The sequence below is a fragment of the Tinamus guttatus genome, unplaced genomic scaffold, assembly GCF_059628265.1.
Source record: "Tinamus guttatus ecotype Peru unplaced genomic scaffold, ASM5962826v1 Tinamus_guttatus_pri_ptg000323l, whole genome shotgun sequence".
NCBI classification, from domain to species: Eukaryota; Metazoa; Chordata; class Aves; order Tinamiformes; family Tinamidae; genus Tinamus; species Tinamus guttatus.
Genome location: NW_028288857.1, coordinates 2,092,676 through 2,153,623, shown reverse-complemented (window position 1 = coordinate 2,153,623; position 60,948 = coordinate 2,092,676). Strand labels below are relative to the sequence as shown.

The window sequence follows — 60,948 nt, the reverse complement described above, 5'->3', positions numbered from 1 at the left end:
GTAACCACTGTTATTAGAGACCATATGATTTAATGGACAGACTAAATTAGGCTGCAACTCAAAAGAACTAGATTCTTCTTGCAATTCAATTGTAATTTGTGCTCAGGATTCCTCTATTTTTTTTCCTTTATTTTTGTCATATATACCCATATTATAAAGTCAAAAAAGACCATATTATGTACCTCTATAACATCAATTTTAATCAAATCCTCTACCAGCTAGAATAGTACAAAAATATTGTTTGATTGGTTATGATTAGACTATTTTCTCTTTTAAATGAAACAACTGAATTTCTTCACTTTCCCTTTTTATCCATCCAGATACTTTTCAGAAAGAATCAAGAATTAGAGATCAGTATTATCAATAACTTGCCTCTCCCTCCCCTTTCTTGCTGTCACAGCCCAGTTTCATTCACTTCCATCTTGTAAAGAAGGTAAATTCTCATTTTCCTTCTTAAGCCTTATGCTGAGCACGATCAAAGGGGTGACAGACGCAACAAAGACTTCACCAGAAAGCTGGGAGGGGGATAATCTGTAGTTTGATATCACACATATAATTTGAAGTCTTGATAAATTCACACAACAAAAGTCAACACATCTGAAAAACTTATTCTTATCATTTGATAACCTCCTAATCCTGTCTGCACTCTGGGAGGCTGCAATGCTAATAAAGCAGGTTATCTTAAGACAACTTCAAAAAAAAAGTTTTTCTACCCACTGTAAAGAGAAAATTTACATGTTCCCATTGAGAGATATGTGCATACGACAAAACTGTTAAATCCTCATGAAAAGGAGAACATTTTCTTAACAGTATAAGGATCTACCTGCACAAGAATACCACTCAAATATAATAAACTGCTTTCATGACAAATGCCTTCACTTTCTTTGCAATGAGAAAGTATGATTTTTGTATTCTAATTTACACTGCTAACCTGGAACTTCATGGAAAAAATGAGGCAGGATACTTGTAAAGTATCTACTGTAAGCTCAACATGTTGTATGAAACAGAATGGAGTGAGGGAATGTAACGTTTCTATTTCTGCTAGTATGTTCAGGTTAGTTCAAACAAAACAAAAATAAGAGGAGTTTAATAAAAGACTTCAAAAATAAGAGATCCTTTCTCATGATATTTACAGAGATGATGTAGAGTTTCTTATAGGTAGGACATTCTACCTCTTCCCGCTCAAAGCAATCAGCACTCCCTTTATCAAAATAAGACAGCTGGAGAATTCCTGATGATTTTCATTGAAGGTAATGTTAACACCAACTGGAAAGTTGTTCCACATGCCTGCCTTCCTTAGATTACGGAATTCCAAGGAAAATCACATAAACCACTTCTTTTAGAACTCTTACATATGAGGATGGGAATTCATACACGATTCTATAAACAGCAATAGTCCCCAAATTGTGTTATTTTAGTTTCTACTGCAGTAATTTTTGTAACTATCAGAAGAATTGGAGATCTCTTTCCTACTTTTAAATAAAACATATGGTACTTTTCTGTAAGGTGTACGCTTTAAATAAGCCCAATGCAATCACTATGCCAGGGCTACTGTGATTTATACTACCTCCCACCTAACTACAGATTAAAAAAAAAAGAGTTTGCAGCATGTGCTAAAGATTTTGTGATGTCAAACAAGGGGAAAAGAAAGGTCTTATAAGTATTTAAAGCATCAGGGACATGCAATTAGATTGGGTATTAAGACTCAAATACGAAGTTAAAAAGAACATACATGAAAGTTCTGTTCTCCTGGGTGCTAATGGATGCATTCTCAAAAGCGCTAATCTTGAAAAATTATTTACAGTGATTTATAGGAAAAACAAATACAGTTAAGAATTCACTGTTATTGGGAATATTATCTAGTATAAATAGTCTTAACCTCAAAATTACAGTATCGCAAAACAAAAAACAGGGTTTATAATCGCAATTATAAAATAGCAGACTATTCTATTATAGAGTGTTACTATATGTACCCACACACATCTTCACGCATGCATTTTTTTCATCATGAAGCATAGCCTTTTGTTCCATAATCCCAAGTTGTATGCTTAATGATAACACATAAAATACTTCTACTAAAAAGGAAAAAATGCAGTTGTAGCATGTTTAATTCTTTGGAAATGAGCATCTACATTGCTGAAATGGCATTAGAGTGACAAATGACTATAATCCAATGGCCCAAGGCCAGCAAGTTCTATTACAACAGATCTGTCTGTTTTGTACGACACAGCACATTGCAGGCATATCAATAAACAGAAACTCAAAAGCCAAGTTTACCTATAGCAGAACTCCACTTTAACTTACAAATATTTAAATAGCTACATGAATGAAAATGGTTGTAGGCAACTGTCTACAAAAACTAGACTTGTTAATATGCATGTGATGGGTCCATTTTCTGAACCAGTGCTATAAGCTAAAATTCACAGAATAGCATTGACTCAGAAAAACTGTAGCATTTTTATTCTTTTATTTGAATGTTGGCATTCAAATTTAAGCTCTATGTCAGTTTTTCCAGACTTCCTTTTTAAGTCAACCAACCCACGATCACGCTACTCTGTGTGGATTTATCATTCACATTTTAGAAAGACAAATGATACCTCCTGGCCACCCAAACTAGGTGCTACTTTTGCAGCCTGAGATCACGGAAGGCCAGAAAAGCTTCTCTCTACAGGGGCAGGTGCTCTAGCAGGCGGCCAAACAACCAACTCTGAACAAAGAATAAGGGATTCTGAAAGGAAAAAAAAAAAAAAAAAAAAAAGGAAACTGGTGGCGGAAAGGAGGATACGAAAAAAACAGTTGCTTTACCCCTTTAAAACACAAAAGCAGGACCCAGCAGGATAAGTGAGAAGCAGCAGCTATGACAATATGATGATGCACTCGAACACCTCTCCAAACTCATCCAGTGGTAGCGCTTGTCCAGAGCATCTTTCCATTTTGTGCTTAGGGTGCCACCTCCCAGACACATCCATTTCAGTGTTTTTCAGGAACTTGACAGAAAAATCCACACTGTCCTCCCTGCAACTACTTGATCCTGCCAGTAAGGACACCATCATGTTGGAAACATACACATGGACGCAAGGAAGCCAACACAAGAAACTCATCTAGCTGGATAATAACCATTTTTTTAAGATTATTTTTCAGGCAGATAAATTCCTAATCTAGGTTACCCACAAACTTTAGGCAATGCAATGTAAAAGCAGTGCAGGAATAAGTGGCTACAGACTGTTTTATTCCAGAAGGAGTGCCGGCTTAAGGGAACACTGAACTACTCCCGTGACAGGGAGCAATGCTGCAAGCCAGCTATAAAGAAGGGAGTTTGCAGTGCAGGATTTCACGGAGTCAAATTGCACACTGTATTCTGAGTTCCAGTTATTCTGGTTGTCAGGCCAGATACAAGCTTGGGTAAGGATGAGCAGCTTATGAGTTCGTTCAGCTTTTTCCAAATAGTAACACTACTGGTTTTTACTTCAACCAATTCAGGGTATATTTAGAGTGGTAGTAAGTTAATTTGAAAGCAGACTAACAGTTAAAGAACAAAACAAGCATAAATGATTCATTCTGCCTCGGTATCCTTTCTTCTGTTATATTTTTTTAAACAAGATTTATAGATGAAGTCTTTACAGTAATCCATTCATTCATTCTAGTAAAAGAGGATAAAAAAGTGACTGAAACAACTGCTCATCAGGTTCCTACAGAGGACTACTATTTCTGAACAGGGAAATACTTGTCAAATCTTCCTTTTGTAAAAGAAGAATTTTTAAATGTCTTATTTGAAAAATGGTTTCAATTTTATCTAGTGTCAATCAGCTCATATCTGTAGTGTCACACAGAACCTGTAGTGATACAACAGGTTTACTACCAGTTTGTCTTAAGAAAAAATATCTTAGATTTTAAATATACTCCGAACACACCCAGAAGCCTAAGAATGACAGCAACACTTAAGAATCTGATTAAATGATTATGAAATAGCCACATGGGATACAGAGGTACAAACGTCCGGTATATCCGAACTGTACTAACATATTCTGATGCACCTTTTGAATAGCTGACCATACAAAATTAATCTCCCTTTAAAAATATCTGACACGGTTGTATTTCAGGATTCACTCGTTAAGAGTATGTAAGCCAATTTACTGACTACTTCTGCACACCTCTATATGAAACTATTAATTGGCAGAAGCTTAATAGCACATTTTATAATATTTGGAGGAATATGACTTTCTAGAGGATTTTTTCCCCAAGGGACAAAAAAATGCCTCAATTATGGCAAACTAAATGCTTCTGCCTAGAACTACGCATTATGAAATAAACATAATGACTAGTGTTATTTACACTTGTGCTTAAAATATATGACTTTCATCAAAATCCTGTCAAATTTTTCTAGTAATCTTCAACATTGTCATTCTAAAAGCAAAAGGAAGTATCCACATGCAAAACTATGCCCCTAAACTTATCTTCATGTTCTCCATTCAAAGAAGTGCAAAACACTGCTACCTTATTTCAGCATGTGCTGTAGCACTATGGCGATCCAGAATTCATGCTCATAAAAATATGAAGCACCACTTAAATAAACAGTTTATAGTATATGAGAAAAAAAAAAGTCACAAGAGGCTGTGCTTAATGACATAAAGTTAGCATCAGCTGAAAAAAAAATTCCTACAGATTCATATCCTGACTTATACATAAATTTAAGCAGCAACCCTCCAGAGACCTAAATGCCTACCTTTCCTTACAGAATGGTTTGATCTACAGCACAGTACTGACACCAAGTAACTACAAAGGATCAGATGCAAAGACTTCCACTTAACAACAACAACAACAAAACAAACCAACGAAACAAAAAACAAGTATGAGAAAAAAAAGATGAATCTGCATTCTCACTTTAATTATGGCTATGCAGTGTTTCAACATAAGATGTACAGCAACTTAATTAAGTACAGACATAAAATTGCCCTTTATTGTTCTAAATCGAGAAAAAAGGTTGCAATGAAAATCCCACAGCTTTATTGAATTGATTACATGCACTGCTGTCTAGTATTTTGCTCTCTAGTATTTAAGAGAAGGAGAAAGCAGAGAGTGAACCAGTTTCCGAGTTGGGCAGTCTCTTCCACACTTCCTTTTGATATGCACTGCTTTCTAATTATCATTCATACTGTCAGTCAAGCAACTCACTAGAACCAGAGTGGAATTCCTCTGCTGTGCAAGAAAATCTTAAAAAAATACAAAGTTTTACAATCACAGACTCACACCTTCCATTTTAACAAAGCTCAGAGCCTGGAACTGTCCCCAGAACAAGTACCACAAAAAAAGATAAGAGCTCTTCAAAAAAAAATCATTCTTGATAAAAAAATGTCACAATAGTTTTCATCAGTTGCAAACTTTGCTTTGGAGCAGTCAATACCACTGGTGTACAGGTGAGCACTTTAGTTGACTTTCAGAAAAAAAAAATGGAAAACAGGGAATAACATATCATCATATTAGAAAGACTTAAAATTTCAATAAAGAACTTCACATAAAAACCACACTGCTCTTTAGTATATCTAAACTTAACACGTTGAGTTTTCTAGACCTCATGACTCTCTAAAAAGAAAGTTTTATGAAGTTTTACAAATATACACTCCAGTACAACTTTATACTGCCACAAATTTTTGCTTTAAAGTTTATTTAGGAAGAGGGAGAAAAAAAATGAAATAAAAACCCTCAACCCATTCAACCAGTTGCTTTGTTTTAAGCACAAACCAAACTAGCTGCGGGAATCGAGGCTTTTGGCTTGCGGAAAGCAGCCAGGGTGGCTGCGGAGTCTGCGGGGGGTTCGGTGAGGGGGATCGGAGGGGCTGCACCCCCCTCCCCAACCACCACCCCCTGCGGCACCCGGGTGCGTCGACGTTTGCGGAGGGTTTGAGCGGGTGGGAGAGGATTTGCAAATCTCCTTATTTCTTTCCCATTTTAGAACCTCCCCTGCCGCTCTTGCCCCCTCCACACACAGAAAAACCGCGAGCTATGGAGCGGCCCCCAATCCTCCCCCCCACTTTTTCATGGATCGGGTGGGGGGGCAGCACCGAGTGCCCCCCCGCGGGGAGGGCGCCAGCAGGGCCCAACCCCGCGCCGCGGCGGGGCCAGCAGCGCCCCCAGGCCGGACCGCGGCCCCCGGCCCCGCGGCGGCTCCATGAGGCTGCAGAATCGCCCGGGGCCTAGTCCCGGCCGCCACGCTCCCCCCTCCGGCGAGCCGCGCCGCGGCGCCCGGCCGCTTCACCGAGCCGCGAAAAGGGCTCCGGGAGCCCCGCGGGCGGCCAGCGCGGCGGCGGCGCCTACCTGGGCGCTGTTCACGGCCATGGCGCCCCGCCGCGCCGGGGAGCTCGGCGTCTCGCAGGCGCCTCACGCTGCTGCCCCCGCCGCCGCCATCTTCTCTCTCGCACGCACCAGCCGGGCGGGCAGGCGGCGCGCACTGCGCCTGCGCACGGCGCCGCCGGGGAGGGGCGCCGCGCCTGTGCGCCTGCGCGCCGCCTCCCGCCGCGGCCGCCCGGGCGGCGCGCACGCGCAGTGGCGGCCGCGCCGGGGGCGGGGCGGGCAGGGGGGCCCGGCGGCGGCGGGGGGCGGCGGCCGCGCGCTGAGGCGGCGGGCGGGGAACCGGGCGGGGAACCGGGAGGCGCGGGAGGCCGCGGGGCGGCCGCGGGGCCGAGGCGGACGGAAAAGCCCCGTTTTGGGCCGCCGGGGCCCGCCACGAGGCGGGCGGCCATTGCCCGCCAGGGGCGCGCGGCGCCGCCTCACAGCGGCCGTTTTGAGGCGATGCCGCCGCCGAGGCGGAGTTTGAAAGACTCAGGAAAAAAAAAAAAAAATCATCCCAGAGAGCGATAACGAACTCGGCGTTTGTGTCTGGAAAAAATAATAAGTGACTAAGCCTATCTCATGATTTTAAGGGGACTGAGTCATAACCGAACGCTTCTGGCAACACTGATCCCCTCTCCCCAGGCAAGAAGCCATTGAAGAAATTCTTAATTTGCTCCTTTTTTTTTCCCCCCCCTTAAACTACTGGATCCTGTAAAAACAGACTTTGGTTGGGGCTTGAAAAAGGCTTCATGTTATAATAGGGGAGTAAAAAACCTCGCAGAGCTTGTCTGGCTGAAGGCAAAATTCCCAATCCCGCCCCTAAGTGAACGGGCTGCGTTTGCTGGAAAGCAACAGCAATGAGCACCAGCTCCCAGTAGTTAATTCAAGTACCAAATACACTCCTTGTTCTTAAGATTCACGGTGGGGGGTGAAATAAGGTTAGGCACTGCGTATTTACCCATTTACCTCTTTTGAGTGTTGATCAGCAGCAGTGGGAGATCGCATCTTTGGAAATCAGAAAGGGTTGCCTTATACTAACCAGTAAGCTCAGTAAAATATTTCAAGCAGTTGCCTCCCCCTCAAAAAAAAGCCTACCATAGTTGTTCTTATCCCACTATAAACTCAAAATGCTTGTGAATGGCTTATCCTGCAGTATGATGTCGCTGTATTTTAAGACTAAGCAATGCCCACGAGGTTAAGGGCTTGTTAAGGGTTTGTAGGTTGGAGGTTCCTGAGCTGAAGCAGCCGATGGGCCCTTTTATCTGCTCATTCAGGGACAGAAAGGCAAAAATCTAAAACCTCCTAGAGGGTTTCCTAACTACTGAAACCTGCTTGCTGAGCAGGCATAAATTTGTGAACTTTCGGTGACCTGAAATTGCACAAGTCAGCAGCAGGCATCTCCCTGAGGAGAGAGGGAGGCCGAGACAGCACCAGGGCAGGAAAGGCTCCACAGGTAACAGCGATCAGCCAAGAAATGCAGGACACCAAGAGGTGTTTGCTGCAGATAGCTCTGGAGCATGTTGGACTCCAAACTCCTTAAGTTTTCTGATAATATGTAACACACACACTTAATGTGTTGATTCAAGGAACTTACGTGTGGTATAGTACAAGTTAGCCTGAAAGAAACTTCAAGTCTAGGCATGCCCTTAGTGACTGCGTGGCTGCTTAGCTCAATATAATATGTTCCAACTACTATGCAGACCTCTTGGTTGAATTATTGGTGTCTCATCCTTCCTTGAGTACGAGCCTTCTCTCTTCTCATGCAGTGCAGTCTGTTTTAGGGTTGCAGTTTCAAAAGTGCTTTTATCTCACCTCTAAATTCTCCCTTTCCTCATGACTGAACCCATCATGATAGAAACACAACCACATTTTTGCTCCCGGGGCTATATGGAGTCCCAGCAGGAACCCGAGCGATGCTCTAACACGGATTTAGTAGCAACAAACCCACGGCTGGGCCGTGTGTCTGTCACCCATCCGGTGAGGGATCAGCAGGAGAAGGAAACTGCCTAGCTGGGACTTTCGCTTGTGTCCACTCTGCTTTGCACAGGACAACAGCACATTTCCAGCTGGAATAGGGATGTACCTGCCTTATGTGGGCTGAAAAACAGCTCAAAACCAGAGTTTGTAAAGGGGTAATTAGCTTCTAACTCATTAAGGTCATAGGAACATAATGATCTGGGACTGGGCAGAACGTTCTTAACTTCAGTTTCCACTCTGTCTTCTCTCCTGCCACGACTGCACAAAAGGCATTTTATCAAAAGGACAGCTGGGTTTACCACACTGGCTAGCCATCCTGAGGTCCGTTTCTATCTTTGTGACCATCAGCCACGTCAAAATCTCATTTTCCACTTGTCCAGTGTAAAGGTGACACTTCCCATGTGCTGAAGCCTTCCAAGTCATTACAATCTCTCGAATACTTGGAAGAAAGCAGTTTGATTTCTCGTGGGGAAAGGCACTCAAGCATATTCTTCACAATTTAAGATTTCAACTTGGAAACAAAAAATATTTACAGCTCTCAAGCATTCAAAACAACTGCATTTCACACCATTGCGCAATTTTTCCTCGGGGTATCTCCAGGGATTTTTGTTTTCTAACGTTAGTTTCACAGGCAGCAGCTCCTTGACATGTTGATGCTAAGATACACGGATATAAGTGTGGGAAGAGAGAAGGGAGGGTTTTTGTTAGCTATGAGGTGTCAGGCAAGAGCTTTCCTCAGAATCCGGATTAAGAGCCTGTTTAAAATGAGGCAGAGCAGCATTTGTTTTTCCCCCAGGGTAGGAAGAAAACAGCACTTCCTGACAGGAGCTAAAATGTCTTACAAAGATTACAGATGAAGACTGGGGAATTTACAGGTGCAGAAGCCAGGCTGATGCTGTAACTGCAGGAGGAGAGACCAGAAAGATGCACCCTTTCTCTCCCAGTCGTAATCACACGCAGAGATGCTTTTTTGCCTCGGAAAATGAAGTAGAAATTCACCCATCTCATACATATTCCCCTTTTATTTTTTGCAAAATTCCAGCAGACCCATTTGACAGAGCAGGGCAGCATTTAGATGGTTTGTTCTGAAGCTACTTTAAACAACTACCTGAGAAATAATAATAAGCCACGGCTATTAAACCAACATGCATACGACGGGAAGAACCTGCCAAACTGTGCTTTTAGCAACAATTATTACCATGAGTTTTCTACTTGCAAATGGTGATAATTTGTTCCTTTAATACTGGAAATATTCTTATAGCAATGACACGTAGGAGCAATGATGCTCCAGGACTCTGGAATAATGATATGTCATGTATCCATTTATAGCCTTTGTTCTTGATGGGAAAAAGGAAATGTGGATTAGCCCTGGAATATTTTATACTTCACTTCAAATTTCTACATTAGGCTTCTGCCTGGTAAAATGCTTACAGTTCATATTAATGCCACCTTAAACTTATTTCTAGTTCATCACTAAAGAAAACATCAACTAAATCAACACACAAGTCAGACGGTGCTGAATACAATATGCTAAATTTGATTTATTTTTCAGATATACATAAGCACATTTAATTAAGGGGGGATATAGTAACAAGCAACCAATTAACAGAAACAAAGCAAATATTTGAAATCTTTGTTCTATACTTACACTTCCCCCATAAAACTTCCCCAAAAGATAGGTAGGAGTTGTCACTCAACATAACTATTTCAGTCATACATGTATAATGAAAAACCTCATGTTTGTCATAACCAAAATTTATTTTTTTAAGATAAAAAAGAATAACCATTACTTCATGCAATGTACAAAGTCTTTAAAGCAAATTCATTAATGCAAGTGAAAAACTCAGGCATTTTTTTAAACATATTAAAAATAAGTAAGAAAAAGGCAGATGTGAAATATGTGGTTCCAGTGTACAACAAGGGAGATTGGAAAGACTGAGAGGAGCGGGGGAAGGAAACGATATTTCCCCAGTAGAACTTTAAACCAAATCTCCCCAAATCCACTGAGATCACCAATAGCTGAAAATAAAGATTTATCAGCGTGTCGGACAAGCTGGACTATCAGGGAAGGGGCTGCACAACAGTCACAGTCCTAGCTGGCTGCCTAGCAATGCTGAGAATGTAAAAGCTGCTTTGGCAGCTGCGTCTCGCCCCAACCAGCCACACAAAGACTAAAAGATCCGTCCAGTTACGAGTTCCTGACAGCAACAACAGGGCCACATTTATAGAGCAGTAGCTTCCATAGTAAATAACAGAATATATGGCAAACAAGAGATTGAGTTAGCAAAATGCGCTATAAAAGAGTATAAAAGTTTTTAAAAACTTCTTAGAAAGCTCTTCTTTCGGGGAGGAGGAACACGAGTCTGTGGCCTGGCATGAGTACAGTAACTAAAGCAGTTGTATCAGATTGCTGTGATCGATTTCTTCCAAATCACAGGTGCATTCCTAAAATGCCCCAGGGTGAACGGCCAAAGGCTGGCCAGGAATTTTAATATCTGCAGCTGAATCAGCTGTGTTTGTAGAGGATGGACTAACACGTGGGTCAGAAACCTCTTTACTTGGTATGCAGAGGACAGCGTGTTGCAGGCAATTCACAGTCCCTCTATGTGGCTCCCAAACACAGCCCTGAGACTATTTCAGTTTTCTCCATTTTAAAACTTTTCTTGCTGGGGGAGGTGCTCCGAGGAATGCCCGATAAGCCCTGAGCTGCAGTCCCCACTAAGCCTATCAGGAAAGGTTAGTTTCATGAAAAGCTATTTTGAACTTGAAATTGGAGGAGGGGGGTAGTGGAGGTGGGCTGTTAGTTCACATAAAAATCCAGGTAGCTTTCCTTCAGGATTACTGAACCCCAATTAATCATCCTGGGTTAATCAGCTTTTTGAGAGCAGATGTCCCATACAACCCCTCTAACACCCAGTGGCTACTTGAAGTTTTGTGGGTTTGGATGGTCACCACAAGACCTTCAGCAGTTTTCTTCTCATTCTGGGGCAGGTTGGGAAGTCTAAGAAAAGCTTGCTCTTGTGTTACAAAAAATGTCAGTTCCTGCCACCAACGCATGCAAAAATCCTGTCTTCTTTCCCAAATTTCTGTGTTCACAAGGCCACCACCCCAAGCCCACCTGTTCTTTAGCCACAGAGTAACATCTTCTGGATCTCAGGAATACAATGGAGCTATTTGCTCAACAAGCTGATCCGATCTGCATTCACCAAAAGCAATATTCTCTTTACAAGCATGTGTTCCAAAAATCTGATACTAACAAGTCAAAAATATACTGTAAAAGAAATTTAATGCAACAAAAATTCAATATTTACATAACGTCCAAGTTCCATTTCATTTTTTCTTAGCAGATGCTTCTGAGCTTCTCTGTAGCTTCCAAATGAACACTCTGTACTCTGCCTTCTGTCTATCAGCTCATCAGAAATTAGTCTTAAGTTTAAAACGTCAATAGAATAAGATGTGCATGGAAATGCCATTAACCACAGAGGTAAAGGACTATGTTGTTACATTCAGGAGAGTGGCAAAACCTCTCTGGCCACCTCACCCCTTATATGGTGGGGTTTTGGATTTTGTGTTTTTGTTGCTTTTAACCTTAAACATGACCTCAACCCAAAAAAACAAACAAAAAATGATTCTACACTCAATTGTACATTTTCTGAGGCTTCAGAAGACACTTTCATTTCCATTTCAAAAAAGAATCAAGGCTAGAAAGAAACAATTAAATACAAAGTTCCTCTGGAGTCCCTCCTCGAAGGCTGGCTGTGCAGAAGTAGTCATCTTCCTAGATCTTGATGTTTTTTTGTTTTGGTCTTTTTCTTTTTGTCATCTGTTTTAGGTTTCAATGCACAGACACATGCAGACACACCGGCAATTGCTTTGGGCAAGTCTGTTCCTCTGTACCACTTATTCTTCTCCTTATCATAAACTTGGACTGTTTTGGAGAAGACTGTTTCTTCCCAGCTGTAGCCTCCAAGAATATATATCTTGCCTTCCCAAACAGCCACCCCTGACTCACTGTTTGCTTGCAGCAAAGGGGCAACTCTGGTCCACTGGTTACATTGAGGGCTGTACGACTCCACGCTCAGAATGTCAAAACGGGCCATGGTTTCGATGTTGTCGTCGCTGCCTCCAATGGAATAGATGTGGTCCTGGAGGGTGCACATGCTGTGCCACCCCCTGGCAGTGATCATTGGCCTTTTCTCCTCCCAGACATCAGTGCGATAATCGTAGCAGAGCAGATTTTTTCTGTATGGGCCAATTTGGTAGTCGTGGCCTCCTGAAATGTACACAAATTCCTTGTAGACTGTTCCTGCGTGGCCATAAGTAAACCTAGGACAGGCAAACAACAAAAAAGGTATGTCTTAGTACTTATGGTTTTTATTGAGATACCCAGCATTTCACAAGGGTTGATACTATACAAGAAATTTAACAGAAGATAGGAGAATCCCTGATCCTGTTAGTTACCCAGTAGCTTTTCTCCATATTTATATTGGTGGCTGCAGAGTTCTAAGGTACAACAGTGACTTTTCAAGGCATCCTTTTCATACCTGGTCACTACAGAGTGCTAAGGTATGACAAGCACTTTTTAAGGCATCCTCTATAGTGTGTCATACAACAGAAGCAACCCATCCTGCTCTAGTTGCCATGGCCTTCTCTCCCATTTTTCTGTTCCAGGGCTTGGGTTGGATCAGTCTGAGAGGGCCTGAGAGGAAAAAATCCACAGCTCAGCAAGGGATTCTATGACAGAAAGAGGAAATAATCATGATACCTGGCAGACTTAATAGTAGCGATTAGCCAAGAAAAACCAACAAGAAAACTACTGCTGTCTTCCCCTTCCACAGCTTCAGGATCATGAATCAGTTCTTACGCCCCAGTGTTCACAGCCCAGTTTATTTACAAGCATGTCACAATCAACGTCCTTTGCATGATCTGTCTGTTCTACCACATCTGCTATACAGGCTATAACGTCTTCAGTCACCTCAGAACAAGTCATGAAACCTTCTTAATCAGAGATCAGAGGCCCGTATCTGAAGACAAAATAAGCTGGCAGAAACCATCATCATCATGAATGCCGTTTCCATAGGGCACAGAGAAAAATGTTGTGATTGGCAATAATGAAGCTACTACAAACCCAGCTCTGGAGGCTGCTCTTAATTTTGCATATGGATATTTCTGACCAAGCCCTTTTGAACTCAAGGTAGAAGGCAAAGATGAGGGGCAGCCTCAGTTTCTTTGAATACACCCTTCCTGCACATGCCCTTTTTTGTCAAAAGATGTAGCTGCAGCACCAGCCATGACAAACTGGCTCACACATTCATGAAAAAAGCTCTAACTATTTAATGCTCATGGGGCTGCAGAGCAAAATACACATCCTGCTGCACGCTGCTCCCTTGCTATGTAGCCAAGGACTCAAGATAACTCAGCCTCCATGGCAGACAAACCTATCCCAGCAGTGCTCTAGCCTGGAATGCTTTTGTGCTCTGCCTGAACACGCTCAAAGCTGAATGTGGACAGAACCTCGAGCTGGTTTTATTTCACATGGTAATAGTTTGTCTCAACCTCGCAAACTGTTCTTTAGCTTATTCCATGCACATAAAGCACCAAGCGCTTTGCAGCCAAGAGAAAAAGTGGAAAAGAAAAGCCACATTTCCCCTGAAAGCGCAATACTTCTGAGAAAAGCTCAAGATGTTTATTATTATTCTAGAGAGCTATCAAAGTCTCCGATCCTTGACCAGTGTCTGAATCAGATAATTTTAACAAGCTCCCCTTACAAAAAAAAACAAATATCCTTGACACACTTGGCTGAAGTGTGTAGTGTGCCCAAGGCAGATACTGCAGCACCATCCATGCAGAACTTGAAGACCTCAGAACTCTTATTGCTACTTAGTCACTTGCTTCAGAAGCTTAAAGGCAAGACTGAAAAAACAAAAAAGCCAACAAAAATACCACACATCAAAATGAAAAATCTGATGAATAGCTAAGATACCATATCCAAAAAGACATCTCAGAAATTCTGTAGTTCATTCTCTGCCTAATCACGGGGACACTTAAATCCTGTTTGATACTCCGGTGTGACAAGAATTCCCTGGGCACATGCGCTGCACTTTTTCACCTTCCAGAACTGCTGGGTGTTGATTTAGGCAGTCTCCCAGTTCCCTAAGAGACTACAAAACCAAGTAGAGCAGCACTCAAGCGTCCTGGGGCACCCAGCCTGGCTCGTGCCCTCTTTGCTTCTCCGTGTGCATCAGACAGGCAGCTCTGAGGAGCTAGACCAGCTACTGGGAACAGGATGGACAACCTGAATTCCTTCCTTTTCCCAAACGGAGTAGGATTTGAAACCAACATCTTCTAGCCAACAAGCTACCTGGAAGACATGCAGTAAGGCTCTCCACAGAGGCAGCGTGAGATAATAGATAGTCTAGATAGCCTCAACCTTTCCCTATACCAGCAGGAAAGGAGAATTCTGTACGGATAAGCAAGTGGTAGACACTTTCTCTTAAGCCCACACAAGCAGTCTAGCCTAGATAAAGCTCTGAAGCTCTTCTTTTTGCCTTGATCAACAGGTATGTCCAGTGAACAACAGGTGAAACACTAATCTGAAAAGGCAATTGTCTGAAGAAAATTGGCTGTGAATTTGTTATTTTGAAATATAGGGAGATAACCTGTTTCAACAGGTTGTTAGGTTAGACTGATTTATGAAAAGTTCATCCCAAACTGCAAATATTAGGCATCAGCCTAACACAAAACTGCATGAAACCATACACAAATTTAAAACAATCCAAAAGAGAGCTTCCTGTGGTTTAAACAGTGGCACTTTTGAGGTATGCAACAGAACAGGCCATTTCAGTACACAAGGCCCAGCCATCCTCCAACTGCAAGCAACAAGCATCATCTCTATGAGTGGACAGAGGAGATGGAGACATTAAGGAGAAAGGAGTTTCCGTTCAGGACACATTAGCACCAACAGCCAATTTTGAATAAGCTTCCCAATCACCATGCTGCAAAACCACTGCTTCTGTCACAGTAGCACATTTGGTAAACTCTAGACAATCCAGGAATTTATCTTTTTTATCCAAAATTTATCTTTTTTAAATAAAATGAACACCATATACAGCCCAGTTCTTAAACCTTTGGGAATCCCCTACTCCAACCAGCATCCAGGCGAGCTGTGGTTATTCAGAATCATTGAGTCCACCTGTTGCAAGATTATTCAAGATATAACTAGTAGAACAGCTACCATCACTTGCTAACCTGTTCCAACACATTTCTTTGTACAACTGCTCTCATTTATTCTGCTAAACTTTAACCTAGGGCCACACAATTAATTTCCCAGGTGCCTGCAGCACTTTTGCTAAGTCTGTTGAAGATGAGAAAACACTGCACCAGCTTGTGCTCTACCAAGCCAGTCAGCTACTGCTGTTCCATTCCAGACTGAAAATTGTGGAGGCAACTGCTCCCAAAGAGACAGGAGGAATGTCTAAAAAAATAATATAGCACTCTTTTTAGGAATGGGGAAGGTATCCTAAAGCCACGAACCTTAGTGAGGTTCAGACAAGATTCACTTGTAGAAGACTTGGATCAGTTCCATCATTTAGATAGTTTGGCTGAAGTTTTTCACATTAAGCATCTGCCCCAGGATGTGGCGCTTGCTTTTCCAGGAAGACAGAACTATTCAGTCAAAACAAGTCAGCTCCTTCCAAGAAAAGTGGTTGGGGAAACAACAGCTCTTCCTCCGAGGAGCAGTATCGTTCCTGCGTACAGCAACAAGGACACAGCCTTCGGAAGCTGACGGGAGGCCTGTGTGCCAAGGATGCAGCCACTGCCTTTCCCCTCAAAATCTCCACCATGATTCTTGGGAAAGAAAAGAAAATCCTTACCTGCACTTTCCAAACAAAATATTTAGCAAATGTAACTTCTGAAAATCCCACCCCACACAGCCTTAGCCATCTATATACAAGCTGTCACCACACAACAACACGAGCCTATCACTGCAAGACAGAAGCTTGGATGGTTTCATGCAGCTGAAGAATTCCCAAAGGCAACACACAGCAAGCAGCAGCAACATACAGACAACATTGCCCTTTTTTGGACAGCTTTCAACCTGGTTGGCTCAAGCCAACCATGAAACCCTACCCAAAGACCATTTTTATATGGTGGAGGGGGAAAGGTAATCAGGCAGAGAAAAAAAACACCCATGCCCATTCTATGGCAAGTGTTTTGGGATTTGTTTGTTTTTTTTAAACAGCATTCATGGCAGTTGAGCCACATTTCCATTTCTTTGCAAAAATGTGTCTGAAGCAGCTGTGCTACAATTTCTGTGAGACGTTACTGGAATCTCACAAGTCACCCCAGTTAACCAAAGGGCACAGGAACTAACGATACTCCCCCATGCAGCTTTCCAGGGAAGATGGTGATGTGCAGCCTCAATTGCCAGATCTGCCTACGTGAGCAGAAGGAAAAAAGAGAAAACATCCTCTTCCTAAAAGCACTGAAGCCCAGCTGTTAGCGTGGATCAGACTCGCATTGCAGCACCTACCCAAAATAGAATTAACAGCCTTCTGTGCTTTCACTGGCTGCCTAGAGCTCCACACTTCTGTGGCTAAGGAAATAAAAAAATCTTGTGTCTTGTTGATGTTGCCACGAAGAAGCCACAGGTTCTAGACAAAGTGAAAATACCACTCATATAGCCTTGTAATTCTCAAGAATGTGAAATACTGCAAAATCTGAATAGCTGTTTGCAGATTAGACACTATCCTACTAGCCTTACATGGTCACCACCCAAGCGCTGATTCCAGGTACAAGGAACGTCCTGTGCTGTTGTTACAATAAGAGCTCTGGTCTAAAGCCTCTCAAAAGTACAGTTTTAACTTGGGCTGCCCACTTGAGAGAAGTTACTTTTGCCAGGGATACCTAATATTTGTATACAGGTAAATGTAGATCATCTGCAAAAACTAATATAAGCAGCAAAACACAGACAAACATGTTACAGCTGAAATGACAGCAGCAAGGCAACAAATTAAGGCCAAACTAATTCTAAAAGCTTTTGATCAAGAGCCAAGCAGGGCCTCTGAAAACACTTTGCTCCGAGTGACTTTTGGAAAAAATATTAAAATCTGGAGAACAAAATTACAAGACCTCTTCCCTTCCTTCCTTTGGTTGTATCTCTGGACAGAAATCAAAACCAACCGATCTGATATGAATCACATTGCCTGGAAGAGATGTCTGCTCAGATATCACTTATATGATATGTTACTTGCTGATACAGTGTTGGTTATTTTTCCTTTCAATACCCATTCATCTGCTAAAATCATGTAAGCTCTTTTCACCAGCACTCTTTAAACACAGGACAACTTCACAAACTTATCTCCATTACCTTGGCAGGCCTGCTATATAGGACCATGTATCCTTTTGGGGACTATAGGTCTCAACTGAAGAGAGGGCCCCATTTTCATTCCTGCCACCCACAGCCACCAGCATGTCAGTAATAGCTCCCAGGTAGAAATCCACACGACGCTGTCTCATGGAGGCAACCTGGCAAAAAAGTGACACGTTAACATCTTCTAACACGCAGTAAGCAAGCTGACTTAATGAATACGTATATACACAGGTCTGAGGATACCAAGTTTTCCCCCATTATTTTGACAATGAGAGCTACTGGTTTTGATCTACTATATTCAAAAATTGCTTCTATTTCTCTGTAGTAGCATGTTTCAGAGAGTCCTCTTTCAAAAAAAAAAAAAAAAAAAAAAAAAAGGAGATCACAAAGAATTCAAGAAACAGGCCACTCCATAAAAGTTTCAGTGCTACATGGGTCACCTTGCAAACTCCATGAATAAAAGTCTATCGGAAGCAGCCAAAAATCAGAAGTGAATCCCAGAGGATTATTGGTTCAGAAAGGCAGGCACAGTATAGTATTTTATAGGCTCTGCATCGGCAGCAGGTTTCTACAATATGACTGGAAGTGAATAGCTTGTTCTAAGTTCTCTATGTCAGAGAGACATTTAGCAAAGTGACATTTGACAAATGTCAGAGGCGTTTGCTTTATTTCTTTAATATCAGACCCAATTTTGATTTATTTATGTGTGCTACTGCTTGGGAAAGATGAACAAAGCAGTCACCACTGCAGGCCCCCTCTAGCACTATTCTCAGAAGTAACTTGACAAAGCTGGAGTTAGGTCCTGAACAGGGATTTCTACAGAGTAGATGCCTAGTTTTTAAGTGAGGTTGAAAATTGGCCCCAAACTCTCTCTCCTGTGTGCGATTAAACCATTCACACAAAGGATTCAAGTAGCCACTTCCCCATCTAAACAAGTCATTTTTTCATCATTTTTACATGCTGACTGTTGTTACAAGCACCTTCTTTCCACCAAAATAAAAGGAACGCACTCTAAACATTAAGGACTTTTAATAGAGATATAGTACAGCTCAAGTCTCACCTTTATCCACTGGTTACAGCGGGGATCATACCTATATAGGAGATTTGAAGCTGCATCCCCTCCGTTGTCTCTTGAAAAGCTGCCCCCGGCTATGAAAATGAAACCTCCCAGGACTGCAACGCAGTGGTGACTTCGTCTGGCTGGGAGAGGGGTCTCTGCCACCCACTGCCCCTTTCTGGTGTCCAAGAAGCAAGTGTCATCACTCAGTTCCAAGCAGCGCTCGGACACCTCGCCACCAACAAAGAGGAGTCTCTCCTCGCTGGTTCTCAGAGCAGTCCGTTTGTTCTGCAGCACCGGCTGAGCGGTGACATTATTGTGGTAGTTCACTGCTTCCTCTATAAAACCCTCACAGTTTGCTTCTTTGGGAAGAAGAGAGCAGACAGCGGGCTTGACTCGATGCAGAAGATCACTTTTAGGTATCAAAGGAAAGTGAATGTTATCCAGAACTTGGTAGGCTTCGTTCTCCCTTTCCGGGTACTGCGTAAGCCACTGCAGGGCAGCCTGCAGCAAGTCGTGCTCGCACTCCTGCTGCACGTTGCTGCTGTCCAGGTACTGGCACAACTTCTGCATGGAAACATTCTGCAAGAAGTCCGGGGTGAAGGACAGAGTGCCAAAGTTCTGCAAGATGAAAGAATCGATGTAGGAGTCAAGGCGCTTCAGGTTATAGATGGAGGCTAGCTCTTGCAGGTACAAATAGTTCTCCTCACTGACTTCATTTTCAAGATACTCACAACAAAAGTCGACCACCTTCCAGATCTGCAGCAGATGAGCTGTTTCGAGCACGTAGTCAATATTGCCACCATCTAAAGAGAGCTCGCTGCCATACAGGAAATCTACCACAGCCTTGAGACCGATATAAGAGGCTCCAAAAAGCTCCACCTCTTTTTGGTGGGCTTCTCGCATGCCAATAGTGAACATAGAGTTGAAGTAGTCACTGCAAACAGCCAGGAGGTTCCGATGGGCCGGGACTCTCTGTTCATCCACCACAAGGACAATGTCACAAAAGAGGCCTCGATGCCTCTGCTCATTCAGACTCTGAAGAACAAGACTCGAGTGGTCGTCCCATCTGTACACCTGCAATAAGCAAACAGGATCAGGCTGATGTTTTCTTTAGCAAGGGAAACTCAAGCATTCTTACAGTGTTTTCTCAAGGCAGATATCCACACACAGGACAGAGATCTTATTTGTGCTGCAGTTTCTGATTTGAACTAGTTGGCCTGTGATATACTATGTGCCCAAGCTCCTCACCTTCACTTGGATGGGCCTGTACAGGCTCTGTGCCTTCCAATGAGCCATTTCTGTCATAAAACCCTGTCATCTCGTCCACAGCACTGGACTCAAACCTTCCTAAATTTATAAAACCATCATTTTCTGAAACTCTTCCACTCATTGTCTTTAAAATATGTTGCTGACATTTCCTTTCTTATTTGTCCCTCAAACAGCTTTTTACATAGTCCCTCACAACCAAGTTACACACTAAACATTTGTGGGGGCAGACACACACACAGCAGTGAGCCAAATTTTCATTCAGCCCATGTATTGTTTGGGTTAGTGCTTACTTGACAGCTATCCCCTCTTAAATCTTTTCAGAGCTCTGCATTGGTAAGCTCGTTAGGGCAAAATCCCTGCCTTTTCATATTATTCCAGGCATGCACACTGCATTCAAAAAACAAAAACACAATAGCTCTTTATTTATGTGCAAAGCCACACATGTGGGTAACTTATTCCCATTTGACTACTACTTGCTTCCAGAAACCAAGGTAGCTTTTGTTTTAATGAATTCAACTATATATATACACACACACACACACACACACACCCCTATAAAGGTAGATGCTCTCAGAACATGTCTATTAATTGCTCTTCTGGGATGCTTCTGGTCCAGACTTTCTTTTCACTAGCTCTGTATATGCCACAGCACTGCTGAAGCAAAAACCCTTCTTTCACACAAACTTTCCAGTCTTAAAAAAAATCACATGGAAAACATTTTATTACCCCCTATATGTCCTGTTGAAGACACACTGAAGGAACTGGTCCCTCCGGTATGTCAAGCGATAGAGCCTTTAGGATCATCCTTCTGAAGGAATGGAATGCTGCTACATGCAGTCAGTTACCTTGTGATCTCTCTCAATAAAAGCTGGGTTAAGTTAAATGCAAATACATCATTTTAATTACCAAATCCAAAATAGACAGAGTTGCAGGGCTTGCAAGAACATGTAAAAGAAATGAAATGAGATGGAATGGAAGCGCTTCTTTGTGTTGCATTGAGTTTGTTCTAAACATTTCTGGTTGCAAGACTTCGGATCTTGCCCAGTCCTGCACATTCAGGCCGCATTCCCACAACGAGCTCTGACCCTGAGAGAGTGTCTCCTACCACAGTACTTTTGGAAAAGTCACACAACCAACCCGAGTTCTCCTCAAGCCTCTCAGTCATTCGGCCTCTCCTTTGCTGAACTATTGCTTGCCATTTACTGCTTAGGAAATGGTAAAAATGTGTTTCCAGCTTCCCAGACAGACAACAAATGATTATTCCTGTCTAGCGATGGGTTGGTTAACTCACTGGGCGACTTCTCTGTGCACCTGGATGAGAAAAGTTCAAGACCTACAGCCAAGCTTTTCCTGCTGCTGGAAACCTCACTTTGCGTTTGCACTCTGTATATATAATTTAGTAATAATACTTTCACACTGGCTGCCCAATGCACACAGCTCACCACTGTCCAGACATAACGGCAGCCAACTGCTCTGAGCTAACAGCAAGCTGGGGAGCCCGACCTGTTAACACTGGTGGGACAGTGACGGGCACCGTGCCAAAGACTAGGTCTGCATGAGTAACCACATGGGCTGTGCCAGGTAAGGTTTGGGCAGCACTTCTGTTACACGAGACCTGCTTCTACAACATGATGCAAAAACAGACCGGCTTGTGCAGCAAAACTGAGCCTACTGAGCTACTTTCAGAATCATGTCCAGAAACTCATAAAGAGCCCTAAATCCTACGTACACATCAGGTAGGTTCAGAAAGACCTTTAAGGAACACAATGACTCCTCAAGGCCCTGCAATTGTTCACCATGCAGTTGTTTATCCCTGCAGCTAATAAATGATATTTTTCATTATCAGCTCCTATATGGAAATTTGCATTTTACATCCCCTCCAAACAGAAAACTCAAGGGCCACTTTACAGCAATCACCTTGTGTTGGTTGACACTGGAGGAAAGGTGACCTACATCTGGGTTCCTGCCTGCTTCTCCATTTAAACCTCATCTACAAAGGAAGTTTTATCAGATGTTATTTCCCAAATGAATGCCCTTAAGATCATATCCAAGTGGTTTCTCTTTAATTTTGCTTATGCTCTTTTCTAAACACTGCAGGCTAAGCTGCCAAGAAGCCTTCTTTCAGGGTAACTGCATACACACAACTACACAGAGTTAAACCAGTCTAATGGGAGAGGCTTCGACAATTTTAAGCTTTGTGGGCCAAAACTCTGAGTATGCCTCATACTTCACATCATGTTCTCTGAATTTAAAACACGATCTGTGGCATAGGCAACAAACTAACTTCCACTGAAAAATAATAAAAATGATGAAGGACAAACCATACATTTGTGCCAAATATAAGACAGGTTTTCTTAGAGGATGAAGAGGTAACAACCAAGAGGTTACTGAACCTCAATCTGAATTTGACTTGACAGACAAAATTATTGGATTAAGCCAAACCCACATTAATTCCCATCCTTCTAAGTGGCTGGTCATCTCTCTCAATATTCTCTAATTCCACCACCTTGCATAACAAGATTACACAAGAATGTAAGAGTTGCCAAAGATCCCCGTTTATTTACCTGGCTGTGGAGCCAGTAGTGTAATCCTGCCCACAAACACTTATAACAACACGTACTGCTGAAATCCTTGCTGCCCCGGAGAACTGCTGCCACTTCAAAAACCATGCATAAAATGATTATTTATGGCACTGAATAAACTCGGAGTATGTTAACATCTCTGAGCCACTCAGCAAGTTAACCGTTCATTCAAAGAGCAAGAAACATAACCTGATAGTTACACATTTCAAAACCAGGACAAGTTTTACACTAAACAGCTTTCTCAAGCTATTTATATTCTGTTGAACAAGTTTGGCATTAACCAGTAATTCTAAGTTTTACGGAGAGTGACAGCTGCTGTCTCAGCAAGAAGATAACACAATGCTGTCAAGTTAATTAATTTTTAATGCGATAAGTTATTATTACATTCAGACTAAACCATTTAAATGGTAGATGGGATCAGCTCTCAGGAAAAGGGATGCATTTAGAAATGAGATTTTTTTTAATCTTTAAACATTTGAAATTAGAGCCACAAACATTCTATCTTCCTTTGGATTCAGGTATCTAATTTCTTTTCGATCGTTAATGGAGGATCACTACTCCTCAGCGAGGCAAAAGAAAGTGAGATCTGTCTCATTCAACTTCAATAAGACAGACACCTGTACTGAGCAGGTTTGCTTTTCCAGCAGTGGTAGGTAGATGATTGGTCTGCAATGTCTGTAACCCAGAGCTGGCACAGCAACAGATAAATAAATAAAAAAAATAAAAAGCAGCTTTCATTGATATCAAAATAACATCATCACAATTACTGCTGCTATTAACATTTTACAAAGCGAAGGCTGTCATCCTGACTCCATGTAAAGTTACTTAAGATGGACTTCTGGGGATTCCCTGCTGAGATCAACCTATTGGTGCTGAAAGAGATCCTAGCCAAGGGAAATGAACCTCTCAGAGCCAAGAAAACATCCCACTGACTTCACAGGATTAACTCTTGTTTGCTGGATCACAGCTCCCACTCCATATAAAACAAAAGATTATGTTTAAACAGAACAGCTAATTCCGCTTCTTATTTTTTATTTAACTTAATGACTAAAGTTCTAGTGTAGAAAATAATACTGTGTTGCAGTGATGTAAGTTTCTTTAAGTTATGAGTCACAATGAACAGATGCCCATTTTCTGCTACTTTTCAATCTTCAAGCACAATACAGCAAATTACATTTCAGCAATATCTGTGCACTTAGATCACTGGGTTTAGATCTCTTCTAGCAATTCTGAGACCAGACTCCAACACAGCCCTAAAGCAGAGCCCCCCATTCCCCAGACCGGCAGGTACGAGCGCTACAGACCTTGGAGGACTCGCTGATCTTGTGCGGACGACAAATCCTACTTTGCCGGGTTCCCTCCATGGCAGCCGCTCTGCGGCACGTCTGGAACAAAGGCAGAGAACTTGTTAGCAGCACAGGCAGCGGGGCTCGTGCTGAATAAGCAACAGAAACGCCTCTGAAGAGGCCTGTATGGGCCGATCTACAGAGGGAAAATGTCAGATTAACATACAGAGCAATTAGTCTTTCCAGCTCCCTGATGGATCTTGTTTTCTTACTGCTTTCAGCGCCTTGTTGTGCCAACAAGTTCAGGGCACGCTGGGGTATGAGCAGAGCTCGGCGTAAACGTTACTGATGCGACAAGGCTCCGCACGCGGTCCCCGGAGGGTCCTCGTTGTCCCGAGAGACACCCGCTCCCCGCCGGCTTCCAAGGGACCGCAGGGAAAAGCTCCGCTGCCCCCGGGCCGCCCCCGAGGCCGTTGGCGGGGCGGCCGCTACCCGCGACGACCGTTACCCGCTGCAGCCGTTACCCGCGACGACCGTTACCCGCGGCGGCTGTTACCGCGGGCGGCCGTTACCCGCGGCGGTTAGCGGGACGGCTGCTACCGGTAACGGCTCCGCGCGGCCACCGTCGCTTCCCGCGACCATTACTGAGGCGGCCGTTACCGGTACAGGTCGTTACCCGCGGCCGTTACTGGGGCGGCCGTTACCGGCAACGGCCGCGACCCGCGACCGTCACCGCGGCGGCCGTTGCCCACGGAGGGACAACAACGAGGAGCGGCCCCTCGCCGGGCCCCGGGCAGGGCAGTTACCACAGCGCGGCGTCCCTAGGGGCGGCGGGCGGCGGCGGGCGCTCCTGCCGCGGCGTCCCCGGCGGCCGGGCCATGGCAGCCCCCGGCCGCGGCGGCCATAACCAGCCCAGGAAGCGCCGCCCGGACTGACAGCGGCAGCGGCCAACGGGGAGACGGCGGGGGCGGGAGCGGGCGGCGCCGCGGCGGCGCCGGGGGGAAATGGCGGCGCCTCCGCGCGCGGGGCCGCCGTGGGGCGCGGGGGTGGCTGCGTGGGGCCCCCCGCGCGCAGCGGTGGATCTCCGCTAACCCGACACAGGGCGGCACTCGCTTTTGGCGTCGCCTGTGGCGCGTGCGAGCGTGGGGATGCAGGAGAGTGAATCCCCGCTCCCTGGGCCCGGCGAGTCAAAAAGCTGCCTCGATCCAAACCCCCGCGGTCACTGTGGGCTGTTCGCTCCCAGCAGCTCCTGTGTTGCTTTATAGAGTCTGTTTGTGCACGAAAAGGGTGGATGGGCAGGAATGGGGACAAGGCGTGGGAACGCTCAGAAAGGAAGCAAAAATACGTGATGGAAAAGAACAACAGGAACAGCGCATTGATGGCCAGAAAATAGCTATTTTCCCCTCCCCGCTTTCAGCCATGTGGTGTGAAGCACAGTATGTGTTCTGTCAGCAAAAAATCCATGAAAATGTGCCCAAGGAAAATGAGCGGAGGCAAAGAGGAGAGGTCTGGGCCCATGTGGAAGTTGTGCATTTCTTTGATTTCAGTCTGGCACTTCTAAACATGAAAAACATAGTTGTTAATGAGCGCAGGCTCCTCACCGCCTGCTGCTGGGTCGCAGAGACCTGAACCGGGGAGACTTTGTCCTATCCGAGGAAATGACATTCTCAATCAGCCTGAGGAACCATCAGGAGCTCATGAACAGGCTTGAAAAGACAAGGCCAACACAGCAGTTGTTATGGGTATAAATAGCATAAAGCGAGTGCCAAAGGCTGAGAAAGGCAGGCCACAAATACATATTTATGGACGGGTAATGGTCACCATAAAGGCTTTTAGAAAAGAGAAAGCGTTCCAACAGGCAGTTCCAAAAGAAAATCGATAGAAATTGAGACTTATTAACGTGCGATTATATCCTCACCGGGAGCCTGCAGCGCCCGAGGCCAGCGCAGTTCAGCCAGGGGCCCTGCCCCGCGTGTGCACTGGCCTTGAGGACACTTCGCTCCTGCCCCGGCCCCATCTCCATCACAGCGGTGCCCCGCAGCAACGGGGGCCTCTCTGGGAGAAGCTATTGCAGGATTAGGATCATTTTGCCCTAAAATCGGCCCCGCTCGCTTTGGTGAATCCCTCGCCACCGTTTTGCCGTTTTTAACTCATTTTTAACGGTGTTTCCCGTCTCGCCGCCGCTGGCGGCCGAGCCCGGCAGGGGGAGACCGCTCCCGCGGCCGCCTCCCCCGCGCCGCCAGCGGAGCCTCCGCGGCCGCGGAGCCGCGCGGCCACGCCCCCCTCCTCCCCATTGGCGGGCGGCGCGGAGGCGGGGCGGCGGCGCGGCGCGCCATTGGCGGGCGGCGCGGCGGGGGCGGGGCGCGGCGGCGGCGGCGCGCGGTGCTGCAGCGGCGGCGGCGGCCCCAGCTCCGCGCCGCTCCGCGCCCCCCGCCGCCCCCATGGCCACCAAGATCGACAAGGAGGCCTGTCGCGAGGCCTACAACCTCGTCAGGGACGACGCCACCGCCGTCAACTGGTACGTGCGGACCCGAGCCCCGCTCCTGACCGGGGTCGCCCTCCCGAACGCGCCGGCCCCTTCCCCAAGTGGCTTAAATGCATCGCCCCTCTTGGGCTCCCTAAAGGATGGCTTGAATGAGCTAATTCCCTTCTGCTTTTTTCCCCTATCCTAAAGGTGTTTTTTTACACGCATCACCCCCATCTCCCCTTTTCCCTTCCCAAAGGGTGAGTTTTAAATATACCCCCCTCCCCTTCCTAAAGGGTGAATCTCAAACATATTCCTCTTCTCCCCATCCCCAAGGGTGACGTTTAAATACGATGGCTCCACGATCGTCCCCGGAGACCAAGGGGTGGACTACGAAACCTTCACAAGGAAGTGCACAGGTAAGTCCGGCTGCGGTTGCTCCCGGATAAGACCCGGACGCTGCTTCCCACCGCCCGGGACAAGCCGGACAAAGAGCTGGAGGAAACTTGGCTGCGCCGGAGCGTGTCCCGCAGCTCCCCCATCTCACCCTGTCCTGCGTGATCGGCTTTTCCTGCTGCCCCTGAGCGCAACTCGCTCCGTGGCAGCCCAAGTCCGTAGCCCCGTTGCTCCTTTGTTTCACCCCAGCACTTTGGGGTTTTTACCTCCTTCCCCCAATTTCTCCTGGCTTCTCCATCTGCGGGTGACCTGGATAAAGCACTCGCTGCGCGAGGGTCCATTGTTCAGTGCTGCCGTTTCAGGGCATTTCTTACAGAAGAGCAAAAGATCCTCCAGTTTTTGCGGCTAAAAGGAATTAGTCATGCAGCTTGTTATGCAAGGACATTCTTCCCTTGTAAATTATATCCGCAGCAGCAACGTGAAGGCAGTTTGAAGGCTCGCTCCGATTTTTAAACCGTAGGAGCCTCGGAGCGGGAATGCAGGTTTGCTGGAACAATTCAGCGCTGGGGACAATTGTGGATGTGGCATTGCACAACCGGGGCCGCTGCGGCTCCGCTTGAGACGTGGCAGCTGATGGCTGAGCTGTCAGCTGCGCGATACGAACAAAGCCCTGCGGGGGAATGAAAGCGCGCGGGGAAATGTTTAGCTTAATCTCATCGTAAGTTTTGACAGGTTTTACAGAAACATGTTTTGATTTCTTTCAGAGTAACTTCTGGGGGGCATTGTATGTTTTTTTTCCCCCCATCTTGCCTGATATTAATGTCATGAGGTGACGGGGGATGTGAAGCATTCGTAACTAATGCCTGATGTCTGTAACCAACAAAGCCTTCCCACCTCTGTAGTCCAGTATTCTGGTTAATCTTCTGTATTTTTAGACTTATATATCTGCTTGGTGAAGGAACTGGGTGTTGAGCAATCTCTCTCTTCCCAAGAAGGGGCAAATCTGTGAATACAGAGCCCTGCTTGGCTTAAAGCACTGATGACCGATAGGGTCCTACTAATCTTTCCAGTCCTGTCTGCATTTTGTTGAGTTTGAGGAGATGATTTCCACTGCTTAAATAAGGGCAGGACTGGTCTTCTGATCAATAGAGTTCCTAGGGAAAAACTGTATTCCAGCCCTGGGAGGTAGTCACGAAATCACAGGGTTCAGCCTGTTCTGCCAAGAGATTTGCAGTGGGGTCTTGTCAGGGCTACCTTAACTGCTGGTTTCCAGCTGTTCTTGAGACCTTGGCGGGGGCAGTTCTCAGAAAACCATGGCATCTTCCATAAATTCAAGCAGTCGGAGTGCGGGGAGCTGGTGACCTATACCACAAGAACCCTCTCCCATTGAACTTTTCTTTATGTGGAACATAAGGAAAAACAAACAAACAAACAATAACCAGGCATAAAGAAAAGTGGTTCTCTTGGAGTTGAGCAGCTTAAACCTCCGAGCGCCTTTGTTCTCTGCTCTCCTCGTGTCTGAGATAAGTGAAGCAGCATCTCCAGGTATCTGAGGCTTGCCAGGCAACCTTCCCCATTTATTTTCTCTCCTTGCCTTTAAGGAGTCCATCTCTTATTCTGTCTGAGTCGATTCTTAGCGTTTTCTCTGAAGCGATAGCCTCTTTAGGAACAGTTCCTGTCTTCCCTTCCTTAGCAAAGGGAATATTTGTGTCGAGTGGAGGGGCAGGGAGAGGGGCTTTGGCAGAGAGCAGTCACTGGTTGGATGTGTCTAGCAATTAATGGAGTCACATATTGCACTTTGGAATCTGGCCAGGTTTGTTTTCTTGCCATCACTCGCGAGTGTCAAAGCCGTATTTATAAACAGGGCATTAAAACAGATAGAGTTTGAGCAAACTTTTTTTTTGACACCAGCTGGCCCCAATGCTGAAACATTTTTACAGCAAAAAGGAAATTCTGCATGTTTTAGGCATAAGCAAGATGAGAGAGGATATAATTAGGGCTTCTTTGGGGTTGACTGGGGCCCCTCGCTAGCCCGAATGTGAAGCTAATCCTTTATGGCTGCTGGATTTTCTCCCTCTTCCCCATTTTGCCCCTTCTGCAGGCTGCTTCTTGGCAGAGCGGAGGCCCCAGAGGTTGCTCTCAAACCTGCCTCTCTGCTTTCAAGAACTGGGCAAACTCCGGTACAGGTTCTCGGCCACGTGTCAGGAAAGAACCTCCTCTGCCCACGGATTAACGGCCCCAGTGCAGGAAGGAGGAGAGGCGAGTTCGTCCAGTGGCCCCATCTGTGCAGCCCCCCGTAGCCCAGACCTCTGGAGAGCCAAAGCTTAGAGATTTCCTTCCCATATGGAGGAAAGGTGCCACATGTGACTGTGTGGCGGAGCCCGTTGGAAAATTTCTGCTGGATCAGTCAGTGGAGAAAGAGGAGGAAGCAAAGGGAAGAGATCCTAAATGTTGTTCCTTGCTGTTGCTACATCTCTTCCATCCTGGTCCTTCTAAATTTTACTGGAGGGGATAAGAGCTACTATCCATGCAAAGCGCTATGACAAATGTTAGGAAAGGATAAAAAAAAAAAAAAACTCTGACACATAATAAACTTCCTTCCTTGTTTTGAATTCCTGTTTTGTGCAAAACACTGCCCTGAAAGCCACAGAGTCCTGCAGCTGCCTCTTCAAAGCTGAGTGTAATTTGGTGGCTGAAGGTGAGAGCAGGAGCTAGAACTGCAAAGCTCAGCATGCAGAGCACTGCCAAGCGCCCTGCTCCACTCGGGCACCAGCGATAGCTGGTGCTGCTCTGCGTGGAAAACATCTATGGCTTGCACTTTATTTAATAACCACTCTTACTAAAAGCACCCTCAGCATGCTGTACACACCGCTTACCTCGCGGGCATGAGATTAGAGGGCAGGCAGAGCCTGTGTGTGCTCATTCATGTGGCTCTGCAATGAAGAAGTGCTTTTGCTTGGAAGATTTGCCTTTGTTTCTAGTGGGTATCCAGCCTTGTGCAAGGGTGGACGTTAGGAAGGGCTGAGGTAGCAACAACAAGGAGGGTTGTTGTTAGGGGGTCATATTTTTATTTTCCTTCCTCCCATTCGTAACTCTTTGCATGTGGCCCACGGCCCCATTCGTTGCTGTAAACCTCCCCAGGGAGCGATAGTGGCTGAGGACCCGGGGAAAGAAGGTAAAATTGCTTCACTTGATGGTTGTAGCAGTTCAGAAGGGCTGTGTGACAAAGCAGCTCGCGGCGCATCCCCGGGGACGCTCTGGGGGCTGCTGCTCAACGACCCAACGCGCGGGACGGGCCGAGACGCTGCGATCGCGGGGCAGCGCGGCCCGCGCCGGGAGCCACCGCTCACCCCGGGCAGCCCGGGCAGGTTTCCTTGCTCTTCCAGCTCCATTCCCAAATATTCAGTGTCCTCACTACGTGTCACATATCCCACAGCGGAGACTGTCTCTGAGCTCTTTACTACACTGCCGGCAGAGTAAGGAAATGCACTATCAAACTATCATCCTTCCCCTTCCCGTTGTTGGGGACAGCAGTTTCCACTCTTGAAGGAAAGAAAACATGGTAAGAAATTCTCTTCAACACCCTTTTTTTCAGAGGCCCATGGTTATAGGCGCACAAGCATAGTCTGAGCCCTGAGCTGCTGCTCATCATTTGCTGTCACACCCAGGTCCATGTCGGGCCACACGGCCAGCACATTTTGGCTTTACACAACTAGGAGGTGGCCTCTAGTACTGTTTCCTCTTGAAGTCCTGCATAATGACCCACGTACATGGCTCTATTTCCTTTTGTCTCACCCAAAGAGCCTGGAGACCATAGGTTGAGGACATTAACTGTGTCAGGGTCATTGGACACGCGGTGCAGACACCCCCTGTGTCTTCTGGCTCAGGACTGTTTTGGTTTGGCTTAACAGCAAAGATTACCTCTGCATTAAACAGGGACTTAATTCAAGGCTTTTGATCCATTCTGCTTCGCAGCTACAGCTCTTGCCCTGCGGATGGCCCGGATCCAGACACAGCAGTAATTTGGTGGTTAGCAGGACGTGCCATCGGAATTCCAGACAAAAAGCTGAGGAGCTGAGCTGGTGGATTTGGAGGCAGGAACACAGATAAGAGTTGAAGGTTGTTGTACAGAGGATGTGAAGAGGAGGGGTTTTTGTAGTTAATTTTAAAGTCTCTTACTTGGGCTGGCAGTGCTGTCGCTGAGAGGAGTTGCATACAGTTGAAATGCTGAACTACAACACCAGTCCAAAACATAGGCTTAAAGTTTTTTAATTAATTTTAATTTAACCTTACTGCAGTAGTTAGCCTGGCGTATTTTCCGTGCAAGTATTACTGAGCCACATATAGACTATGCAAGGCATAGACTATGTCTGTAGTTTAGTTTCTTTAATGTGGAGATTGCCTTGAAGTAATGGAGAGGTTCAAATACTGCATTTCCCCCCATCCCACATGTGAACAGTTGTTTCTCAGTGCATCTCTGACAAAGGAAATAATGACCCTTCTATTTGGAAAGCCCCAGTCCAGATAAATAATGGCAATGACAGCATGAAATGGGATAGCTATTCATGTGTCTGAAAAGATCAGACCAAAACTGCATTGTGCAGTCAGCACAAGGAAGAACTGAAAAGCTTTGGTATAAAATAAATATCTTACAAAATTATTTCTGGTTGACATAAAATATTAGAAAGCAAATAAGAATAGAATCAACTGCCGAAATAAATGCAGACTCTTCAGGGCTTGTGGCAATTCCCATGTAGAGCCTGGCCATAACTGATGCACACAGAGCTTGGGAGATACGAGGTGAGAGTCACATCATCAATAAATACGATTGTGTTGGCATCTCAAGTTGTAAAAAAAAATAACTCGAGGACATATAATAAGATAGGTGCTCTTCTGTATTTGGCTACAACTTCCGTTGCTAAAATGGCTTTGTAAACCAGTCTCTTACCAGTTTTGTTGTTCTTTTTTAATGTCTACTTTCCCATACATACATTGAGGGGAAGACCTAGGGACAGTGATGGTTTGGGGGCCACTCTGCCCTCTGACTTCTGTCCGACTCCAGCGAAATCTTTCCTTCCTGTGGAGAAAAGAGCAAGGATCAGGATGAGAGCCCCCATTCCCTCCCGCTCTGTGCTCTGGTATATCCCCAGTGTGGGATCGGTGCCTCCGTGATGAACAGCACGTCCTGTGTTGATGGTCCTGGGGACAGAATATTTGTCTCAGATGACACAAAGAACGTGGTTTGCCTCCTCGCCAGGTGACTGAAGGAGTTTGGGGGAAGAGGTGGAAAACTTACTAATTAATCACAAGCTGAGTAAATGCTGATCGAAACAAACAAATCCCTGCTGAAATCTGTCGTGTGCTGCTGGCAGTTCAGCACGGGACACATCACCAAAGCAGGTCTTGCTCTCGGATGCCTGACCTGGATCTAGCAGGCAGGTAAGGCCTGGCGTGGTGGCCTTTTCTCCCCATGTCTCTTGCTTGGCCACTCAGAGCTGTAAGACTGAGAGCCTGAAGCTTTTGACAGTGTCTTGCTTTCTTGCAGCTAATATCCTTTCCTGGTGATTCACTGCATTTCAATGGGGAGTTTTTGTAGTGCAGCTGAATTACAAGATCTGCGTGGAGGGGGGAAAAAAAAAGGGAATTCCATCTAGGAAATCTCTGCAGCTTGGCATCAAGCTTTGCTGACAGCCAAGAGCAGCTTAATCAGTATATTTGGAAAATCCTGCCTTACTGATAAGTAAGGGGTTTGGAGAAAGATGCTAAGCAATGTTCATTAAGGCACTCATTGTGCTTTTCATGTTTGCACAGCACCTACTGCCAACTGCAGTTAAAGGAGTAGTGACATTAGGAGGAATTAATGCTGTTAATTTCTGCCGTTTGTAGCTCGTGAAATCCTCTCAAATAAAGCTGCTATTTCTGTTCTACCCACTTCTATTAATAATACGCCTTATTTGCTTCTCTCTGCCCTGAAATGCATGGCTTAGGAAGGTGGTTGTGCAGAGCTAGGCAGGATTTCCTCTTCCAGAGGAAATCTGCTGTCTCTCTATGATTTGTAAGAGTCTCCCACACACCCAGCAAATTCCTAAAAACAGTGTAAGTGTAAAAACACTAAGTGTAAGTGTTTTTTGGTGGCTTTGGGTTTTTTTTTTTTTTTGGTGAAAATGAGGATATTAATGCCTTGAGATTTTGAGTGCATTTGGCACCGAGGACTTCCAGCACAGTGAGGTGAGGTGCCAGGGTGGAACTGATTAACTGTGAAAGAGGAAATCTGTGAGTGTAAAAGCGCTTGCGTTTTGATCCCCTTATCGCTCTGAACATGTTTCAGACCATTGTGATTCCCAAGCCCTCCTGCTCAGGGATCCGGAGCAGCGGCTGGAGGGACAGGCAGGAAACCTCCCCGGCTGCTCCCAGAGCTCATCTGGAAACTAAGAGACATATTAGGAGCCTTGACTCCCATTCCTGCTTGGCTTTATCTGCCCCGGCCACTGGCACGTTAAGTTAAAGCATCACATACTGGTAGTTCATATTCAGTACAGAGGACCAAAACCCAAGGGTGTGGATATATCCATGGATATAACCTCCATGGGGAGATGGGAGGAGAAGGCACCAGCTTGGGTGTAACCTTTCAAGCCCATACAGGTACACATGTCCTGGGGAAATATTGCCAAAGACTGTGACTCCAAGTCCTAAGTCTAACCTCAGTTGCTCATTAAACATCTTGGGACTTAACACGATGAGGTAACAGTTGCTCAGACTCCGCAGGCTCGAGGTGATCTAAAGCATGAGAGCTCACAGGGAGCAGCTAATTCGGGCCCTCTTAGATGCCGCTCATGAAGCTGCTCTCAAACAGAACGAGCAAGTGCTCAAACTCTTCTGCTGAACATCAAGAGCCCCAAGGAGCCGGGGGTTCATGCCAAGTTAAAGCTCATGCTGCCAGATACACTCCTTCAACCTCCTTTCTGGGTCACTCAGAAAAAGCTCTGCACAGAAACTTGGAATTCCTCATTCGCATCATATTCCATTATCCATATAAAGGGGCATGCTCCAAAGCAGGCTTCAGGATCTGCAGCAGCCTTTGGTTTAAGTAGCAAGGTTGAAAACCTACATATTCAAGGTGGAAGTGATCGGTCCATGACATGGTTACAGCGTAGCAGGGGCCAGGACTTGATGACATTAAATTGCCTTTTAGCACCGTGTTCCCACAGGAACCACAGCACAATTCTTAGCAAAGTGTGGCCTCCTTTGCTCTCAGACTGGGGGAGCAAGTTGGGTTTTTTTCCTATAACTGTTAATAGTAACGTTCAGGGATTTACAGTGTCTCTTCACCTTGGGTATTTCCTGGTTGTCGGTTCATTTACGCTTCTAATCAATCTTGGCAAGAGGATTTATTTGCTGTCAGGAATGCGAGTTCTCACCAGAGGCTTCTCGTTCTTGCCAGGAATAGGGCACCTGGGAGAGAAGTTTGGTTTTCCTGCTCTTGTCATGCACATGGCTCTTCTCCTTCAAGAGATCCATTTACATGTCTAGATTTTTGAACAAAGTCTCTCTTTTTTGTTTCAAAATTGGAATTCTTCATGGAGTTTATGTACTTTTACAGACTCCCCCCCACCATTTTCCCCTTTTTTTTTTTCCAGCAGCAAAAAGGTATATAAGGAATAAAATGTGAGGAGGATTAATGAGGGCTTTAATGCTTAAAAAGTTGATATTTTTCTTCAAAGATAGTTCTGTTTATTCAGTCTTTGAAAAAGTGTTTTAACAAGCTCTGACACTTGTCAGCTTTCAGAGACATCCCACCTTTTCTTCTGCATCGATTTCTAGCCACACTTTTTCTGAGAATGGACAGTGTAGGCCTGATTCTTGCAGAGCTCCTGGGCTCTCCTGACCATTTATGCAGAATGCTGCAAAGAACCTAAATGAAGGTGATGGTAGTGAACGTTAGCACAGTTGGAGACTGTGTTCTCCCCTGGCAAGTAGTCAAGGCAGCAGATAGACAAAACACCCACGCTGAGCTGGTCACAACGTGGATTAACGTGACTCTTTTCAAAGTTTATTCTTCTGAGTCATCTTGCTTCACTGCAAAGGTGTTCACAGGCAAGGCTGAGGTGGCTGTGATGAGGTTTATTGCACAACTGCCCATCTGCTCTGTGTTTCCACACGACCCTGCTCACCGGATTCAGCATCCTGCAAGCTGCCAGGAGCCCAGGGATCCGAGTGGAGATCAGAGGCCCCGTGGTGCTTGCGATCACGGAGGCGTCCTGCACCTCGGTGCGTGAGCCACCTCCTCGAGACAAGCAGTCTGCAGGCTCTTACACGTGCAGCCAGACTAAAGAACTAGTCTGGCCTGATATAGCAGAACCCAGCTGTGAAGCAAGAACAGCTTTAAAAATCCAAGGGGGGAATGCTCCCCCTTCTCTGCAAGTCTTAGAAATGAGTAGAAAATCACATCTGGGGAAGTAGTTGCAGATGGTTTTGCTCTGGCTGCTTCGCCCCTTATAAACTCATTCTACAAGTGAGCCAGAAGTGTTGCTAAAGGGAAGGAGGAAGGATCAGCCCTGCGCGGGGGCCAGGTTCTGAATGTATGTTATAAAATGTGACCCTTGCTGTCCTGCTACCCTGTAAGAAAGAGTGTGGCTGGGTGATCGCTTTCTACATGACCTGCAGATGAGTGGTCTGGCTGGAGGCATCACTGGGCTAGCTCGGTGGCCTTGACCTGCCTCTTTTTAGCCCTTTCCAAGTTTAATACTAATGGTGCAGTCAGCAGAGCCGGATCCCTCCTGGTTGCTCCGAGCTCCCTAGGGAGACACGGGCCTAGCTCTGGCACATCCTGAGCCAAGGGCAGCCGTGCGGGACCCCTCCAAACCCGCAGCAGTCCCAGATGACTTGGTCATTGCGTTGGGAGGGCTATTCCCACCCAACAAAAGAGTGGGGTGAGGACACCTCCGTTTTCATGGCTCTCCTCGGTTCTCTGTCTCTCCAGATGACGTTCGGCTGTTCGGCTTTGTCCGGTTCACCACGGGCGACGCCATGAGCAAGCGAGTCAAGTTCGCCCTCATCACCTGGATCGGGGAGAGCGTCAGCGGCCTGCAGAGAGCCAAAACCGGGACTGACAAGACGCTGGTCAAGGAAGTAGTACAGGTAACGTCTTCCTCCTGCTCCTAACCCGCAGCTCGCATCCCTTTTAGCTCTGTGGACATCAGCAGGAGGTGCGTGAGGGTGAGGGATCAGATCATCCTTGAACGTCGTAGTTAATTGGGGAAGCGCACGCCTTGGGTAATTTTTTCCTTGAGGCCTTTTGTCTCTGCACAATGAATTCATGGATACAGTCAGCTGAAGTCTAAAGTCCCTATCAGTACCAATTAACTAACAGCTTTTAATAGCTAACTGGATTTGAATAGTCCTCTGTTTGGCATTGGGCGTAGCAGGAAAAAAGAGAAACACGCTTCATGCACACCTTGGAAGGACTTCTCTGGAATTTGTCTGCCCGATCTGAGCGTATCATTGAACTGTTTCAAGGCCTAGCAGGGTGTTGAGACACGAGGCTTGTTCCTTCAGGCTTAAAACTCAATGGATGTTAAAACTAGGGAAAACAACCAGCTACCGTGAGAGATGGGAATTGCGGAAGGCCGCAAAGAACTGCCGCGGAAAAGCAAGGCTGCCTGAGAAGATACTGATGTTTAGCATATGTTTGCTCTGAAGAAGTACTCAGAGCAAGATTAGCTCTTTCAACTAAATCCAGCACCAACTCTCTAATGCCTGAGAATGGCCTTTCTTACTCTGTGGGGAGAACAGGCTGAATATTGAAATACCTTCCTCAATAATTCTCCTCTTGCCTATATAAAGAAATCTTCAAAAAGGATAATATGGAGAATGAGAGCTCAGTTCATTGGGTAATTTCTATTATATATATATATAAAAAAAAAACTTCTAAGATTGGAAGCATAAAGAAAATACATACATATATATTTCATGTTGCAGGAGACAAGCATTGGTGCTAAATCTTTCAAAATAAGAATTATGCAGAGGGTCCTGAGAAGAGACTTTCATGGTCCCTGGTAGATAGGAAAGCAAGCCTCTATTTATGTGAAGCAACTGAAATTATACAATTGTAATTGGAGATAATATAGAATACTAATGAATGACTCAGTTATTAAGCCCAAGATTTTTTAAAATATGTTTAGACACTTCATTCCTGTTGATTTGAATAGCATCCCCAAATGCCACTCCAAGATCTATCCCTCAATGCTGTTACATATCATTTGCAATTTCACTTATTTCATATTTGATAAGTAATCTCTGCAAGCTGATAATGTGGTGGAACATTAACTATTCTTGACAGTTACTTAAAAGCATTCATATTCCAGTTAATTTCTGCTAAAATATGAAGACAGTGCAACTTGTGTTCAATACATTTTAATTTAGCAACCCAGGCTAACCCATTCTAAATTAGTTCTAACGCAAAATCAATGGCACTATCTTTCCCTTAAGAAAGATAGGAATTATTTTGTCAGCTAATTGGAACAGTGTCTTTCTAGCTGCATAAGGCTATTTGTACAAGTGTCTTTATGGGCATCTCACATGACCATGTGAGAATACCTCCCATATCCTGTTCTGATGTTAATGGATATCCATGAAGAAGTAATCTGGGACTATACAGATCAACCAGTGACACAATTACAGCCATTTCCAATAGGAAGATATTTCTGATTCACTTTTTAACACTGTAGAGATGCTTAGCAGGACAAACTTACTACAACTTACTATTCCCAAGATGCTGCAGTTCCTGGAGAGACAGGGAGTAAACAGTAACTAGTATTCCTGTGCAAAAACAGGCAGCCTTTTCACCCAAATGCAGTTTCTGGCTCGCTGTTTGTCTTCAAGCCAATTTCAATGAAATGAAGGATGTGAGTTTACGCTCCCAGTACATAGTGCCTGAAACAGCCACGTGTGCAGCTCAATCCCAGCCAGTGGAGTTGGATGTATGTAGATCTGTTTTCCTTCTGCATGCATGTAACTTTGCAGATAACCTGTAGCAAACAAGAAACAAACAAAACCCATAAATCCTCCAATTTAATAAATAAGGAAACCACTTTGATATCTAATAAGGGGAGAAGTTTATCTCAGCGCTATGTCTCTCAATACTTCTCTTGCTCTCCATCTTCTGAAGTTCATAGTCACCTCACTATTTCTGATTTTTGCAGGGATATGCAGAGATATGAGCAGCATGTAGAAAAATACAGGCAATTATTTGCTGTAATAAGAAAGTACAGATTTGACTCAATATTGGTTTCTCATTTGGGATAATCATTACTCTGAAGTGGGGGATAATTTTACAAACCTGAAGACTCTTCGTGAGCTCTGCTCAAAGCTGAGCAAACAGCAGCAAACGCTGCTCTGGCACCGGGACACTCGAAGCAGAAACAAGTCAGCTCCAACACGGCCTCACAGGCAAATATCACCACGTTGCATCTGTAGAAGAAAGGACCTTCACACAGGGTGGTGATTAAGAGCCTCCTAGGAGCACCTGCCATAAGGAAAGCATAAGGGCTATCAGCTGCTCAGGAGCAGGTTCTGGGCTTGTAAGCACAAGGACACAACACCATGAAGCAGCCGGGTGGCCCCTGCTTTTATCTTCCTCGCTTGGAAGGGGGAGCAGGTGCTGCAAATTCTATAGGGAGGTGCTGGGAAGTGATGCTGATTGGCAGCAGGGGTTGCCAGAAAGTCTCTCAGCAAGAAAGGACAATTGATTTTTAGCTTTAATAACTAAAATTACAGGGATGGAGCTCATCTGGTACAAATAACCCTAGTTCCCCTGATCTGTACTGAGAATGAAGTCTTATTTGGGGAATATCCTTGTTACCTTTTTTACATTGTAGGAAATGCATTTTGTATTTCTTTCAGCACTGCTTTCAGGAACACTCAGTAGCATTTTTCATGGCTCTTTATTTTCCATCCTTCCCTCTTTACCTCATCTAGAAGACAACCTCAGCAAGCATGCGAAAAGCAAGGGTATGATGGGGAAAAAAGTATTTATCTAAACTTCTTAATAGTCAAGCTAGGTGCTAATGTGTGGAGGCTTCACTGTGTAAACAGGCACATGGAGGAAGGTGATGCCCGAGTGTCTCAACTTTGCAGAGTCTCTTAAGCTTTTATGTCCCCAGGAGGAAGGATGATTCTACCTGTTACTTCCTTTGTACGTACAAGTTCTGGCTCATTCACCCTCAAAGCGAATGAAAACCTCAAAATACCTCAAAAAAAAAATCTCAAAAGCATCAAAACAAGAGACCTGTTCTCAGGGCTGCTGTTTGGAGCCCCGTCGCTGCAGAGGAAGGGAGACACGGAGAGCTCCGCTCGCACTCCCGAGTCCAGGCTGCTGGAATACAGCCTGTTACAGCTGCATTCAAGGCTGTTACAGCAATAAAAAACCCCTGCAAGGTGAAACCTGGCAACTTTTAGCAAGGTAGAGTCATGTCTTGGGGCGAAGAGCCTCCTTCGCTTCAGGATGAGGCCACGGTGCTTTTTTGGCTAAGGAAAAGCCTGGCAAAACGGCATGGGGCTCGCAGGGAAGTCATTGCACTGATGGAAAAGGGCCATCAGGGCTCCTTTTTTTCCCTCTCAGCATTGCTTCCCCCCTGCAAACCTGTCACGAATGCATTTCCCACCGAGAGCTCTCAGCCCTTCGGTGGCAGCGCTGAGGCCCTTCTGACCGGACCAAGCTCTTCCGCAGCCCTGCCCAGCTTGTCTCTCATTCTCCATGAACTTTGCCTCTTCTCTGTTTTCTCCAGCACTTCTACCCCCACAAAGTCATGTGCTCTATTATTTGCCTAAATCGTATTCAGGGTAAAACAGCTCTGTTTCTGTGAGCAAATATCCGTGGCATTTTATTCATCTTTATTTTTGGTGAGGAATTTGCCTGGCTTTAGTGATGTCAACAGCTTTACTGAGTTCCTGCTTTGGGCTCACAGTCAGACCTGTCCTGTTCACCTCTTTCCTCCCGATTCCCCTCTGCTCTAAGGCTGCTCCCTAAGGAGGAAGGATCCACTCTGGTCTATGCAAAAGCTGGCAGGGCCTTTCCTGCTGCCCTGGAGCCCCACAGCGGATGCTGAACCAGGGTAGATGCAGCCAGACTAGAGCTTGTCTATAGGGGCTTGTCACTCTGTAGCTCTTCCTGCACTTGGAGCAGCTGTAAGGAAAAATGGCCTTTGTCCCCATGGCCTCTGCCCTGAGCGTTAGCTGGGCGGTGGGTAAAGGCTGCACTGTGGATCTGAGGATTTAGGCCTCAGATAAATAAATAAAACCAGCAAGAAGCTGCCCGGCTACCCCTGTGTGTGCAGACGAGAGCGGGATCCTCCTCCTGGCTCCCGGCCCTCCCGGCTGGGATTTGCACGGGCCTCTGCAGAGCTTCCCTGTGCAGGATCTGCACCGGGCTCCCATACGAGCCATTTTACAGTCCCATATGCTAAACATTCAGGGCCTGGAAGAAAATCTACTCCACCCTGTTTTTCCCCCCAGTAAAATTGCCTGGAAGGAAAAGTACGTTTGCTGCATGCTGCAAGGGAGATGGAGGCTCTGCCTGTGCAGCCAGGGCTGCGGGGCTGGAGCCCGTTCCGTGGTGTCCTGCACTGGGAATGGGCGCTGAGGACACGGTGACCTGCACTGGGACAACTGCTCCGCGGAGAAACAGCGAAGCTTGGTCAGACAGACACATCGAGGGGCCCTGTGCAAACCCTGCGCGTGTCACGTTCAGGGATTTAAGACAAAGCAGAGGTTCCCGCGGTGTCGTGAGGGCGATGGAGATAAATGGCACCGTTGTGTGCGTGATCTGGGTGACTCCGGGCGGACACAAAGGCTGGGATTCACGCGTGAGGCTTCCTGCTGCCGCTGGGAAGAGCCTGGGGACGGGGGAAGAGGGAGAAGCGGAAATGCAGGAGGCCAAATGAAGATGCTCGTCAGTGAAGCAAGGGCCGAAGCGTCGCAGATGTTCCTGGTGCCTTGGGCACACACAGCGCTTGGAAGGAGCTGGAAAACAGCGTGTGCGAGAGGAGAGAAACCAGGGGCTCCTCCACGCTGAGACCGAGAGGCTCCCGAGGGCAGGAGGAAAATCTGGTGCCGGAGCAGACATGGCACAGAAGCTGCGTTGCTCTGAGCCACCTGAAGCCAAGAATTTACAGCCCCGGGGCTCTGTAGGAGCTGCGACTGGTAGTTTACAATTGCAGGTGACAGTTGTGTGGAATAAAGACCCCCACGGCTGAAGCAGTTGGGGGTAGCTTTATATTCTGGCTGTTTCAGAGGTGACAGAGAAGGAGTGAGCTGCAGCCAGGGTGGCCCTGGAGCTGGGACGTGGCTCATCTCCTCATGCGAGACCTGCAGCCTCCCCTGTCTTTTGCCCTGATGACACAGGAAGCAGCAGATGGTTTCAGCTGTCTCATATGGCTTCCTTCCTTCGTCTTAGGATTTGAACCCTGAACGAGTCTTTGCAAATCTTAACCCCAGAGAGCTGAAAGAGCCAATTTAGAGTGATGAGGGAGGCTGCGATTGAAGAAGGGTCAAGTGGGATGTTGAAATCAGGCTCCCCAGGCAGCAAACTCCCCCAAAGCACCTTCCGCCCTTGCAGCCAGGCTTGACCCACCAAGGTGGGCAGGAGTCAGTGCAGAGAATCAAACAAGCCCTGCCCAGGCAAGGTAGGGAGTTTTTTATAGCAGTGACCCAGATTGCACTCACAGGGTGCAAATCTGGCACAAGAGGTGGCCCAGTCAGCTAAGAGGATATTTAAGAGTGGCGGAACATGCTGGGAACATCACCCATCTGGTCACCTGAGATCACGCTGCTAAGGGGAAATTGCTCAAACCTTGCAAGGTCTCGTGAGTATTGGGGCAAAATCGTCACTGATGCCCACAGATCATCACCCTGGAATCATCTGGGTAACTGTGTGGTGAGATTTGAGTAATTGTAATTACTTTGTGTTGCCTGTGATTTAGTGAAGCCACTGCTGTTCCTTGGGTTCCTAGGTGCTGATAAACAACAGCAGAGCAGCCAGGGCTTCTTGTAGCTGCTCTGAGCTGCCCTTTATTTTCCGCTAAGAACTAAGGGGAATTCTGCTGAGGATTTCCTGCCGTGTGAACCAGGCTCAGCGGGGCGAGGGGGAGGGAGCCGTGCTGCTCTCCCTGCCATTCTTGCCCCGCAGGAAAGAGCCAGCGAGGCCCTTTCAGGCCGAATCCGAGGCCCTTTCAGGCTGAATCCATCGCCACCCCGTCCTCTACCCAAACGAAGGCCCTGGAGATGCTGCCACATGAGGAGCTCTCCCAGGGCCACGACGGGGAGAGCGGGCGGAAACCCCGGCACGTTTGCACGGGGCTGCTCCGCCTCCCGGGAGGTGACAAGGACCTTCTGGGCGCGGTGGGATCCCATGTGGAAGGTTTGCTCCAATCCCGTGCGGAAGGTTTGCTCCGATCCCATGTGGAAGGTTTGCTCCAATCCCATGTGGAAGGTTTGCTCCAATCCCATGTGGAAGGTTTGCTCCGATCCCGTGCGGAAGGTTTGCTCCAATCCCGTGCGGAAGGTTTGCTCCGATGCCGTGCGGAAGGTTTGCTCCGATCCCGTGCGGAAGGTTTGCTCCGATCCCATGCGGAAGGTTTGCTCCGATCCCATGTGGAAGGTTTGCTCCAATCCCATGTGGAAGGTTTGCTCCGATCCCATGTGGAAGGTTTGCTCCAATCCCGTGCGGAAGGTTTGCTCCGATCCCATGTGGAAGGTTTGCTCCAATCCCATGTGGAAGGTTTGCTCCAATCCCATGTGGAAGGTTTGCTCCAATCCCATGTGGAAGGTTTGCTCCGATCCCGTGTGGAAGGTTTGCTCCAATCCCATGTGGAAGGTTTGCTCCAATCCCGTGCGGAAGGTTTGCTCCAATCCCATGTGGAAGGTTTGCTCCGATCCCGTGCGGAAGGTTTGCTCCGATCCCGTGTGGAAGGTTTGCTCCAATCCCGTGCGGAAGGTTTGCTCCGATCCCGTGTGGAAGGTTTGCTCCGATCCCATGCGGAAGGTTTGCTCCGATCCCATGTGGAAGGTTTGCTCCGCCAGCCGAGTCCATGTCATGGAACAGCCCTGGGCCTGGCCCTGGCCCTGCCACGAGCCCACGGGCAGCGCGAGAGCTGCCGCTTCCCAGCGTGATAATAAAGGGGCTCCTTAAAGATCCATTGGGATCCTCAGAGCACGGAGCGCTCTGGAGCGCATTAGAGAAAAACACAGCCTGTAGTTGAGCACCTTGGCTTTGGCCAAGAGATGGTTCAGGGAAGGGACAGGGAAATCTGCTAAAGTGGTTACTCTTTTTAAATACTGTTTAGGAAACTTGGCTGAGCTGCCCACGCATGCACCTCTAGGAAGAGCTGTTGCATAGGGCAGGATTGGGTCTTGCAGCCAGCAAGAAGACACAAAAAAAGGTCTGCAGATGAAGTGTTATGTCTCACCATCCCTATAGCCCTGTTATCCACAGCTTTGTGTTCATCCTCCCTATCATGTAGATAAGGAGTCCAGCTCAGAGAGCCACAGGAGCAGGCTGACCCTTCTTCATGTGAGTGCTGGGACACGTATCCCGCTCTCTGACACTGCTTTTTCTTTGTCTCTCGCAGAACTTTGCCAAAGAATTTGTGATCAGCGACCACAAAGAGCTGGACGAGGATTACATCAAGAACGAGCTGAAGAAAGCAGGGGGGGCCAACTACGACGCACAGACTGAGTAAACGCACGGCCCTCCTGGCACCACCACCGGCATCTCCAAGGGAGGGGAAAGGCCCAACCAACTAACCCAGCTGAGATGAGGCAACTGAACGAGCACCCACCTTTCTGTGCATCTGAGAGCTCCCTTTCTTTGCATTCAGCAGACTTTTGATTTTCCATTCCGTCTAATGAAACACCCCTCTCCGGGGTGCTGTTTCTCCCCCCTCCACCCTATTTTTTACTCATAACTTTGTCCACGCTCTTGCATCTGTGGAGTTTAGGTTTGGCTCTGCTTTGGTCTGTATTCAGCATCGTGTTCGTAGAGGCTTGCCCTTGTGTCCTTCTTCGTACGTGTGCGTGTGTGTGTTTTAGTTGGGCTCAAGCTGGTCTCGGAGGGGAGGGAGTCTTTGGGGTCTTCTAGGCTCAGATCAGCATGAGTTGACTTCACTGAAACTCTGATTCAATTGCCTAAGCTTAACGTCCAGCTGAGATGATGTTACTTAACAGCTTAAAAAGCAAAGCAAACAAACAAAAAACTCAACTCTTAATAAATGGGAATAAATTTGCCTTAAAAATTGCTTCTTGACAGTTGCTATGCTGTGTGCTGCATCTCCACCCCTCCCTCCTAAAAATTAGATCCAACACAATTTGAATGTGGAGTTTTGTTGGTTTTTTGAAGTTATCATGGCACAGTAAACGGGGAGGGGGGATTAGAAATGTCTGGACATTTGCTCACTATTTTGTGTACGTCGGTCTCGGGGTTTGTATTTGATTTTCCTAATGCCGGGGCTCAGGAGGAGAAACTGAAACACATAGATTTCCTTTTTAAATGTCTGCAGAAAAGAAAACTAGCAGCCGCTGAAGCCTAGCAGCCTTCTGTGCCCCCGTTTCTTTTGCAGCTGAATGTGTCTTCAGGCATTTGGGGCCTGTGGAAGCACCGTCCTGCTCCGTCCCGGCAGGGGTTGAACATCCAACACAGGTTGTTGGCACCAACCTGCTCGGTTGGGGGCTTCTTTGGGGGGCTTTTTCTTCCATCAGAGGCAGTTGTCCCCAGAGTGATGTGCAGGGCGAAACTGTGTTGTGCCAGGGCTTGGGAGTCAGCGCTAGCGACCCATTAAAGAAATAAATGTTTTTCAAGAACAGTTCTCAGCAGCTCTGTCGTTCTTTACCTTCCCTGCGACACTAGGGCTCTGTATTTAGGAGGTCTCTTAATCCTGGGTGTAAAGCTCTGAGCTTTTGCAGGCCTGGTGCTATTAGGAGAATTAAACATGGGCTTAAATGTGAAATGGTCTTGGGACCTGCAGCCTGTGCGTCTGCACCATGAAAAGCAGCGTGGCCACATCTGACACACTTCTTTTTTAACAAGCAGCTCTATGGCTAAATTTCCAGTGCCAAAACGCTGAGTGGGACTTGTAATTAGGTTAAAGAGAATTGCACTCCCGTGTGCAGTGAGTACAGAGAGGTCAGGAGCAGATCTGGGAGGGGCTCTTTGCAGCCAAGGTTTGCAGCTTCCCTCTCAGCCCTGCCTGGCACCTTACGATGCTGGGACTCATCCTGCCACAACTCGCCCCGGAGGGAGGGAGGTGACGCTTATTTCTGCAAGACTGACAGCAAGGTCGGGCCTGGCGAAGGTAAGAGCCTTGCAGGGGCCTGCGATGCTCCCAGCTTGGCTCCCACTTCAGGGCCCGCCATACACTGCCCTGTGACAGCTGGTGGGGTCACACGAAGGTCCCTGTGTGGTTCCCACGGGGAGGTTAATGCACCCTGCGCCCCGTCCCTTGCATTTTCTGACTTCCCGCAGCCATTTGGTGGTTTGAAACAGGACCCCCAAGCACTCCCAGAGATAACCATCCCCTTTGCTCTTATCTCTCCATACAAGATACCCTGTCACCTCTCCGAATTGCCTCCGTAATGTCCTGGCACACGCAGGTCCCACGGGCGAATCCAGCGCAGCGCTGGCACGAGCAGCGTTTGATCCGCCTGAGCAAAAGGAGCAAGAGGAGGGATGACTCATCCGTGACAGGACATCAGGGCAAATCCAGGGAAAGGGCAGCCGAAATTACAACCCTCCCTCCTGCTCTGCTCCTCGCGTCTCGAAGAGTAAGCTGAAATAGAGGCTAAATGGCTGTTTTTAAGACGTTGATGACACTCCTGCATTACCGCATGGTCTCTTCTTCCTTGGGAGAGTGACTTTATTGGGATTACGCCAAATCCCTCTCCTGTTTGTAACACGAGCAGCTCAGCAAGTCACCTGGTGTAACTCGTATAATCTGCTCCGCAGACTAGAACTCGTCTCAGGCTCTGCTGGTGCTCGGCTGGGCGGGTATTTACTGTTTGCACTCACTATCCTGCCCTGCTAATGATGGTAAGAACGGATTGACAGAATGAAGCAGAAAAGCAGAAGTTCGCGCCCGTTATTTTGGGCTCCTTTGGGGTCTGACCCTGGGCATGTCACAGCACACAATATGAACTGGAAATTGCCTCTGTTGAGGCGGGGAGGTCAGCGGCCCCGCGCTCCCACGTGAGTGTTGCCCTGCGGTCACACACGGCAGCGACTCCGTCGAGGGCTGCATTTTGTACCCGAGTACCTCATTTTTGTACCTCGTTTTTCTCGAAGGCTTTTCCTAAGGAGGTCGCAGAGCATTTCACAAAGATCAGCATTAACCAGACTGCACTGTCCTTCCAGAGCCCCACGTTGTTTCTGCTTTGAGAAGGGCCCTTTATGGAGGAATTGGAGCACAAATCCCAGCCTGGGTGTGACAGGGCCCCACGGCCTGGGGCCTTAGCCTCTTAACATCCACATTCCTCACACACATTCCTGGCCTTATCGGAGCTGCCGATAACGCCCCATCCTGGAACTGGCTCTAAGGACTGTAGGATTTTTTTTTCCAATGTATTTTTTAAACAGATATATTTTACACTGGGCATCGCCAAAGGATTTTCCATCCCTCCGTGCTACTAGTTGGAATCTCTTCCCAAGCGGAAGGGGTGGGACACACAGAACTGACGACTTCGTGTCATCCCACGGCCACGAGGTGCGACGGTGCCAAGGGACAGGGTGGCCGCGTCCAGGCCGCGGGTGATCCCGGCCGCGCTCCGCGTGTTTTTATGGCCCGGAGCCCCAGCGCTCCTAATGCCGGGTTAGGGCCGGCTCTGCCGGCCGGACCCCCATCCGGATCTCGTCTCCCCAGCCCTTGATGCAGCCCCTGTGGCCAGGACGGCAGGACACAGAATCCCAGAATGGCTGAGGTTGGCCGGGACCTCTAGGGATCCCCCAGTTCAGCCCCTGCTCCAGCAGGGACACCCAGAGCACGTGGCACAGGGTGGCATCCAGGCAGGTTGGAAGATCTCCAGAGAAGGAGCCTCCACAGCCTCTCTGGGCAGCCTGTGCCAGGGCTCTGGCACCCCCACAATAAAGAAGCTCTTCCTCATGTGGAGGTGGAGCTGCCTGGGTTACCCCTCGTCCTGTCACTGGCCACTGAGAAGAGTTTGGCCCCATCCTCCCCACACTCTCCCCTCAGGTACTTGCCCATGTTGATCAGATCCCTCTCAGGCTGCTCTTCTCTAGGCTGAACAGACCCAGCTCACTTGGTCTTTCAGAGGGCCGCGTTGTCTCCCGGCCGCTGCTGTGGGAAGCAGAAGCTCCGTCCCGGGCCCCGCGCCGGTCCCGCTCGCTGCACGAGGCCCCTTCGTTCCCTTGGGTTCCTCGGCGCTGGGAAAGCAGGAGAATCCCGCCAATACCCCCCACCTCTCTCCCGCCTCCCTCACCAAAATGTCCAATAAAGTTTCTTCATTAACCTGAAGACACTCACAGAATGGAAGAACATTTCCACGCAAACCCAGCCGAAGGGGAACAAACAGCATCTGTTCTGCACATATTAAACACGGGCAGTCGATGAATAGACTTATCTCCCTTATCACGATTAGCCACATTTCTGCCTTGTAATTTTGGCCTATCACTCAACAGAAACAGTAATCAGGATGTAATACATCCTAGGGGCAAATTCCAGCCGTGCAGCTGCTCCAGGCAGCAGCTGAACCGCGCAGCGGTGCCAGCGAGGGCTTGTTACACCCGGGCCAGGCTCCAGTGCTGGAGGTACCAGTGGGTACACGGTGTAAAACAGACAGTTTAAAAACCATAAGGGTTGAACCTTGTCCTGACAGAGCTAATTCCAACGTTGGCTCTAATGGGAGGGAGCAAACGAGCATGTTCCGTTTGCAAATGGTCTCACTTTTTTTTGCAAACACCTTCAGTTCAGGTGGAATTTCAGAGTTAACGAAAAACTTTTGAGGAATAAACACCAAAAAAACCTTCTGGAAGTTATCTGGGATAAGGATGTTCTGGAAGGATAAGTAAGCACTTCCTTTTGCCTTTAAACTCTTCTCCAAGAAGCACCTTGCCTCTCGCTATGTCTCCTAACACACTTGGGCACTTTCTGGAGAATCCTTAAGCTCCACGAATCACATTGCTACGGGGTGAACATGGATGCAGCTCTGGAGTGCTCTGGTCAAAAACCTCAATCACAACCTGATAAATAGTATGATAAGTACAACTTGTATCAGAGCCATAAACCAAAAACACTACAAATTTAATACTTTCATATTTCTTATTTAAATGATAGGAACCTGCCAGATGAAAGCATCATCTGCTAGATGGCCCTTTGTGCAGCTCCGCTCTTCCTCGATATTCCAGTTCACGCCTGTTTCTGAAAACTCTCTGCAAACATTTCAGTTTCCTTCCGTCCTGATAATTAATGCCGTAAGTGCCTGGAAAGATAAACACTGTCTTTAAGCAGCACAATCTCCTGATCAGTTTATCTGAGGATTATTACACATGTGCACAGAAAAGTCAGTCACAAACTGAGCACATTTTGGCCCTAGTTGGTGATTTCTTTGCAACCAGGGCAATGGGATATTCCAAGAAGAATCACTAAACTGGGGCATTCAATCAACTTCTGACCTTAAACTCCAAGCACGTTCCCTGTCTCAGGTACCACAATATGAAACTAATGCAATGAGCATCACTGCTGAACCCAGCTGTGTTTGCAGCACGAGCCTTGCAGGAGGCAGTTCTGCTCTAGCCCGTAGCCAGCAGCTAAAATAGAAATATCCTAAAGTGTCACAGCTGGATCTAAGAACAAAACTTGTCTGTCACAGCCCTAAGGGTTTTTTTTAACCTTAGATAAAGAAATACAAGCCTTTGTTTGCAATAGTAATCTTTTTTTCCCCCCTTTCAGCACCATTTTGAATAGATTAAGTTGTCTGAAGACGCGTTTACAATTTATGCCAAATGCTACTTTCAGTACAGCCAGAAAAGCTGAAGCCTTCCAGTGGGAAAAGAATGTAAGAACTGATGTGGAATTAAATTAAACCAGCAAAAGTTTATCCTCTTAAATCCAAAGCGGGCAAGAAACCAAGAAGGTTTGGTCTTAGTGCACGTTGGAGCAAACTATTGAAAAAGGCCCCAGTGATGTGCTGGGAAAGACCTTTAATGGACATGAAGATTAAAACCTGGGTTTGGGAACGGTTGCTGTCCCCAGCCACCTGCTCCGGCCCATGACAAACGTTGTCGTCCTCATGAACCAGTCTGCAGATCACCCAGTTTTGCCCCAGTTGATGAAGGGAAACTCAAGCTACCACCAGAATAAACAGCAAGAGCACAAGAAGGGGCCGCCCGGCCCAGGGGAGCGACCAGGACTCGAGGAAAAGGGAGGTGGCGGCTCCCTGGCTAGCTGGAATCCCATGGAATGGTGGGATCAGAGCCCTGCTAAGGCAACTGCCCGCTAACTAATGTCCAGGTAACGCAGCTAAGCCACTGCCTGCAGGTTTCGGACCCTGCAGGGCTATTTTGGAGAGGGAGTTTGAAAATCTGGTGAGTGGAGAACATGCCCATCCTGCATTCAGCAGGCTGCAAAAACCCCTCGCAGGCGAAAAATTCTCCTGGGGTTTTGCTTTACTGGAAATGTAAATCACAACAGAAAAGCCTTCCCTGTAAACTTCTCTCCAAGCTTAACCATCCCCAAGGCTGCTCCCCGTGACACTTCCATGCCAGTCTGTCGTTTCTCTCTTTTATTTGCTTGGAAATTGTAAGACTGGTGTGAGTTTGATACAGAAATATTTACGGTGTTCCTTTAGGGAGGCCTTCATACTTGAGCTGGGGACAGCTCTGCATTTACAAGTAGGTTGTCAGCACTACTACCAAGTTACAAATATTCTTCTGAACTCACATTTTACTCCATTATTTACACCAACAGATGTTGAGGCTCAAGTCCTTCCTGAAAACTGGTACTAATTTCAATTTGGAAGACATTTTCCTAATAAAAAACATGTTAGAGGCAAGGACGGCCTCAAAGCAACTGCTTCTGGCATGTTACACTTTGAAATCGAAGCCGTGGTTTTTTTGGAAAGGATTCCATAAGCCTCACACATACTTGGGAAAACAAAAGATCTTTTTGTATGTGTGTGAAAATCGACCCATTGCTGGCGCAAGAAATCCAAGCTAACAAACAAATCTGCAATGGTGATAGATCTTTGGGGGACTTCCTTGCAACGTAGGTTCTGGGACCCTTCATAGCGGTAATGTTTGAAATTCTTCGCTTTTGAAAGGTTCTTTGTGAGGGCAGTGTGGTTTAGATTGAAGCAGGGATATAGGAGCTGGAATAGGAACACAGTCTGCACGCTCATTAAACAGGGTATTTTTCATGTTACAGGCATGACAGACTCAGATAAATCACAGGCAGGCCTGAAATCCAGTATTTAAAGAGGCTGCTCCATCTAACTTCCACTGTCCCTCAAGAGGTGCAGGAGGACACGGCCCCAGCCACGACCAGAGCCACGTCAGAACCACGGAGCAGGTCAGCAGGGAGGAGAACCCAGCTCCAGCGCCCAGGGATTCAGGATAAACCTCCATGCAGACCCCAGGAGATGCTGTGGATGCTCAGAGTCTCCCAGAGATCCCCAGTATTCTGCAGGATCCGGATCTGTGACCTCTTATTTGTGCTGTGGTGCATTTGACATCACCAAAGAAAGTGCCTTCTAAACAGCACCCGGGCACTGCACATCTCTCAGGGATGGAGATGTTCAGCAATAAGGAAAGCCCAGAGGAAATGATAAAGACCTTTTGTTACGGGTCATCTGGTCCTTCTCTTTGTTCCCTTTGATTAACTGGAAATGAAGCAAAAGTCTCTGAAATGTGATTTTTTTTTTTATTCCGTATTCATAGGTTCTTGCTGGACCGGCTACATGGATAATCGCAGAATACATCTGTTACAGAACACTGTCCAGGTAAGATCAGCATCTACTGGCTCCTGCGCAGCTGAAATCCAGAGGCTTTTGCCATCAATTTTTATAGGACCAGACAGAGATACCACTTTAATGTGCAAGGGTAAAAATCTGGACAGGCAGGCACACAGATAAAACACGTCTCTGCCAACTGAAGCCAAAGCTTTTCAGCCCTTAGGAAGACCATGTTCTTAATTAAGTATGAAAAGGAAGGATAATTTGATTCAGAAGTAAGATTATTTCTCCCCTACCTCCTTTTGCACCAGAAGGTACAAAAGAAAAGAAGGTTTCACCATCATAAATCAAACACATATTGCATCAAGCACATGAACCCCTAAAAAGCAACCCAGCCCAACTTGCTTCCTCACACACCCGAGCCCTTCCGTCGCGGCTCACCGACACGGATCAGAATTCCAGGATGCCCGAGGAGGAGCCATGTCCCATGTTCATCCTTTCCCAGCTCAGCTTCCTGGCCTGCAGCTCCACAGGAGACGGTCACCAGCTGCCAGGAAGGAAACTCAATTCCAATCCAAGCGAAAAAAAAGATTACAAAGAGACTGGTTGGGCACTGGAACAGGGATCCAGAGAGGATGTGGAATCCCCATCCTTGGAGATTTTCCAAACTGGAGCGGACAAGGCCCTTGGCAACCTGATCCAGCTTTGAAAGCAGCTCTGCATTGAGGAGGTTGGTCCACATGACCTCCAAACACCCCTTCCAACCTCAAATTTTCTAAATTTCCTAGAAAATTTGCTTTGATCCAAAGTGAGGATGCGAAAACAGCACAGAAGGTTGTGATGCTTCTATAAAACCAGAATATTATTTTTTGATACGACTCAAGTATTTCACATTGATCTTGACATTACATTTGTATATGCACAAAGAATTTAAATATAATTTCTTTCATTTTTTTAAGAAATAATACTAAAATTTAAAAACCCAGCTTACTATTTTTTTCTTCAGTGCTAGATTGAACTGATGTATTTCTTTGGTAGGTGTTAGTTTTGAGGAAACAGCTTGTTTCATTTTTGATTCCAAAGGAAAATTTTTAGTTAGTTGCATCTTTTAATTTTCTATTTTTCACATTGAAAAGACCTCAGTTTTGATTAGTTCATCTTCCTTATTCTGCTTCATACTTATTTCCAACAGGGATATCTGAAGATATCTGAAAATTTCTGAATGTTTTCCTAGAAATTGGAATTCTAAACCGATGTGCAACATTTTCTCTCTTTCTAGCATACTGCAAGAATGAAAAGAGGGCATCTTGGGCATGCTACTGATATTGATATGAATGTGTTTCATATATTAGGCTTTGTTGAATTGCCATGGCAATTATCTCCATGGAGATTGCTAAAATACTGATTCCTGGATACAATGGGAAATGTTTCTGAGGTTGATTAGAAGGGTTTGTTGGCAGTATGTGCTTTGGGGGGCAATGGATTTCAAAGGAAATGGAATTAGCTTGGATGCAATTTTGATTCTACGTCCCTGAGTTCATTTTATTTCACTGTCACGGTCCTCACTCACCATGAATATTTCAACTATTCCATTTACTTTAAAGATGACAAAAATTGAGTGTGTCTGAATTTCTGCAGCTGTTAGTATTTAGTGTAAGCATCCAAAAACCACAGAAGATTCAGAATGCAGGAAGATGGCTATAGAGCACGAGCTTTCCGATTCTAATTTGCAGACAACTGGGATTTCATAGACGACTTCTAAGGGACCCATAAGACATTACTAAGACAAGCAATCCTCTTGTTAGTAGGCTTAAATTCACTATTCTGGGATTAGGCAGCTAAGAGGAAACCTACAGATCAAACCTGACCGAAAAGCTGGGCCTCAAAGTTGACTTGCACTTGGACATCCCAGTTGTATCTCACCCGTGCAGACCAGGAGGGATTTTGCAAATCAGGAGCGAGGGAGATCTCCAGGATAGTGACCGTGTCCCATTAAGTATTCATAAAATAAATGCACAACAGAGCCTAATGTCGGATTAGAACCCTCCCTATCGCAACGTCGCTGTCACGTTTGCATGATCATCATCCCACCCTCTTGTACACAAGGGTTGGTTCCTTCAGGACACAGCAAAAAGAGGAAAATCTGGATTGGGATTATTCTGTATGCCCAGCTATCCTTCTCCTTTTCCTTCTGCCTCACTTTGCCTTGGTGCCAGGAATCCTTCCATCCCAGGCATCCTGCAACTCCTATGGACTCCAGGGAACTGAACTAGCAGCTTTCTTTGCAAACTTTCATCCTGTTTGCTTTAGAGAGGTTTTCTAATTAAACAGAGACGAAGAATCAGCAAGAATAACTATCTGATTGCAGCCTTTGCCTCTGAACTGCACTAAATACCCTGCAGCTTTCGGTACCTCAGCATTATGTCATGGGAAAGTCCTGCCTCTGAGCTCGTCTCCGTGGGTTCTTGCGAGGTTCTTGCTGAGGTTTCTGGGCCATGCTACACACACGAGCATGTTCTTACACAAACCATGCAAGAAAACTACAGGCATTAGCTCTGGTTAATTAATTCCTGTTTTTCCCATAGATTATATGTAACGGCCACGGAAAGGAAGGAGTAACTAAAGAACGAGTAACATCACAGTTCAGGAAGAGGACTCTGCCTCTAAATCCCTCTGCCAAAGTGCTCAGATTTGCAAGGCCTGCAAATCCCTTTGTTTGCTCTCGATCGGGGATGACCTGCATGAGCAGCCGTGAAAAAACAACCAAATTCTCCACAGCCCACGATGGACTGAGCTCACTGGGCAAGGACTCTTCCTGGGAACCTCTCCCTTCTTCATGGAATGTTCTGGAAGAGACTGCTGGGTTGCTCTGGGTATTGAGAATGTGAGCTGAGATGTCCCAGAGATTATTTTTAATATCACAGGGATTTACCAGCACGATCTGGGGACCACAAAAATATGTCCCTATTAGTGCGAAACGCTCCCCTGGCATCGCTGCAGCACAAGGCTGTGCTACGCGGCCGCTCCTCGGATCAAAGCACCCAGGTGGACATGGGCCATAAAGCTTCATTACACAGTAACATGTCTCAGGGAACAGAATTGTCGCTTCAAAACACTGAAAACAAGTGTAAGGATGGCTTCAGGCCACCAAAAAAAAAAAAAAAAACAGATAAACTCAACAAAACTGGCAGTCAGAGATCTGTCCTTCCTTTTTTTTCTTGGGAATTCAGTTTGGAGTTTTAATGCTCTTTACAGAAAAGTGAAATTGCTGGGAGGGAGCAGGTACGAGCAGTTCTGCATCCCGCGCTGATGCTCCACAGCTGCTCCTTCCACTGCAGACACCTCCCCAGGCCCTTTCCAGAGCTGACAGAAGAATTCCTTAGAGTGACTTTCCTGTATAGCTTTGGTTCATTTTCCTGCTGAAAGAACCAAGAGAAATGCCTTTCCTGGCCTCCCCTCTGGACAAGCACAATTGCTTTTTTCCAAGCGGCTTCACGCTCTTCTGGACGGAGGCCCTGGTTTTGTGACTGCTAACACCAGAGCTCGGCACTGCTGCTGGGCCACGACAACACGCTGGATATAATTCATACATCAGCACATGATCCTGCCTCTGATGAATTAGCTGGAGTGCAAAGCACAGGGTTTACGCTGATTTTCTGCTGCCTAAAAGATGACAGATAATTCCTGATAGAGCAAAAAAGATGAAGCAGTAGTGATAGAAGATGCCTGATCGAGAACCAAGACTTCTGGTGCAACGTGAAGTGTCATTATTCTTCATGCACTGGAACAGGCGGAGTTTGTTTGTTCTGGATCAGGGCTCTGTGTCTTGTGATTCTGTGTCATGGCTTTCCTGATCCGCCACAAGGAGCCCTTAAGCTGGATTTACTGTATTGTTGAATCACGACCTTGGGGATTTGCAAGAGAAAGGAGCTGCAGCCAAGTGCCAAAGATGTTAAGGCAATTTAGGAGTGAAATCTTGGCCTTACTGAAGTCAACAGCAAAACTGGGAAGAGCTGATCTGCTGAAATACAAACTCCGGGTAGGAACATATGGACTAGGTTCAATGTGGCTGGAAATTCTGGTCTGAATCTCCAAGAAAGGGAGGGGTATTCCCTCTGATTAGTAACGAGGAGCCCATCCTGTCCTTCACCTGGCTTCATTTGGAGAAAACCCCCTTTCTCCTCTGTCTCTGCTTTGGTATATAATGAACATCAACATCCTCAGCAAATTCTCCATTGCCAAATTTTCAGGACCTTTAAATCAACTGAGTTACTTTGTAATGTTACTTTGATTAAAACCTGCTTTTTCTTTCGACCAAGAAATGCTCTTGGCTGGAAAATTATTTGCATTAGTATGGTACACTGGCTGGCTCAAAGGCAAGTTAATTACAGAATACAGTGCAGAAAACCTTTGCCTAAGTGAAGGAGACCACTACAAAAGAAACAAAGAACAAGTATTACCTCTATTTATTTAATGCCTGTTTCAGGGATTGGTACTTTATTCAAAACAGAACATAGAATAAATGAGGAAGGAAAAGAAAAGCAAGACTGAGAAGACAGTGGGGGAGGAAGAAGAAAAACCTGCTAAAATTAGGAAGTAAAAGAGAATATTGGTAATTTTTGCTGCCTTCTGTGTATATTTTAGCTTTACCAACATTTCATTCTCTAGTCTATCCACATGAGCAGCCCCCACAAGTTTCTTGTGCAAGAGGTTCCAGGGGAGCCCATGGTAAGAGCTCAGGGTGCAAGAAGGAAGAGGTCGGAGCTGGACTCTGTTCTGTCCAGTTCTCTGCTGGCTTAAGGGAATTTCTGCTGCAGTTCCAGTAACTAAGTCAGAGCCCTAAATTATGCCAGGAAAAGGAAGTGCTGAATCAACACAATCCCTCTGCAGCTACTATGGGCTCCTTTATAATTGTGCAAGGGAAAATCAAGGTTACAGCCTGAATAGACTAGGTCAGGTCTTGCTTTCAACTTGGAATATTTCCGCACAGAAAGTATGATTTCCCCAAACAGCCTTAAATATATGATATTTAACTGATATCACTCTGATATAATTCTTCTTCCATGTTGATTCCTTCTAAATTACACATGTAGATATTAATTATGTAAATTCACCCCATATGCAATTAATTACATTAAATACACACGGTCTTGGACATAAACATATATGGGCAGTGCCCAAGGCCAGGGAGAGGCCCAGCTAAATTTCTTCTTTAATAAGATCTCTGACAAAATTTTTCTGCTGATTAAAGCCACTTGTTTCAGGACAGGACCCTTCAGAATTCGAGAGCATTCCCAATCCTATCTCCCAGGCTGGAAAACTTGGTATCACTAAAGGAATTCACCCAGAGAAGGAATATATAAAAATTACACAATAACCTGCCCATAAACATATGTGCAGTGTGCGCTTACAAATGGCCCAAACATCTTCTGGGTCACTCTGTTTAATTTCCATGTACAATCTACCTCAATAAATCTGCAGGATCTGAAAAAGCCATCCATGCATTCAGATAAATATAATGAATGTCAGATTGTTATCTGTGTTGCCTGATACCGCTTGTACAGCATAAAAAAAATTACACTATAATTATGTTACCAAAGCATTGGATAATGTGTGTTAGCTACATGCCTGCACTTTGCTTTGCTGTTGTTCTTTCCTCGTTCAATCTTTAATTTATCCAACATGTAGAAAATGAAGAGCATATGAACCAAAGAATATTTCACACGTGGTACTCCTCCAAAGCTCAGCATGGCTTGATTTATTTTTGAATATGGCTTTAACTCTGGGTCAGACAATCTGCAATAAGGGCAGATTTTTAGTTGTTTTGGCATTTCACAAGAAGGGATTTAAGTCCCTGCTCCTCACACGGCCTCACATCTACAGTCTGAAGGCAGGTTAGGGCATCCCCGAGTGCTCTGCCCACCAGCCAGCCCTGCTCTAAACCAGTATTTGGACTGTAAGTAAAAAATGAAATATTTCCTGTAAATACCTGGAGGTTTACAGAGGTCTAAGCATGCAGCATACTTTATTTGCAGGGAATCGATCCACAGATCTGAGTCTAATCAGTACATGGACACGACACCTTCTAGTCCTTTCCAAAGCGTGCACAGTTCACATGTGTGGCAACTCCTGGGTTTTCTAATGATCAGCTGTAATAACAGCATTGACAAGCAATCCCCACGAGTTTTCACAGGTGCAAATAATTAAAGATATAATCTATATAATCTGAAGGATAAGATTTGTGGTTGTATTTGCCTATTTAGGCCCCACAAGCCAGGAACATCTCTATAGGGAACTCTCTGAAGACAATGACAGCACTCAAAGATGTCACTAAAGGCAACATTTGGTCAAATGAACTGTCCCTATGACACAAAACGTTGCCTGGCTCCGAGATTATTCCCATTTGCACCATAGTGCAGGCTCCCCTCTACCTGCACGGCCAGGGCATCCTTGGGCACTGGAATTTGGGGAGGTTTCTCTAGGGAATGGTCAAACCCACGTTACCCACTAACACAGGGGTCCTAAAGCAACGAGGTTTCTCATCCAAGCAGTGCTCAGATGTTCTCCATCTGAGAGATGAACTGCAAGAATTTAACTGAGGGCAGCCGACTGCTCAGATGGAAACAGAACAGGGGTCCCAAAGCCAAACTGGTCCCTATTTGCTGTGACCTGGTTAGACAGACAAAAAATAACCACGTCTTGACAGCTGCCAGTGCCAGCACGTAGGATATTGCTGTCATGCCTGCCACGTTTACAGCTTCTCGTCGCTTGTCACTCGTTTAACACTCCCTAATTAACAGCTTTGCAGAATGCCTTAGAGACCTTCCTATATCTGAGCACTGCCACAGGAAGGCGGCGCCTGGTAGGTCTTGAACAGCATCAAAGCCAGAGCAGAGTGGAGGAAACAGAGCACTTTAGCCCTAATTTGACACATTATTAAATGCAAAAAGGACAGGAAAAAACCTAGCAAAAGAGGGCCACTATGAATCTTTTTTTTTTTCCCCAAACCCTGCAAGTAGTAAATCATTATTCAGGGCTCTCTGAAGAAGAAATGCTTTTCTTGTGCTGCACCACTTCAAAACTGGATCTCGAGAAAGCGTTTCTAAGCATGCGGGAAATAGCTGAAGATGTGGAAAGAAAGAAGTGCATTCAAAGCAGCACTTGGCTCTTGCAAAGACTGCAGCTTTCTATGACCTCATGCCCTCCTACTCTTTTGTAACTACCATCCAGAAAGAAATATTTTCATCCAACTGGCATCCCATGTAGCCAAATAAGCCAAGATCTTTGTGAGAATTAGTCTGTTAAATGGTAAACTGGGCATTTATCTCGGACGCGGGAGCTCCTCCTGCTAATTTATTTCTTCGTGTATATTCCCAACATTGTAACATTGCCAAGTTATGGCCATACTAGAGCTGGCTTTATCCAGGGCAATGCAGGCAATAATTTACGGTAGTAAAATGCAATTTGGGACAGTTGGAGAGGGGAAAGTATGGCAAAATGCCCACACGTTAGCTGTCCCAGTGGAAGGATTCAAATGGGTACGAGCATTTTCCCAGCACCAGCTATTGCCAGTCCTGCCACTAGGCTGGCACCAAAGCAGCGAGCCCTGTTCCCCAGGGATCTTGGCTCAGCTCTGGATACAGTCTTAGAGTGGAGAAATTCAGTTTTTCCTAAAAGAAACCTTCGATAGATTCAAGATCCAGCACATTTCCATTGCTTTGATTTAGCCTGGGATCAGGGCTTCAATTTCCCTAAGCTTTGAGTTCTTTAATCATTAAATTAAATCATTTACTTATCTGATCCCGATTATTTTCTCCCTAGGAGACTGAGATAGTATCTGCAAAGCACTTTGAAGATATGAAAGTGCTTGTAACCGCATTTTGAAAGTCAACAGAATCATAAAATTACAGAGTAAAAATACCCCCCGCCCAGGATGCTGGGTCCTTTTGAGCCCAAGCTGTGCTGTTGTTATCACTCTGCACAAACAACATGGATTGACCAGATGAGAGCACAAAGAGGCAGGGTTTAATTAGGGATCTCGCTTCATTCCTAGCTGAAGCTGTCCCCTGGGACCCAAAGGCAAAGCCTTCTTTTTCTTGGAAGCAGAAAGGATGACTTCCTACAACACAGTGAAACGCTTCTCACTTTCATGTCTCTCCCCCCTATTTGGTGTAAGTTTTGGAAAAGTAAAAGAATACTCCTGGTCTAAGTGCTGTGCCAACAAGAACTGTCTCCTCCAAGTTACTGGGAGAGGTATCTAATTGCACTGCTTGATGACAAATGGGATCAAACTAGCGAGCTAAAGACCCCAGACACCAGCATCTATTAGTAATGCACACTAATGGCAAGGAGAAATGAGAACGGTGGCTCTCGGCGTGTGCATATGATACGGGTTCAGGAGGACACTTATCCTTGCAGGGAAGGAGTCTAGTGCTGGATTACGTGGCATCGAGGTGCTGATTTATCAGTGCACACAGGCTACATGCAGAGAGTTGATGCCTTTAGTTCCCCAGCATTTAGCTCCCCGCTTCTCTCAGCCCAGCAGGCTCCCAAATCACCACTTTTGGCCCTTGAAAATATAAGTAAATGGCTTTGATTTCACAACTTGAGAATCAGGGCCCACCAACCGCAGCATGATTCAGGCTGCCACATCACACACGGTTTAGCTGTCCCCTCTGCAAGGTGGTTAATTGCTGGGAGCTAAACAGGGCAGACTGCTGGGATTTGGCACTTGCATTTAATCTGCTGCTGCTTGGGAGTCAGCACTCGTAGGGCACGGAAGGGAGGTGCCAAGTGGAACCTTTCCAAACCTGGGTCAGGAAGAGTCATATGGAAGCAGAGCATCCCGCAGAGGGATTTCCCTTTCCTCCAGGCTGCAGTAATTGAAGAATTATTGCACCCGGGCGACAGAACAGCACAGAACAGGAAATAGGTTTGGGGTAGATGTTAACACTGGGGAATGGTACATTGAAAGTTGGAAAAAGAAGCACCCTGATGTCATCTCATTTATGTCCCTTTATCTCCTGAGCAAGTAAGTTCTTGGGAATGAAGAATATGCTCTGGAACAAAGGTCTTGCCTTCACCCAGCAGCTAGTGCAGCCAGGCCCTTTTAGGGCTGCTATAATGTGAAACTGCAGTCACCTGAACTGCACTGACCTGCCCACACATTTAAAAAACTTATTTTCTTCTTGAAGGTCTCTTTTGGCTGACTTTTGCCAGAGTTTCTCTTCAGACTTGCTGCCTTGGAAAGCTTTCAGTCAAACCAATCAGTACAAGAGAGCAGCCTCGATTGGGATTTTTTTTTCTTTGCTCATATATGATATGTCTGGGTGACCTTTCATTGCGTCCATTAACACTGGTTACGGTGACAGTTTAATCTCCCCAAACAGCAAGAAGAAATTAAGTCAGAGGGCCCAAGCTGCAAAGCTCTTTAGTGCCAGCACTGAGGGCACAGGTGGACTGTGGATCTGAGTGCAAACTGCATCCCCCAAACCACACTGCAACCTACATCCAGCTGCACCGGTACCCCTGGAGCTCTGTGCAACAACATGCATTTACTGCAGCAGCCGACAACCAGCAGGACCCTCTTCAGAGGGACATGGAGAGGCCCAGGGAGATGTGGCATCCCAGAGGACACAGCAAAGGTGGAGCAGTGTGTGCATAAGGTTGATTCAGGAATCTTGTACCTTCTTCACTAAGATTGCAAAGAGCTTGTCCAGGGCTTCAACTATCTTCATTGCCTTGTGCTGTCTGACACAAGAACCGACCTTGGCAACTGATACTTTTACAAGCCACAGAACAACTTTAATCTGATTTTTTTATGGCCACTTGAAATTAGGTTTTGAATCTACTCTTACAAATGAGCTGCCTGATCTGATAAGAACACGAAAAAAATAACTCAAGGGCCTTTCAGAGAAACACCCGGCAGCCAGCACCGAGCCTAGAGCAGGAAACACCAACAGCTCTTCAGTCCCTCCTCGCTTCTCAAGAGGAAGTGGTGCGAGCAGAGCCCTAGGAGCAAAGCGGAGCGCTCCGCGATCAGAGCCCGGCCCTGGAGCGATGCAGCCTGCACTCGTGGTTCTCAGCAGGTCAGAGAAACAGTTTGTTCATGGACCTTAACGGCAAGGGCTGGGCCAGCAATTCAGCACCTTTCCACATTCAACAAAAAGAAACCAGCAAGAACGGAAAAGATGTTGATTCAAATTCTAGAAGAGCGATAAAAGCTGAGGCACAGCTCTTTCAATGTGCTGTCTCTATGGAAACTG

General features: G+C 46.2%; 2 protein-coding genes across 2 annotated transcripts; one reads left to right on the top strand and one right to left on the bottom strand.

Moving 5' to 3' along the window:
* Positions 1-11,997: 11,997 nt before the first annotated feature.
* On the bottom strand, positions 11,998-24,711 carry KLHL36 (kelch like family member 36). The gene is made up of 5 exons (XM_088529072.1): positions 24,681-24,711; positions 23,893-23,973; positions 18,738-19,811; positions 17,675-17,832; positions 11,998-12,630 (listed from the first exon to the last, which is right to left on the bottom strand). Exons 2-5 carry the CDS (start codon positions 23,950-23,952, stop codon positions 12,075-12,077), a joined length of 1,848 nt encoding a protein of 615 aa, XP_088385198.1. The 5' UTR covers positions 23,953-23,973; positions 24,681-24,711; the 3' UTR covers positions 11,998-12,074.
* Positions 24,712-26,252: 1,541 nt separating this feature from the next.
* On the top strand, positions 26,253-44,182 carry COTL1 (coactosin like F-actin binding protein 1). The gene is made up of 4 exons (XM_088529086.1): positions 26,253-26,392; positions 26,675-26,757; positions 35,715-35,872; positions 43,360-44,182. Exons 1-4 carry the CDS (start codon positions 26,316-26,318, stop codon positions 43,468-43,470), a joined length of 429 nt encoding a protein of 142 aa, XP_088385212.1. The 5' UTR covers positions 26,253-26,315; the 3' UTR covers positions 43,471-44,182.
* Positions 44,183-60,948: the final 16,766 nt, after the last annotated feature.

What these genes read in the sequence shown, in the direction of transcription:
- KLHL36 (XM_088529072.1), bottom strand. Translation starts at nt 23,952, where the DNA reads ATGGAGGGAACCCGGCAAAGTAGGATTTGTCGTCCGCACAAGATCAGC. An exon ending in AGATCAGCGAGTCCTCCAAG is followed by an intron (nt 19,812 to 23,892) that starts GTCTGTAGCGCT and finishes TGCTTATTGCAG; the next exon opens with GTGTACAGATGGGACGACCA. An exon ending in GCTGTAACCAGTGGATAAAG is followed by an intron (nt 17,833 to 18,737) that starts GTGAGACTTGAG and finishes CTTTTTTGCCAG; the next exon opens with GTTGCCTCCATGAGACAGCG.
- COTL1 (XM_088529086.1), top strand. Translation starts at nt 26,316, where the DNA reads ATGGCCACCAAGATCGACAAGGAGGCCTGTCGCGAGGCCTACAACCTC. An exon ending in GACGCCACCGCCGTCAACTG is followed by an intron (nt 26,393 to 26,674) that starts GTACGTGCGGAC and finishes CCCATCCCCAAG; the next exon opens with GGTGACGTTTAAATACGATG. An exon ending in TGGTCAAGGAAGTAGTACAG is followed by an intron (nt 35,873 to 43,359) that starts GTAACGTCTTCC and finishes TGTCTCTCGCAG; the next exon opens with AACTTTGCCAAAGAATTTGT.